Source organism: Eucalyptus grandis, chromosome 9 (assembly GCF_016545825.1).
Source record: "Eucalyptus grandis isolate ANBG69807.140 chromosome 9, ASM1654582v1, whole genome shotgun sequence".
Taxonomy (NCBI): domain Eukaryota; kingdom Viridiplantae; phylum Streptophyta; class Magnoliopsida; order Myrtales; family Myrtaceae; genus Eucalyptus; species Eucalyptus grandis.
The window spans coordinates 7,471,071-7,543,159 of NC_052620.1; the positions used below are offsets into that span (position 1 = coordinate 7,471,071).

Here is a 72,089-nt window from a genome sequence, read left to right on the forward strand (position 1 = left end):
GAATAGCAATATATTTTCTCGATCACCAAGCAAATAGAAAGAGAAAAAGTGGGAGAGTCCTGAGCACGGCATGCGAAAGTGAATAAAGTTGGATCAATCCTCATTCTAAATTAAACATATACATCAACTTTCTTTCTTTTTCTTTTTAATAACCAACCAGAAAGAAAGAAAAAAATATTGGAGAAAAATATGCACAACTTTTTTTAGAATGGGATAAATATGTAGATTGCAGTTAAGTTTTGATTGGATTGGGCTACGAATACCAATTTGATGGTTACAATTGTTTAGGACAAATATATTGTCCATAGTTGCGATGTATCTCAATTCTGTGATGTCATATTTTGAAAACTGACGAAAGTTATGTTCTCTCCTATTAAGTTATTTCACGTTGCATAGACTTGAGAACCATCTGAAGCTAACCTTTCCTCTCCCTTTTTTCTTAACTTAATCATAAAAAAAAGTGGATGAAGTTGTTGGCCGCTAAAAATTGAATTTTTTTTTTTGTAGAACCCCAAAAAGAGTTTCTTTTTAATATTTTTTTAAAAAAATTGGTAAATCTATGGGCTTAATATAATAGACCCAAAAGGATTTGGGAGGAGGGAGCAACCCAATTCAAAAGTAGTGAACTTCTCCCATGAGTTTTGACAATCCAATGCATAATGGAATTGGCCTATCTAAAAATGTTGGACCTAGATGTCTGAAAACTTGATTGATAGATCCCAAACTCCAACGATAAGTACGTGAGCTTCCCATGGAGGCTGATCTTAGCCTTGGATAACTTTGGCCAACCCTAAGATTGTCTAACTCTAATATTATCACCTCGTCCTTTCTTTGCAACAGATGATTTAGGGCTTGAAGCAAAGCCGAGCACTTCATTTGAAATAAGCCTAACTTGTTCTTGCAAATCCATTGAGAAGTCTTCACAGATGGTCACGAACAACACATGAAATTTAGTCCACTCGTGGGCAACGCAGTTGGTTGAGAGCTCCCCTTCCAGCACATGGAGGTCGAGAGTTCGAAATCCTGTGTTGCTAGCGATTCAAGCGGGGGACCCCAGCGGTGGGTTGCTGGGCCAGTTTCCCCCGGGGTATAGTCTTTGTAGGTCCTCCACCGTGGAGGCACGTGAGACCCAAAATCGGTGTAAGCCGATAAAGGCATGCTCCGGTGGATCCTCGGTCACAAAAAAAAAAAAAAAAAACAACGCATGCAATTCCTTCATTGATCCAAGTTTGTGACTTTTAGGAATACGAATCATTGAAGAGGAAAAATAAAAAAGTTACAAAAATTTTTATGTGAAAAACACTTTCAATATAATAAAGGGAAAAACCACGTGCCGCATTGTGCATTCTCTTCACTATTAGTATCATTTTAAGAGTTACAAATTTTCAGGTTACAACTACAAAATATATTGCCCAAATATATAACATGAAGGGTATACATAGTTATGAAGAAAATTACATATATACCATTAACAGCATTAGAAAAGTTATATTCTTTATTTTTACAAGAAAATTACATGTATGTCATTAGTAGTAAAAGCTCAAAACTTTAATATTACTTTTAACTATTAGACTCCATAACTTCATCAATCTCTCACTTAGAGGTTGATCTTCGAAAAAAACAAAAGTCTTTCATACTTTTCACTCATATTTATAACCCAAATTATGCTAGTGCGACAAGCCCCTATCACAAACCATGGAATCCAATTGAGGTAATGGACATCCTTAGTTTTTAATGGTGACAACATTTGTTAACATATTTGTTGGATTTTCTACACCAAAAATCTTCTTCAATGACAATGTCCCATCATTCATTATATGACGAATATGATGATACTTCAACTTAATGTGATTCGTCTTTGAATAAAATACCACATCCTTTGTAAGACAAATAACACATTGATTGTCACACCCTTCCCCCACCCCCTGCCCCATCTCTGGCAGGAGAGCATGACCTGGTGAGTTAGCATCAACGCCCCAAATAACGTCGAACGTCCCGAAAGTCTTTTATCTTTAGTTAAGTACATGCGGAAGCGATCATAAACAATCCCTATACAAACAAACATGGAAGCCAAGCAAGACATATGCAAGCCAAGCAAATAAAAGCAACATATTCATATACATATTCACATATGAAAAGTTGTTTTGATACATGCCCATCCTAGTCCTACGCTACTTATTTTCATTTCCATATATAGTCAATCAAAAGGTTGGGGTAGCCTAATTCCTCTACTAAGCTGCTCCCAAAAGCGGCCCCCATGCTAGGTTCATTCTCTTATTGGACCCAGGTTTATCCATCACACACATAATATTGTGAGAACAACAAGATTGAGTCGATGACTCAGTAAGTAAAATCCATAATTCCTATAAGATGATGTCTTGTTGTCGATCGTCGGATACAAGATTACCACCCACTTGTTGATGACAAATAAATAGCAGGGTTCGTGCCTTACCTTGCTTATGCATATGAAAGGCTCTCAACTGTCTTGCAAAGACAAGGAGTTAGTGCATATGAACAAACTTTCCGAAGATCCATAGCTTATGATCATTTCGGTCACAAAAAGGGATGCATGCATCTTATGAAACTTGTTCAAGCACTAAGTGACCTAATTCAAACATATGCTCAAATTGATGCAAGGACTTAACAATACATATCAAACAAACCCAGCTTTTGCAAACATCACACACGTATCAGTCATGGACCACATGTGGACTTTCATTTTTCATTTTCAATATCATATTAGTCAAAATTAATCGACTCTTCCGGTAATAACCAAGCATCGGTCCCCCCTTGACAACCGGCATCATCCTTGTCACGACCCCAACTCCATTCTAGGGTCACGAGCAGCAAGGGTTAGTTTCACAATGTCCCAGGCACATCGCCGTCCCATTTCTCTTTATCTTTTCATTAAACACATGCGGAAGCATACATACAACACCCGGACAAAAACAAGCAGCTTTGAAAGGTCGAGGTAAACCTTAGCTACTTTAGCAATATTGCAACTCCCAAAATTGACGTGAGACTTCCACGACTACAAGATTGAAAGGATGAAGGGTGAGTTTTGGGGAAACTCAGTAAGTAAAACCCACTAATTTCTGAGTAAGAGGATGTTTCGCCTATCAACAAGCATATAACTCATCCAAGACATTAGTCGATGGCAAATCAATAGCAAAATAAAAGCTTTATCTCGGATGAAACATGAAAAATCCTCAATCAACAATATGCAAGCATAACTCGATATTGACCCACAACATGAGGAACTCACGCTTCACTCAATATTATACCAGCATAAACAAAATCCATTCCATAATAAGAGGAACTCACGCCTCACTCATATGCAAGCATAACCAAAATCCATTTCATAATATGAGGAACTCATGCACACGAGATTCATTTATTAACAGTCGAAATCCATCGACTCTTTCGGAATCCATCGGGCATCCGAACTTAATCGAGCAACATCCCCTAATCGAAGGGTGACAGCTAGAATTTTCACAATATCTTGTCCTTCTGACGAGGCATCCTGTTGGCGTGGGGGCATCCTGTTGGCATGGGGGCATCTCGTTCTTATTAATGAGGCATCTCGTTGGCGTGGGGGCATCCCGTTGGCAAGGGGGCATCATCAACAAATCTATCGGTCGACGGCATAAATTAGTCCATTGTGTGTCCATGCATCAAACATCACAATCTGGTTCTTATCTTTGCTTTTAGTTCAAGGGCCCAAAGGCATGCTAGGCATAAGTGTGTGAAATGACTTAGCAGAACCAAGATGTTGAACATGCCAAGCAAGAATTAAGGATCGCGGCTCGATCGACACGTTTGAGCATGGATCTAGTACCTAACTTGGCTCGGGAACGATATACCTCGATATCATGCTGAGACCATCAAAGGACTAATTCGACGTGATCTCACGTACGTTCAAGGCCGATGAAACCCCTTTTTGGAGCTCGGGGCGTGAACTAGAACATGCATTTGTGAACATGGTTGGAAATAGTTTTGTAAGGAAATACCAAGCTTTCACAAAAACGCTTTTCAAATAGGTTTGTATCAAAGCAAAACTCAAAACATATCCAATAAACACATGAAACGGCTTCTTCCAAAGCACGAGCCAAAGCTCATCAAACTAAAATCGAACTCAATCAAGGAATAAGGTCTAAACTAATCCAAGCAAACACAACCGACCCTCAAGCAAGAATATAGTCACAACGCTTCAATCAAGGACTCACTACATGCTTGAATTAGTGTAACACAACACCCTAACCAGATATTAGTAAGTTCTACTCACAACTTTCTAGACCGGCGGCCTCAAGTGGTGTCGAACGGTAGCAAGGACACCTAAAGAGAGAGCTGAGGAGAGAAAGACGTAGGGGTTGGTGTGGGCAGCCAAGGAAGAAGAAGAGAGGAAGAGAAATTTATGTGTGTGCATGCTTGGGAGAGAATGAGCATTCCCCCTATTTATAGAACACCCTTCATTAATGGTCTTGATAAGGCATTTAATGTCAATAGCTTAAGTGGAAATTCTAAAAGCAAGGTGGCAAGTCTATAGATTCTTCCAAAGGCTTCTAAGTTCCAAGTGGCAAGCTTCTAATCAGTTCATCTAGATTTGTATTGATGGCTCTTAATAAATGAAGTGATCCTCCTTATCTCCCCTAATAATTGCTATCCAAGATATTCTTGAAGAGCTTCATTATTGGCCTCTAATATTTCCTAAGTCAAGAATCATTTATTGATGGTGCTAAATGTAAGGTAACTTGGTCTTCTAGTCTCATCCTAGGAAATGATTAGTTCTATGCCATTGGGGATACCTCAATCTTGCCATTGAAGGACTAGAGTCCAAAAGTGTTTAATGTATTCTCATCATAAATTAAGCATACTCTAGATTAGCCTTGCTCCTTAAGTTGGGCGTGCGGCCCCTCCCCTTCCAAGTTGGGCATGTGGCCTTCTTATCTTGGGGTAAAAACAGTTTTGAGTGATTTTCAAAATTAGCATTAATATTTTACCAAATGAGCTCGCAAAATTATAAAATTTAAATATATTGTAGATAAGACCCTAAATGACATTTTTGATGAAGAAAGCCAAGTCCAATTCATTCTTGGACAGAGCAGAAAATCACTGAACACAACCCAAAAATTCATCCGTCGAGCAGATTCAACGGTTGGAGAGAAAGACTCATTTCGAAATCTAAATCTTCACAAAAATCCTTTAAATTTCTTGTATTATAGAAATGGATGTCCTTTAAAACTTTTGTGGAGAAAGTATGTTCAAATTCGAAAGGAAAAATTTTATAAAACAATCGAGAAGGCAATTGGGTCACTATTTTTTCTACGTCAGGCAAGTTTTGTACTGTAGTTGATTGGGCTATCGTCCCAACCATTTCAGCTCAAAAAAATCTAAAATTTAAGTATGTTATATATTAAGATGTTTTGAACAACATTCATGAAGGAAGTTTCTCCAAATTTGAAGTATAAAGAGCTCTGTAAAATTGGAAAATCAAAGGTCTAGGGATTTCGAGAATCTGAAGAGTCAAAACCTATGGAACCTTAAGTGGCAAGCCTAAGGAGAAGGGGTGGCGCCCAACTTGATCTTCAAGATCCCTTGTTGTTATTTTTCTAGGTTATGAATCACTCCCTACCATTAATGAGCTTACGACTCACCCCCTTAACATATAACCATCCAAAATTTCATGATTACTTTTCAAGAGTAAGACTAATTGTGCCAAGTGTCGTACTTAGTCATCATGCATTAATAGGCTACCTTCCAAGCACATTAAATACACCAAGGGAAATATCAAGTTAGAAGGTCATCTCATTGGGTGGGAGTCAATCGAGTCTAATCATGATCAATTACCTTATTTGGCCCAAGGTTCGTGCCTAAGCTATGATCGAATAAAGCTGAACACAATTGGGCTTAACTAGTGAAACCGAGTTTGGACTTCTCTATGTAAAGGGATCAAAGTTGAGAATGTTACATGTCACGTCCGAACCTTAAGCACGTAACAACCCCTTCCATTGGTCGATAGAAAGCGACGTCTCAAGACTCGTAGACGACCATTTATTTTAATTTTTCATTATGCGCATGTGGAAAACAAACCATCCCCTAGTCAAACAAACAATCAAGCAATCAAATAGGGATGGAGGGATCATTTTCGATTTACAAACTCAACAGCGGGGCCGATCCATCCTCTAAGCCAGACCAAAAAGAAACTAGGCTCGGCTAATCCATCTATACAAAAAGAACCCTCGGGTTTGGCACCACTATCACTTGGACCCATCAGACTCAGGCTCTGTCGGGTCGATTAGTGGTGGAGCAGGGGATAGGATTCTCCACTACACCGGTGGGTGCGCCATTCTAAGGGCCTAAAAGTGGTTATACAATAACCAGTGAGATAAAATCTCAGCAAGTTCTCCCCTTAAGCTCCAGTTAGAACACCAACTCAACTTGGGATATCTCTACAGAACCACCCCACAAGCAACCAGCAACCAGCAACCAACAAATGATAACAGCCAGGGCCAACCAACAATTAAATAGTCATTTCGCATGCAACCTTACCCAGTATGCCATACCTTGCACGTTATATCTTAGCACAATACACGCAATGCACATGGCCATTAGATGATGCAGTTCATCAATCACATACGAGTCGCGTCACAAGCGATCTCATATGGTTATTGCCACACCTTGCACGTTATCGATTCATGCGTGTGTGCCATAAACAATGTGATCATCTCATGCATAATCGGAACCAATGATGCCATGTTTCTCATACGCACTTGCATCCACACGTCTTCCGATTATTATTGCCCCTCAGGGCCACAACTGAACCTCTATCAGTGTCTCCAATAAATTGGACTATCACCCCCTGTACTCCTGCCGGGGCGGCGGGTATTTCAACTATCATCCCCCGAACTCCTATCAGGGTGACAGGTATTTCAACTATCACCCCTCAAACTCTTATCGGGGCAGCGGGTTCAACTTAGTGATCATGCAAGCATACCATCACAACCTTTTTTTTTTTTTTTTTTTTTAAATCTTTGAGCATTAGCCAATGCACACATGCTTGCATATACAATCTCAAATCATTTCTCATAAAAGCAATCCATTTCGGTGTCCCTCGGACAAATCATTTTCCCCTTTTTGTGAAAACCATACAATTCATGCGGATGTCCATGCAATGACACATCCCGTTTACCTCATAAGATCAAAACCCATGAAACAAGGCAATTTTTTACTCTTGAGTGAATAGTGCACATGAACAGTGCGCGTGAACAATACCAGTGAACAATACCGCATGAACAATGCACGTGAACAGTAATTTGTGAACAGACTATGAACAATGAAATTTCAGAATTCAATAATTAACAAATTAAATTCATAAATTAAACAAAACATTAATTAAAGCAAACATTCAATTAATTAAGGCAAAACAAGCTTAATTAAACACAAACCACAATTAATTAACAAAAAGCAAGATTAGCCTAAGATAATCTTAACCATCTTTCTAACCACCTATCTTAGGGCTAATACAACTTAATTAAACCTCCTAAACTAGAATTAGCCCTAACTAAATCAACGATAAGCAAGTTTAGCCACTAAACAAAGGATTAGGGGCTAAACTCACCTACTAAGCGGGCCGTAGACACAGACGCGGCGACGGCGACGAAGGCGACAAATGGGGACCTCAACCACAATGATCTAAGGTGGTCCCAAGGCCGAAACAACAGCCACAAACTCTGCTTCACATTGAAACACTAGAAAACTGGACTGCTGAAAGAGGAAAGAGGTTGAATGGGCTGGCCAGAGCTTTAGTGAGCGGCTAGCTGGCGACCGACGGCACCTGGGGGTCAAGAGGGACTGGTTGGTGGCTAGGCTAGGCGAAGATTGGGTCAAAATGGGAGGAAAATAGCTGAAATGGCGAAACAGTGCAGGCGAGCAGGCGAGTAGGTAGACTAGCGAGCGGCTACTTCTAGCTGGCCGGCAGGTCAGCCGATGGCTCTGACCGGCGAACAACCACCTCAAGGTTGATGGATTGGACCTCCTGAGCATGGTGGTGGGTGGCACAAGCAGTGATTCTCACGGGAAGGCAACAAACAACTTAGCTTTTTGGAGAAAGATTTGCTGGAGAAGAAGAAGAAAATGAGAGAAACAAATGGAGAGAGAGGTCCAATTATGGGGGAGCTGAAGGAGGGGAGAGAGAGTGATGTGAGGACTGGTTGTCAAGCCTCATCAAGGCCATTGAAGGCTTGCTTCAAGTTCCCATGCACATGACATAATCTTCTCTCTCTTCTCTTGACTTTTGCTCACAACAACTAGGGGCAAAATGGTCATTTCTACCTTGCACATTTCCCAATCTGCCCTTAAGCTGAAAATGAAGAGTGGGCCTAAGAAACGGGATAGGAAATGAATAGGAATGGGCTCGGGAATTGGTTGGGCTCGAAATGGTTCAAGGTTAGACAATGGGCTCGGAAGGTAAATTGGTTGGTTGGGTCCAACGGGCTCACTTGCTTGTCTTGGGCCTTCCATGGTGGTTGTCCCACCTTGGGCACAAGGCCCACACTAGCCTGGCCCAACCCACGTCCTCATAGGCTTGATTCCTCGGTCCATAAATCCTTTTTCCCAAACACTCAGCTTAACTGTCACTGTCGACTATCGAAGTAGCATCATCCAAAAGTCCGTCCCGAACGCTTCCAAAAATTCGAAGTCTAATCTTGGATTCTCATGCGATGTCAATTTCGCTCGGATGCCATTTTGGTATGACTCGGACTAATAGGTTGCTTCGAGGATTCACGCGTAACCGACTCATGCCAAATCGCGTTCAAGACATCTCGACACATGGATGTCCTTGACTACATGAAATTGCGGAGGGTAGATTCTTATTTCAAAGTACACGATTTTTTAGAATCGACATAGGGTCGTTCGTTGGCTCGATAACAGTAAATGGAATCACCCGTCGTTCCATTATGTCCTGTCCGCGAATTGACTTCTAGTCGTCCCTAAAATCGGCTTGCCTATTTATAGGATCATCCTCATGCAAGTCTCATGATCAAGTCATTTTCCCAGGTCAAGTTCTTTAGTCGCACAAGTTCTGTCCTCATTAGCCTTTCCCCTCAAGGTCAATATCTCTGGAGTGATCAATTCCGAGTGAGATCAACCAATAATGCATTGACGAAATTCGCGTTCATTCATCCCTCAAATGGCTCAAATTTCAAGATGTCGCATTATAGTCTTGATCTCATTATCAGGACAGCATCCAGGGTGACCCCTAGGAATCGCCCTCACCTAGGCTGGCGTCATCCACGATCTCAATATCGGGACAACATCCAAGGCTTTTCCCTAAGCAACGACTCGTCATTCCCCAAAGATCGCATATAATTCTATTGTGTGTCCATGCATTTCAAGCATCAATTGATTCATTTTATTTTTGAACTTTTAGCTAGATGAAAGGCCTGAAGGCGTGCCATGCAAAGTGAATCAATGAACGACTCTTATACCTTGTTAGACTCATGCCAGATGTGATTTGGCCTTATAGTCTCGACTTGGAATTGTTCGCTCCAACTTCGGCATCAACTGATGACTTGTCTCAAGTAACAACACACGTCAATATTATCCCAAGATCAAGTGTGAGTCGTGCACCCACCTCGACACACATTCAAAGTCACCAAGACCATTCCTCGACATCCAGGTGTGCTCGACACTTACGCGAAATCATGAACTTACTCGAAGCAACAACAAGCAATAGAAACACAATAAGCGTAACAATACAAAGCCAACGCATCGATAAGTGTAGCACATCACCCTATTGAAGAATTAGGAAGATCTACTTACTACTTTTTGGACCTAGCTCCGAGATGCTTCTTTGGTGGTCGGTCAGCATCTAGGGCGGCTTGGAAAAGAAGGGCGTGAAAGAGAGGAGAGAAAGACCAAACCTTAAAATGTGAGGATGGCTCATCCTATTTATAAGTCTCCTCCTATTAGATTTTTATTGCAAACTCATGATGACACCTAAATGACGAGTTGGCCTACCTATCTTCTTGAGTTAATGCCAAGATTCTTTGGTGTTGACTTGTGATTGGTCCACCTATTTGCTTGCTCTCCAAGGCTCAATCTAGGCTCATTACTGCCTATGGTGCCTAAGGGACACATAAGCCCTTTTAATACCTAATGTTTTCTTCTAATTGGTCGGTCATTACCTTGTTCACCAAGGCTACAATCTAGGGCCATCATAACCTAAGATTCACCTAAGATTCTAAGGGACACCTAAGTAGGTGACTCGCATCTCTCATTAATTGCCAAGATTTCATGCAATTATTAGGCTTAGATGTGTTCATATTAGCCAACTTACTCTCCAAGTTTCTTCTCTTTAACACACTATTGTCTAAAAGCATTTAATGCATTCTTATCTTCAAGCCAAGAAATATCTATATTAACTCGCTCCTCAAGTTGGGCGTGCAGCCCCTTTCCCCTCCAAGTTGGGTGTGTGGTTCTCTCATTCTAAGGCAAAAACTGTTTTGAGTAACTTTCAAAATCAATACCATTACCTTGTCAAATGTACTTGAAAAATTATAAAATATTAATATGTTGTAGAGAAGACCTTAGAAAATAGTTTTTATGAGGAATCCAAGCCAAATTCATTATGTGGGAAGAACAACAAATCACTGAACACAACCCAAAAATTCGTCTGTCGAGCAGATTCAACAGTTAGAGAAAGAGACTCATTTCGAAATCCAAATCTTCACAAAACTCTTTGAAACTTTAATATATTGTAGATATGGATGTCATTTAAAAATTTTGTGAGAAAGCATTTCCAAATTCGAAAGAGAAGATTTTATAAAAATTCAATAAAACAACTTGGTTACCGTTTTCACTATACTAAGCAGGTTCTATACGATAATTGATTGGGCTTTCATCCCAACCATTTCAGCTCATAAAAATATGAAATTTAAGTATGTTATAGATTAAGATGTTTTGAACAACTTTCATGAGGGAATTTTTTCCAAATTAAAAGCACATAGAGCTCTATAAATTTGGAAAAGAAGAAAGATCCAGTAATTTCGAAAAACTAGGAAGTCAAAGCCTATGAAACTCAAGGTGGCATCAAGGCTATATAATTAGCTCCAATGTGTCCTATTTTTATTGGGACACTTGGCTTGGATACTTTGCTTTGTTAAATATGACTCCAGTTTGAGCGTTTGCTAAAACACGAAATTCAGTAGACTCGCAAAGGAAATATAAAATAAAATAAAAAGGGAGGAAAGTGCTTTGCTGTGAAGGCTGCGGTTTCCGAATTGAAGAAAAGAAGACCGAAGCCGCATAAGCCCCTGCATGTGAAGAGAAAGGTGGTGGGGCCCAAGGTCAAAAGTTTGACCTTGGGCACACACACATGAAGAAGATTTCCTCTTCTACCATGAGAAGTTGCCGAGTTCTCTGCACGCGTAGGAAAGGTGGGCCCAACACACATATAAAAGTATAATCTAATTTCCTTTGTCTTGTGCGTTTGTACGAAGTCGGTGAAAAAGAAACCCTACGAAGCGGCCAAAGACCTACGTATAAAAGGAGAAGCCGCACGCCACCGAAAGCAATCGTTGTTGATACAAGCATTGAAGCGCCGTTATTCTAGCGAGTGCTTGGCGGGTTTTCGTTCGTGAATTACATCCAAGAAGTTTAGTATTTGTAGTCGATTAAATCTTGAGGTAAGATTTGCGTGTAATTCTTTTGTGAGATTGAGAGATTATTTTCGAGGAATTTCGGGGCTAAACACCGCGTGCGTTATTGGGTGTAATTGGGGCTTGGGAAACACCGAAAGAGTATTTGAGTGACTTGAGTGTTTAATCTCATTGTATCGCTTGATCTATAGTGAAATTCGCTGCTGCTCTCCCCGTGGACGTAGGTCTTTACGACTGAACCACGTAAATCTGGTGTCCGATTTATTTTTCTTCTTCCGTCTATATTTTGTTCGATCGCTCGCCCCATCGCAACATGCTTAATTCACAAGGTAAATCCTTGGTAATCATGACCATATCTAGAAAAATTTAGGTGGAATGATAAGTGAACCTCCTTCATGAAGAAGCTAGAGTGTTCTAGAGAATTCCATTTTGTCCTTTTCTTCCTCAACAAAGTAGTTCGGAGAAATCCATCGTCTAGGTTGGTTTTAGGGCTGAAAAAAATGATCATTAGGTACATCTTGAAAAACCGAATCACGTACACCCGAGGTTTGGCCATCACGCCCCATGCTTGCCTGAATCATTCCTTTGGACGGTCGATTGGCCTAAAGGCTCGGTTGATTTGAGGTCAATCATAAGGCTACCTATGACCTAGCACTAAGCCAAGGCACTCATGGACTTTAGAATTAGTGATGGAATAGCCTAGGTCTATCCTTGAGCTCATTCCAATCGACACCCGATCCACTAGTAGGGTTCATGATTGGTGCATTACCGATCTACAATCAAACATCACAAATTCAAGATTCCTTTCCGATCACTAAGAATTAAATAGGGAATGATTCATTTTTTTTATTGGAAGACGATCGCATATAATCAAGTCAGATCGTTCATGTATCGGTGCATAGACAGACGGAATCACACTAGGTCGGGCACTATGATTGATCATGACCATCCGCCGATCCAAAATCATCCCATGACCAATCCTCGTGATCAAAAATTCATTTTTTGAGCTAGTGATCCCATCCCATTGGTATTGTCGGTAAAAATTCACGGCCGACACCTTGACTAGTTCGTGACAGGTCAATCAGTCGGTCGGTTAATTGGACCATGACCGATCCTTAATGCCTTACCAATCAAACCAATCAATCTCATGGCCAATGGCCCATGGCCAATCCATTCAGGATCTTATGGTCAATCCTCACGGATCGGAATCAAGGATGTTACATTAATTACCATTGAAAAGAGCATTACGACCATGGTCATTGCCTATCTCCTTTAGAAATTTTTTCAGCCAAATCATTTCCTTACTAGCTTTCGATATATGATTGAGAGAGACATACAATTCTGAAGTCTAAACATCCAACCGATTGAAGTGCCGCCTAAAACATAACATGCATTAATAAAGCCTTATGAAGTTACACTATTTTTCATACCATATAGTGATATACCTAAAGTGTCTCTTAGGTATTATAATAGCCACTTTACAGCTTTCCAATGTTTTAGTCCTAGATTAGCCATGTATCTAGTCATAACTTCTATTGCATAAGCTATGTTTGGTCTAGTACACACCATAGCATACATCAAGCAAATTGCTAAAAATTGATGCATAAGGTACTTTGCCTGTATACTCCTGCTCTTCATCTCTTTAATGATTACTTCTTCAAGAGTTTGAAGTGTTTTCCTAAAAAAGTTCTTATGGGCATTGTATTCCAAACTCTGAATTTGTCCAGCATCTTGTCAATGTGCTTTTCTTGAGACAACTTTAGAATTCTTCAGACTTATCTCATGTGCTCCTTATCCCAAAAATCTTATTCACTTCTCCCAAGTCCTTCATCTCAAACTCTTTTGACTATTACCACTTTAGTGTATTGATCTCCATTATGCTAGACCTTGCAATGAACAAATCATCTACATACAACATCAAAATAATATAGTAGTCATCAAATTTGTGAAGTAACAACAGTGATCCATTTCACTTTTAGTGAACCTATCACTGCACATAATGTGTCAAATTTCTTGTAGCATTTTCTAAGAGCTTGCTTCAAGCCATACATACTTTTTTCAACTTTTAGAAATAGTTTTCATTTTTAGAAACTTGAAAACCTTCTGATTGTACAACATAGATATCCTCCTCTAAATTATCATAGAGCAATGCAGTCTTTACATTTAACTGCTATAAATATATATTCTTAGCAACAACACTTCTTGACAAGCATGTAATGGCAATTACTTTGACTAGCATCAACAAATGATTATTTGCTTCGGATTACTCACCCTGTACTTCCAGTCTTTGCAGCAACCCCTCTAGGCTTTTGATCCCAAGGAATAGATTTAGAAATACTTGTTCAAGAGATAGTTCTCAAGGCGCATCACACAAAGAAGGCTCGAAAGTATCTTCTTTAATGTTCGTTCAGGAGATCCGTCAATCGAGAACATGGATTCTCCCAAATCTATGTCTCGCATGATAGCAGTTCAATTTAAATTTTTAGACAACCTAAAAAAAATTATCTAGGAGTCGCCACTAGCCTCTTTGTCGAGGGTCGGCTAGATGTCAATTAAGGGTCGGGAGACCTCTCTTAATTTCCATAGAACTGGAGATTTCGTGAGTTCGAGGACTTGGGTTATGCTAAAAATGTCTATTAGTGCAATTTTAGTACCTATGAGTATGGTTGTTAGCTAAGGTGGCCATGCAATCTTTTTTCATTTTTGTGCAAGTTCAAATTTTAATACCAAGTGATCACGTATGGATGATTCAATCATTTTGTCCTATACTAACTATCTAAATTAATAGAAAAATCAATCAAGTAAATTGAAATTGCATTACAAGAGGAAGCCCAAGACCCATATTGGGAAATGAATTGGTACAAATTGTCAAACCTGGATTGGACATTGGTTATTCCACTGACTTCAAGTCCCTATAATTACCTCCTCCAAGGGTTGCTTTTGGAACTAGTCTAATACTAACTAATGCTAAAACAACAATAAAGGGTGCAATCGGATACAATCAAACAAGTGCAAACATTTTAAAGCAATTCAAAACACAAGGTGTAAGATCCTCGATTTCGACCCTTATTTTGGTCTCAACTAGGAGGCTAAGCTAGATAGGCATTGGATTAGTCAAACATTCCTAGAAAATAAGTATTAACAAATGTGAACAGCATTAAATGAGGATGATGAGTGTGAAGGCTTATGTGTCCTAAGTAATTAATGGAGGGGAGGGTGACTCATGACCTAAGGAAATGATAGCAAGTGATCTTGCAAGCCAAGTAGAGCGCCACCTGTCCTCCATAGACTTGCCACCTTGAGTTTCATAGGTTTTGACTTCCCAGATTTTCGAAACTCTTGAACCTTTCTTGCTTTCCAATTTTATAGAGCTCTTTGTGCTTCGAATTTGGAGAAGCTTTGTTGTGAAAGTTGTTCAAAATATCTTAATCTATAACATACTTAAATTTCAGATTTTTTTGAGGTGAAATGATTAAGACGAAGGCCCAATTAATTACCGTATAGAACATGCCTAGTATAGTAAAAATGATAACCAAGTTGCTTTCTCGAATTTTTATAAAATCTTCCATTTTGAATTTGGACATGCTTCATTCATAAAAGTTTTAAATGACATCCATAACTACAATATATTAAAATTTCAAAGAGTTTTGTGAAAATTTGGATTTTGAAATGAGTCTCTTTCTCTGACCGTTAAATATGCTCGACAAACGAATTTTTTAGTTGTGTTTGTTGAATTACTGCTCTTTGCACAGCACGAATTTGGCTAAGTTTCCTTCATGAAAAATGTTTCTTGAGGTCTTCTCTACAACATATCAAGATTTTATAATTTTTCAAGCATGTTTAATAAGGTAACAACGCTGATTTTGGAAATTGTTCGAAATTGTCTTTCACCCCAGGATAAGAGGGTCACACGCCCAACTTCGAAGGGAAAGGGGTTGCACACCTAACTTGAGGAGGAAGCCTTGTCAACATCTTAGGCGTCCATCTTAAGATTATGTAATAATGCCAAAAGATTTTCCTTGGTAAATAAGTTAGTGATTTATGGCTTAAGTGAACCATACCATGGAAGGTTCTAGAATGCTTGGCTTAATGAGCAAGAAAAGCCATGAAAAATGTGCCCAAAAATTCAATACTTATGATAGCCATATCTTAGGCATTAAATGAAGGAATGAATCACTAGCTTAGGTGGCCATTTAAGGATTTGATCATCATTGCATAAGATTTTCCTTGGAGATTAAGTAAGGCCAAGTAATGATGAAATAATGACTCACAAGCTTAGGTGGACCAATTAGAAGTGGCTTGGAGAATAAGTAGCACATGTTACTTGGAGGCTAGTCCTTAAATGAAGGTATGACTCACTAACTTAGGTGGCAAGGAGAAGATTCGGTAATCATGACAATAGGATCTTCCTTGAAGAATAGTTAGGGCCATTAATGAAGCTTGGCTTGACCTATAAATAGAAGAACCACCCCCATTCATTCTCATCCTTTGGCTCCCTTCTTCCCCTGCTTCTTTCTTGCACACCCTCTTCCTCTCTCGGCCTTGCTTGCCCACCACCTCACAAGACGACCCTCTCTTGGTAAAATCACCTATAGTTCATCGAGGTTCATTGAAGGTAAGTAGAATCTCTAACTCTTGGCTAGGGCGATAGCCTACATCGTCGAGTTTAGTAGTGTGCTCACCCGTGTAAGCCATGTGTATGTTGTAATGTTCTTTTGTGTGTTTGTTCATATTTGCATGCTTGAGTCTATTCACGCCCCGAGATGAGGTCAAAGTTCGCTTGGCTTGCAATCAACGTCAAGTTGCGATAGCCTAAACATGTAACTCAAGCCACGGACCAAGAATCATTCTCGGCATATTTTATAATATGATGTTAAGGGTTGTGGCACACTCACTTGAATGAGCACACCCTCGGGCCTTGCATACGCCAGCTAAGATAAAAGATGAAAAACCGGCTTGTGTGATGCACTTGTGTGTGCACTTAAAGAAGAAGAAGAAGCGCTCATGCCACATAGTGTCGTCGGCAATGTCTAATTCATTGAACGAGATGCCTCATTTGAGTTAGGATGCCTCAAGTAAGCTCACCCCAGGATGCCCTTGTTGAGCCTGGATGCCTTGGTGAGCTAGCACCAAGATACCTCGATTGAGCTGGGATGCGATGCCTAGCTTGAAGCTGCAAGCCAGCTGCAAGCCTTAGTTGAGTCGATATGGCCTAGTTGAGCCAGAACGATGGTAAATGAATTTGCATGAGTGCCGGTATATGCATAAGCATGATATGTTGATGTGTTCATTGATATGCTAAAGGTAAGCAAGAATTGAAATATGCGATAATGTACATCTGCATGTAGTCGAGGATAGCAATAAGTTTGCTATTGATCTGCCATCGACATTGTATTGCAAGTGTTGTACCTATTGGATTCTGATGATGAGATATCCTCCAAGTAGAGAATTATGGGTTTTTACTTACTGAGTCCATGATTCACTCCATTGTTTTTCAGAATTGTAGGCACAAGGAAGTTGCAGTCTCGCTAGAGAAGTTAAGGTTTACCCCAGCCTTTTGAACAAAGATGATGTAGTGGGTGTAAATACAACGGCCATGATAAAAAGGGCTTGTAATTGTAACTGATATAATTGTATGTTTCTAAATGATTGTTTTCATGGCTGTTGGTTGTTGTCTGGGTGTTATTTGTAACACTTCCACAAGTGCTTAATGAAAATATAAAAAGAAATGGGATGGCGATGCACCTGGGACGTCACGAAAATAACCCCCATCATTCGTGACCCTGGAGATGGAGTTGGGGTTGTGACACAAGGCATGGCCTCAAGATTGGCCTTTGATATTCATGCATTTTGAGCCATCCTATAACCACTAATTGATTGTTTTTAACCATCGCTATTTGACCATCCCTCATGTTCATAAGCAATGGACCAAACTGACTGACTCCTAAAATTTTGGTTTAGGTGTGTCCCTTTGGTTTACCTCGTGCACATGCATCAATCATAAACCATTCATCTAACAAACACATGCAAAAGGAACATAAGCTCATGCACTTAGGCCCTAAGACCTTGATTCTCAATCAATCAACTAATAAAAGTGAATTGAAATGTGCACACAAGAAAGAAAACCAAAGGGGTCAAACTTTTCAAAGATTTGCAATTGAGGACACAAGTTTTGAGAAATTGCAATCAAGGGCATAAATTTTGAAAGATTGTAAATCAGTCCTTAAAAGAAAGTTTCCAAGTTACAAGGGATACCAAACAAGGATATTAAATTTGTTGGAATTTTGAGACAAGTTCATTGAGAAATGAATTCCAGACCACGGGTGCAGATAATGTTAGCACACTGATCGGGTCCTTTGAACAATCAAACATGACTCAATTCCAACAAATTTAGTATAGAAAGAAAGCTTAGTAAAACTTTCAGGTTTTGAGAATTTTCAGAAAAGGTCATCAATTTCATTGAAGTTACGAAATACTTTCGAGTGTTCAATGAATACTGGGGTCAGAATTAACAGCACTCTGATAAAGTCTCTTTTGAATACCCTAAATAATTTCAAAATTAATGAAACTAATGCCAAATCCAAGCTTGAAAATTTCTTTGAACTTTTATGAAGCATGCTTCAAAGATTTGCACCATATGAATTTATAAAACTCAAACAACACACATAGATTAGTTCTGGAAAATGAAATTCAGCAAGCCTTGCAACTTTAAGAGGGTTGGTAAAAATAGCAAATCATGTTTTCATTTTCTAAAATTTTTTTATAATGAAGCTCAGCATGTCCCAAACAAATCTCATGAAGATCACAATGTCAAATTGTCAACACATGAATTTACAAAAATCAGTGAATGAACATTAGTCATTCAGCAAAATCAGCATTACAGAAGTACACCTCTTCAGTTTTAAACTTATTTCACCAGAATCTCGTTTGATCCACAAATTGCACATGTAACTGATTAGACCACGACGAACAACATTCAATAAGACCTTGACCTCTAATTGCCAACATATGAATTTCTAAAAATTAAGGAACGAGTGACAGTAATATAGTGGCAGCAAAGTTACAAACAGGGCATTACACAGAGACAGTATGTTCATGCCTCTCTAATTATGTGAGATTTCCACAAAAATTTTATGGCATACAGAACATGTAAACACCTACATTTTTCATGAAGAAACCTATCCTTAAATCCAAATGCATGATTTGATCAATATCAAAAACAATGAAAACACTCAAATCAGCAACGTGAACTTTACAGAATAGAGCAATTAAAAGGCAAGCATTCTAACCAAATGAATTTCAAAACCTTTGAAATTTTTACATGTTGTACATGTTGTACATCTGTATGTCACACATAACTTTCATGATGACATCATATCCATATTCAAAGTGCATGATTTTACAAAACTCGGGGAATGCAAACTTGTCAATAGTAGAACAAAGTCTCAAGAATGAGCATGGATGTTCTAAAGGTAATCAACCTAAATAAATGAGTTTCAATCATCATAGAAATTTTATATGCCATATATCTGAACCTAATGAACAACTTTTATTAAGGCACTGACTTTAGAATCTACACACAAAAAGTCATAGAAAATCAATAAACAGCAAAGGTCACCGAAACATAACACTAAAACAGAACATGCAAATTTTCCAGATCCGACTTCAATTTTGTAAAAATAATTTGACCTAGCAAACGACAACCAAATCTAACAAAGAAGATGTCCATGGAAACGTCATGAAATCTTCTACAAATCATTAGAAGGCATCAAAGACAATCGAGGTCATCTACAAGCTCAATTGAAGATGTTAAGCAAATCAGTCCGATCTGTCATCCGAATTTCCAAAGTCAAAAATTGATATTGTAACAATCTTTTGACAAGGAAAATAACAAAAAAATCATGCACATGTTATGTCATTGGAAAGCTTGCCGTATCTATTTAAAATCTTATAAAGGCATCGAAACTGAATAACCTCATTTCCCAGCACATTTAAAATCATCAAGCATATCAATTAGATCAGAATTTCGATTTTTATAGAACCATCAACAACGCATCATTAAGCCATGTCGCAACCTGACCTCAGGCGTTAAGGGAAATGTCAGGTTTAAGTGTACTTGACCAGAGCTCCCTTTCAATACGTGTCCCAAAAAATGCCATTACTTCATCTTTTGAGATTGACCACGTGATTTCGCTCAATCAAGGCCGTGTGCGTGACAGTGGAAGGTATTGTATTCATATGAACAATACACCTTGAATAGGAGATCAGATGTAAATAATGAATTTAGGAATATCGTTACTATAATAACCCTCCCAATAGTACTCACATTTATAAGGATGACATCACTTCATCCTTTAGGAGATTTCCACATCGGATATGCTAAACTATGGTGAATCTCGTCGAGACCCATACCCCTCACGGCGAATTCATGTATTATCTAAGAGTTGTTTAAGATAACCTAGATAAAAGTTAGGAGTCACCACTAGTCTCATTTTTGGGGGTTAGCTAGAAAACCCAATCGAAGGTTGAGAGTGGTTCATCGATTTCTATGCAACTAGAGATCCTAGGGTTCGGGGACTGGGCTTATGCTAATATTTCTATTAGCGCCATTTCGGTACCTAACAGTTTGTCGTGTTTCTTAAGATGTCCATGCATGTCTTTTTTAACTTTTTCGTGCCAATGAAACTAACTAGGTGATCATGCATGGATGGTCAATTTCATACCATTTTGTTTCTATTAAAAAAATGGGATAAGTAAACACCCAAAAAGTAGTTTAAGAAAAATAGTAAATCTAACATGCAATCTTAAATGAAAATTGAGTCAAAAGAAACAAACCCGCAACTCATCAGGCATTTATACAACACAAGACAACCCAAAACATATTTTGGGGAACAAATGGTACAAAAACAAAGTTGGATTGGACATCGACCATTCATCGTCTTCATGTCTTGAGAGGACCTCCACCTCCATGGACCTATTCTAAACTTAATCTGACGTTAAGACTTTGTATATATAATGTGAAAGAAACAATCATCATTACAAACAGAAAAAAGCAATCACAAGCACAAAACAAATAGGGACAATCAGGAAACTAAGGCAGTATGCATAATCGATCAAGTTTGGCCTCGGGGTTAGCCTTTGTGATTCATGCGATGATCCCTCTAGGACACCTACCCCAATTCATTTTTTTATGGCTTATAGCTATTGGTCCCTATTTGTGTTTTTTTGTGGCAACTAATGCTAGAAAAGCCCCCTAAAGCAAGTTTTAAATGTAACCCAAAGGTATCCCATGAGTTTATGTATTGCACCTATGCATATATCTAAAATCACATGCATATCTGAAAGTAGAAATGTAGGCGGGCTATCAAGCCTTGGTTCTCAATCAATCAAACAATTTTAGTGAGCTAACGTTGGATAATTTATTCAATCAACGCATAAGAAATTAAAAAGAATTTCAAATGATGCTTAAAAATCATTTAAAGAATAATTAAACGGTGAATTGTAAGGAAAAATTGTTAATGGCATAGTAAAGTTGTATCAAGGCTATGAAGCATATTTAATCATCAAGGCTAACTCAGGTGCATCCTGTGCACACTAATCGAGCTTCGCAGATGCCCTAAATATGGTCCAAGCCTAGACAACATCATTGCCAAGAAGCCAAAACATGATTTGGAAATTTGGAACATTAAGCACAACATGAAAACTTGAAAATTTTGTGCATGAACATCACTTGAATGAAAATCAAGTTCAAATGCGTAAAAGCATGAAATTTCAGATTGATTTCACTCGTTCAAAAGGTTTGAAAAGCGTGGTAAAATACTTTTTATTTTTCAAAATTTTTTGTGTACAAAGTTCAAAGGGTGAGAATCAAAACTTGTGAATATAAATGATCTCAATTCAGCATGCACGATATTCTAAAAAATCTTAGAATGAAATCACAGCAGAGAACCATAATAGAAATTATCGAACAGGGCAAAAAGATCAAAGAAATTGGAGAAGAACTCATAGATAATCGACTCCAAGAAAATTACAGAACATCAAACACATCATGAGGAACAACTTTCATGAAGAGAGATTTCTAAGGTGAGCTATGTAAGAATTTATAAAAAAAATTAAGAACACGTAGCATCACATCATAAATATAACAGGACAGCAAGGTATCATGGCAGATCAACAATGATTTATCCGAGTAAAAAAGGTTTAAAAAATCTAAAATTTCACCATAACACAAACAAGAGAAAGAGGAGCAAACTTTGTTGAGGGCCTGACCTTTAGAATCCTTAAAGAGAAAATCATACAAAAATAAGAAGATATCTGACTCAACAAAAGTAAAGCGAGCCTTCCAAATTTCACTAGAAACAAATTTCTAGGTAAATTTGACAAAATAGAAAGCAGGTAAAATGACATGCAAATAATGCAAAATTGGCATCATCAAAATTCTTTTTATAGCCTAAGACTTTCTAAGAGGTGTCAAGTTTGATTGGGGTCGAATTTATGGTCAAATAGCAAAAATCGCAAAAGCATGCTGTTGACACCTAATTTTGGAAAAATAAAATTGCATTTTGAACAAATAAAAAGAAAAAAAAAATGAAAATGGGGAAATTGATTCAATTGAAGTATGCAATGAAATATGGAATTCTAATTGATGTCCGGATTTTGTTAAATGCAGCAACAATTTTAAAATCAGGTGAACAAATGGCAATGATTTTGATAAAATGGAAGGAATCAATGCAAAATCGAGTTGATTGCGAAATCATGCTCCGATTTGCATCCATGATTTAATGTAACAGAAGATGGAAGTTTAAAATTTTCCATAGAAAGCGGCCGATCGGAACCACTATAAAAAGGAGTTGACCTACACAGTATTTAGGGGGAGGAATTCGAAATTCTGGAGAGCAAAATACGTGTGGAAGTTTTGTTTTTTTTTTCCTTCGAGAGGAAAAAGAAAGAATTCATTTGTCTGTGAAAGAAAAAGTCAAAAGGGTGCTGCAAGGAGTGGACGTGAGGGAACGTGAGAGAGAAGAGGGAAAAATAAAAAAAATTGACAAGACTCTTACCGTTCATCTTCTCCAAGGGGTTCTTTTTGCTGCACTACTGTTCTCCGAACTGCACCCCCAATTTCCGCCGCATCTCGCCACTGCTGCTGCCCCAATCTCACCGCACCAGCAGCACCGGACGCCAGGCGCCCCGACGACCGCACTCATGCCCTCGCCAACGCCACGCCACTGCAACACCCCTGCTCTGCCCGCGACGCCACCTGTCGATCTCCGAGCTCTGCCACGCCTCCGCACCGCCACCTCGTTGGTCCGTTCACCTCCGCCACGCTGTGCCACCGGTCTCGCCGCTCCGTCCGCATCTCAACCCGACGCCCGAAACCCGCGCTGCTTTGACGCCACCCAAAGCCGAAGCCCACCACGACTCGGTATTGGTGATCACCATCAAGGAGCTGTTGCCCGTGTCACACAACGACAACATCGCCTGCCCGCACTGCTCCAAAGTCAAGTTCCACTCCGGCGAGTGTTTTCAGAGTCCTGACGATTTCTCCGAGTTTGGGCTGCCACCCCGAGGCAAGCCGCATCTGTGTGGCCCATTAGGTCATCCGCGGAATCCCCAACGATGCATTCTGGTCTTTCTTTGCAGGTGGAGAATCTATGGTCAAAGGTTGGAAATTTAGTGGGATCATCAAAGGATCAAAGGATCCCACGGAGCCAACAGTGAAGAACAAACCTATTGAAAAGAAAAAAAATCGTTTGTGCCTGCGCCCAACCACCGACGCGTCCCTTGTCGAGCTTACAAATTTTTGTTTCGCAGGACTCGTGGAGCCCATGACTTTCAAGCAACCGAGCACCGCCACGTTGCATCGCGAGTAGTCATTCGAGGATCGGAATTCGGAAACCAATATTCGAATTAGGTGAAAATCTTAACTATTTTGATTTTCGAAAACTCCATTACCTCGTTTGAGATATTCGTTGATGCATATAATGGAAATTCCAACATATCACCCGATTTGCAACCGCGCCGGGATTTTTTATTTCATCTATAAAGCCTTAGATGAAATAATTAATTAAGCGGGAATAAAATTGATATTTTAATCTTTAAGGCTTAAGATCAATTTATCAATTTTATCAACGAAATATTATCCATTGATCTGAATGATGTGTGATATCTTTGGTTTAGCTTGTCATGATCGCTTTGTTTATCTTGAAATGTGTTTGGTTATAATATTGCATATTTTAGGGTTTACACATTTAGAATAGGAATATTATTTCGAATTTTAAAATAAAAAATAAAAAAATCAAATCAATCAATTTAGGTTGCTAGATTTTTAATTTGGATTGTATGTTTAATTATTTGGCAATTATTAATTTCGAAATTAAACAAAAACAAAAAAATCATCATATACATGTCATGTAGTGTTAAAGCATATTTTGCACATCATTCCATGTTAGAATTAAATTGCACTTAGTTTAATTCTAGATAATAATTTTTCTTAATTTGTTATAAGTTTAGTTATTTTTTTAGATATATTGCATTTTAGGATTATTTAAGTTAAGATAATGTTTTAGTTTAAATTAGGATTTGGCTCAACCTAATTCCTAATATAAATTAAATAGGATCTTAATCTAATTAGGTAATTTTCACATTTCACCAAATGTCGAATTTCATGAAAAATACAAAAAAAAATGTCATAGGTTAAATTAGTTTTATTATTTATGATAAAATGCATTCTTTAGGAAAAAGAAAAAATGTTATATGCACGTCATTAGGGCTAGATTCACTGAGACGCATGTCATTTAGTATTTTTGCTAGGCCCATTTAATTAGAAATCACATGTCGTTAGAATTAGCGCATTGCATATTGCATGATTTTCATTAATTAAGTGAAAACAAAAAAAGAAATTGCGTATTAATTAAAAACCATATCTAGGGTTGTTGATGTGGTTTTTAACTTAATATTGCAGATGCTTTCGTTGCTTTGAGGTAAGTTCTTGCAATTTATTTATTGTCTATCTCGGGTGTTAAATTGGTGGATCGCGCACCCGCATGATCACCTTCCATGTTAGGAAAATAGATTTAAAATCAATTTAAGCTGCCTGCAAAAACATTTTTTGAAAATAAAAGAATTGTACCGAAAGGGCATTAGAGAAATCTAGTGTAATCAAGTCCCCGTACCTATAGTCTCTGGTTCGTAGGAGTAAAGTGAAACTCCTGTTACTTGAGTTTCTAATCGACCCACCAAAAAATAGATTAGTGGCGACTCCTGATTAAAAAATCAATTGCATGTTAAGAACTTGAACTTAAGTCGCGAATTGGTATGGGCTTGGGAGAGCCCGAATTAAGTCTAGGCTTAATAATCCATTAACCTAACCTTAGGTGGTTCACACCCAAAAAATTGATCGCAACACATGCAAATCAGCCTTAGGCAAATCAGAAAATGATGCATGATGATTGGTTTATAAAGCCACATAAACAATGCATAAAAAGTGTGAAATTCACAAACAACGTAAATTTGAATGTGAGAACAAGTTTAGTTAATACATTTTACTCTAAATCAAAGTGCAAAAGTCACATGAATTCATTAACATTGATAGGTGACTTGTCATTAAGGACAAAATGCATGACAATTTAAGTTATGATATGTCAACTTGATGCATAGTTTTCACATGGTAAATGACTTTCAAATGAGACGTGCCATACATCAATACAAAGCTTACGATATGCTCTAGACATGTCTAGAAGACCTCATGACCTAATTTGGCTCTTAAGGAGCTCAAACGAAGATGTTTTCATAGGTTTGTGATCAACCTTAATCACAGCATGTGTAGCACAGACCATGAGTCATTTTCAATTATTTAATGACATGCTAAAATCCTATAATAAAAAAATCATACATGTAGAATACAATGTTGTGGTTATTTTTTGTGGAGACACCTAAGTCTAGTTTGATTCACACAAACCTATACAAAAACGACAAAATAGGACAACACGATTAACCTCACAAAATGCTGCAGCATGAACATGTTTTCGCACACGCGATTGACCTAGTAAACAACAATCATTTGGCCATGAATTATACCTAGTTAGAAAGCTTGTAATGCATATTACAACTTTCATGAAGGATGGGAATCCAATCGAACGCATTTAAGACCTCGTTTCAGAGCAAACATGAGTCGAACTCAAACAGGGCAAACTGACTTTAAGATGATTTTTCAAGGTTTTGCCTAACCAATTTTACTTCCACAAATAAACCATCTCTAAAATCATAACACAAAAATCAGTAGGAAATCAGCATACAGTCAGTACATCCAACCATCATAACACCGGAATATTGCACAAAACCAAGAGAATCATCCAACTTCCAAAGTGTAATTCAAGCATCAAACGAACTTTGCTCAGGGCCTATAACCTATCAAATCGAAGCATGTCAAAAATAAATAATATGTCTAGAACAACTCGAGGCCAAACATGAGGTTTAATACCTCAAATCGGCCTTAACAGAAGGTCACATCCAAACATACGATTTTACAGAACAAGGTAAATCATGTAAGCTCATGTTTAAACTCATCTTCAATCAACACAACCTCATCACATATCATCATATAACATCTAAATCTTCAAATGTAAGAATGAGATATGATTGTAGGTTCGAATCCTACCCCTAATTGACTATTTTGATCTCGCTTCATTGGATTCAAGTTTTGGCTTGTTACCTTTTGCGATTTCGATGAATCTAATGTGATCAATCGATGATCAAGGCTCCAAAATGGACCATGAACTTCAAGGATCGTCGGATTAAGATGCAGGATTGCTGGAGAATTGGAATCAAGCGCCGATTAGACTGGATCAATGTTGGTTTGCGGTTGTGAAGAAGACTGATTTGGAGAGTCAATGGGAAATCGGATGATCGGAGGACTTCCGATGGACGTTCAGCCAAGTCCAATCACTAGGACCTTGAAGACTAACTAAGGATCGCTGCTGGTTGGCTCTGGAATACCAGCAAGCCACTAGACCACCTAGTTCAGCTGTGGAATGAACCAACTCAAATCACCAGTACGTTCGCTAGTGATAATCCTGAGCAACGATTAGGCCTAGATGGGAGGCTATGGAGCTCATCAAAGGGGGCGCTGATCACCACTAGTTTGGGGAGGAGATGGAGGTCGATGGAGGTACGAGTTACTACAGCAAACTGACCAGCATGAGATCGTGGAGTTTGGGACATCTGGAGTGCCATAACTTGGCACAGAGGGACACTTAGAGCGCATTTGGTAATGTTTTTATTTAAAAATTGTTCCAGTGAACATAAATAGAAAAAAAATGTTTCTGTTCTAGGGAATGATTTTTTAATAAAAAAAAACGCGTTTAATATACTTATTCGGGAATAAAAAATGAACAGAAAATGATTTGGTAAATTTATGTTATTTTTTGTTTCTTTTAATTTTTAAATATTTTTATTTTATTTTTCTTATTTTTCTTTCTTTTTCTTTTTCTTTTTCTTATATTGGCCGGTCGCCGGCCTCAGCCATGGTTGGCGACCAGCCGACGAGGGCTGGCAGCCTCACCGGCCACCGCTAGGCCAGCCGAGCCTCGTCGGTGGCTGGGTTAGCTCGGGCTCGTCGGATGCAGGCGAGCCCGAGCTTGCCCAGCCAAGGCGAGGTCAAGCCTCGCCAGGGGCCGGCGACGCTCCGGTGAGGTCACCGGCCCTCAACAAAGATCGCCGGCCATGGCCGAGGCCAGCGGCACCGACCAAAGAAAAAGAAAAAGAAAAGAAGAAAAAAGAGAAGAGAGAGAAATTTTGTTCTTAAAATTGTTCTAGAAACAAGAAACACGTTTTTCTTGTTTCTTGTTTCTGTTCCAAATGTGTTTATGAGAACAAAAAAATAGATTTGGAACAAAACGTAAACAAACGCGTTTCTATTCTTCTTTTTGTTCCCTAGAACAAAAAAACAAAAATTTTGTTCAAAAACATAAAATAAAAAAAATGAAAACAAACAGGCCCTTAAGTGCCATAACTTCGGAAATGTACACTTAAATACCGGTTTCGGAGTAAAGTGGAACACTTAGGGTGCGTTTAATAACGTTTCTGTTCAAAAATGTTTCCAGCGAATAATTTTTGAACAAAAGAACGCATTTGGTAACTACACAAAATTTCTATTCCTAGAATAAAAAGAACAAAAACACGTTTGGTAAACTTATATAATTTATTTATTTATTTTAATGTTTTTAATATTTTCATATTCTTTTTTTATTTTTCCTTTTTCTTTCTCTTTGGCTAGTCGCCGAACACTACCATGGCTAGCGACCGACTAGGCGACATCCGACAAGCTTGCCAGAGCCTCACTAGGCCAAGGCGAGGCCCAACCTCACGCCAACTGGGGAGGCGGAGCCTCACCGTGGCTAGGCCTCTCCGGGGGCCAGCGACGCTCAACGAGGTCGCAACCATGGCCAAGGCCGGTGACCAGCAAAAGAAAGAAGAAGAAGAAGAAAAGAATGAGAAAAAGAAGAAGAAAAATGAGAAAAAAAGTATTTCTTGAAAGTGTTCTTAGGAATAAGAAACAAGTTTTTTTCTAATTCTTGTTTCTGTTCCAAATTTGTTCCCTAACAAAAAAATAGATTTTTTGTTCTTGAGAACAAAAACAAACGTGTTTCTATTCTTTTTTATTTCCCGAAACAAAAAAACAAAAATTGTGTTCGGGAATGGAAACAAAAATTTGCCAAACACCCCTTTAAGTGCCACTCGGCCAAATGGCTAACGTGGCAATTTTCCGACGAGTTAGGTGCAAAACAGCGTCGTTTTGCACACCGACGTGACAAGAAAATGTAAAAACGACATCGTTTTGTGTCTGATATGTAAATAATTAATATAAAAATTAATTAAATTAAATTTAAACTTAATTTTATATAAAATATTCTAAAAATAAAAAACTTAAAATTTACAAAACTTAAAATTTAAAAAAAAAAAACTTAAAATTTAAAAAAAACTTAAAATTCAATTAAAATTCTTAAAAATTAAAATTTAAAAATTTAAAAAAATTAAAATTTAAAAAAACTTAAATTTAAAAAAAAAATTAAAAAATAAAATAAAATTTAAAAACTTAATTTTAAAACTTAGAATTTAAAAAATTAAAAACTTCCATTTTTAAATTTTAATTTTTTTAAATTTTAAGTTTTGTAAATTTTAATTTTAAGTTTTTTAATTTTAGTTTTTTAAAACAACACCGTTTTGCACCCAACTCGCTTGGAAAATTGCCACGTCGGTCATTTGGCCGGATTTTGGCTAGAGTGGCACTTAAGTGTTCCACTTTACTCCGAAACTAGCATTTAAATGTACATTTCCGAAATTATGACACTTAAGTGTCCCTCCGTGCTAAGTTATGGCACTTGGGCTGTTCTTCTGCCTGAGATCGTGAATTAGCAACAACGAGTGAGGCGGTGGCAGCTTGTGCGAGAAGAGAGAGGGAGAGAGAACTAGTGAGAGAGAGCGAAAGAAGAGAGAATTTTGAAAAAGAAAATGTCTTCAAATTTGTAATTTGTCAAAATGAACCCCTTATAGTTTTTGGAGGGAAAAACCTAATATAATCTTCATTTGAGATCAAATCTTGACCATCGGCTCAATTCCACGATGGAAACTTGATCTAATGACCTAATTAAGCTTGTTAGTGTTAATCCTAATCAAAATGTATCGCATGATCATTAAGATGGTATTGATGCACAAAAATCGAGAGTTTAAAGTCAGATTGTGATTAGGGCCTAATTAGAGGCAATTTTGTAATTTCACAAAATTCAGAGGTTTACTCTCAAAATCTGGAAAAGTGGGAGGCTTAAGGATGAAATACACATGATGAGGAGTCAATAGGTGGTCACTAGCAATCGAGAGATGGTCAGCGAACCTGTTGACTGAACCAGCCTCTTCCGCTAGTGACCGATTAGACTGGTTGAACCAGTTCAATAGGTTCTTAGGAAACTTGGGCTGGCTAGTCCTTGGGGGGCTAAATTTAATGCAATTTTGTCCTTCAAGGACCAAATTGGTAAGAATACTTATCAACTTGAGAAAAAAGGGTCCAATTCTAAAGAGATTAGGCCAATTAAACCATACAAATGCGATCCGGTGATTTTCTATTGGCCTAACCACTTGATTAACATGAAAAATAATGGACCTACACCATGGGTACACATAATTGGACATTACAGGCCAAATTGGACAATTTCACATAATTTCTCAATCAAAATCACAAATTAATCGAAATTGAATTCAATTAATATTGCAAGACAACTATTCGACTAATTGTCAATGCTTAGGATAACCTATTGCATCCAAATCAACTTCAAATGGATACCATGACTCTTATTATAAAAATGAATCAATGTTTACTATTGAAATTGAACCTTGATTCGCAAAATTAAACCTTAATCTCAAATGGGTCAACTTGAATTTCTTTAATTGAAGCTCATTAGCTTGGTTTTCCTATATTCAAGAAGGTTGAATTCCTCAAATTTAAAAGTTCCTAAGTGAATATGTTATAATGGACCACAGTTTCGGATTTATCTCGAGAAAATAAGTGGAATGGAAGAGTTCGTTCGCAATTCATAAAGAATTGATTCGGACCCCCTAAGTAGGGCTAAAAGTCGCAATTCGCATTTCGACACTACCATTCTTGAAATTGAGTGAACGAGTGAATGAAAATAGTCCCTAGGTCAAATATCTTAAAAGGAACAAATCTTAATTATGATTAAAATGAAAGTAATTTTATTTTTGGGCAAAAATTCGGAAAATAAGGTTCTTCATTGATTTTTACAAAAAAAATTTACCCCAAAATCAAATTGAAACTAAAATGAGATGATTTGTAGATTTTTAGTTTTTAAAATTTTTAAGTTAAAATTTTAACCAAAAGTTAACCATTTGTTGACTTTTCCTAAAATGTTGTTTTTTTGAGTTAAATCTTTGAAATTTTCGAAAATTAACTTGACTAAATGAAATCAAGATAGTTTAGGATCTTTTTGTGCAAAAAGCCAATTTTTGACAGGGAGTTAGCTTTTGGTTTAAGGGTTGACAAAAAAGTCAACCTAAAAGCCAACCATTTGACTATTTTGGGGTTTTTGATGGAAATGAATAGGAAATCATTTAAAAATGACAAGACAAAAGAAAGAAACAAAAAAACGACACTTTTTAGTCGAGAAATGGGATCCGTCGCTATCGTAGATCCTAATCTCGGTGTTCTACCTTTAATAACACATTGGCTAAAAATCGGTATCAACAAACTATAGTCTCTCACCATCAAACCTCACCATATCATCAAAAATCATCTTCAATCATTCATATCATTTGTATAAATGTAAATCGCAATCTAAAGTACGAATCCTAGCCCGGTTGCCTATTGCAACCTCACTTCATCAGATTCATGATTCAAGGAGGTGCGGCCAAACACGAGAGAGAGAGAGAGAGAGAGAGAGAGAGAGAGAGAGAGAGAGAGAGAATTTGAATATGAAATTACGCATCCCCAAAAAAAAAAAAATGGAGGGAAAAATGGTCTTATACCTCCACCTAAGCTTAAATTTGGGCCCTTGGATTGATCCAAGGGCTCACATTATACCTTCTTCATCAAGGTTTATTCCTATTGATCTAAAGATGATCACATGGATTAATGACATGTCTAGATAAATGGCTAGGATTAATCATCAATGAATGCTTGAGATTTAATGCTTAATCCCTAGGTATGTCTCTTAATTGGCTTAACCTTAATGATTAGGATTAGTGACATGGCACTTTGGGGCAATTTAGTAAATTCACTAGGGGCAATTTCATAATTTTTGTACAAGAGGGATATGGGAAAGTCAACCATAAGGCTGGCCAACTAAGGGTGGTCGTCAGCTGCCAGAGAATCGTTGAAAAATAGTTGAACCAGCCAGTCAAATTGGTCCTAACCGATTCTAACCAGTTCGGTCGATTCTTGACTAAATTTTATGCAATTTAGCCCTTAAGGGACCTAATTGTAAAGAATTTTTACTCATTTGAGAGATAACTAGGCTAATTTGGTAAGAAACGATCCAAATTCACTTAAATTAATCCAATAAAAAATCTTTTAAAAATGTCTTAATCTATTTTAATTGGTTTGCTCACCTCAAGAATATTAAAAATCATGCTTAAATTTAATGGGTGCGCGAATGTGGAATTCCTAGCCAATTTGCATAATTTGTGCAATTCTCGCTCTCAAAACTAAATATATCGAAATTAACTTAATTGATACAACATGATATCAATTGATTCAATTACCCATGTTCATGACGGCTTAATCCATGTAAGTTGACGCAAGAATGATGGTATGAACTTTATGTCAAATTTAAATTGGGGGTCAATGATGAAATTGAACCTCAATCTATCAAATTAAACCTTAGTCTTAAATAGGTCAACTTGAATTGCACCAATTGAAGTTCATTAGCTTGAATTTCCAAAGTTCAAGTAAGCTAAATCCATCAAATTGGAAATTAACTAAGTGAATTTACCAAAATTGACCCCAAACTTGGATTCAATTTGAGAAAATGAGTTGATTTTGGGTGATAGGTCTTAAAACATGAAGAATCAATCGGGACCCCCAATTAGGGTTGAATACAGCAATTTTTGCCTAGATATGCCAAATCACCGAAATGGTCGCACGAGTGATCTTGAAATGGCCTCTAAATCAAATGTTGTAAAAGAAACTAAGTCAAAATGTGAAGAGAGTAATTAATTTTATTTTTGGTCAATTCCAAACCTAAATCCAAAAAAATTCAAAAATTGAGGTTCTTAATTGTTTTTTGCAAAATTTTAAATGCCAAAATCACATAAAAGCTAAAATGAGATTTTTTTTTCATTTTTCAATTTTTTTTTTTTGGTGAAAGTAGACTTATTACTAAAAGATTGATTTTATGATCAAAAATTTGAATTTTTTTTTTTTTAAAATATTATGGCCAAAATGATATTATGATCAATTGGAAACTTTTTATGCAAAAAGCCAAATTTTAACCTAAGGTTGACAAAAAGTCAACTCAAAAGTCAATTTTTTGACTTTTTGGGTTTTCAATCATAATAGTTAGAAAATTATACACAAATGAAAGGTCAATGAAAAAAAATAAAAAAAAAATGACACTTTTTGCTTGAGAAACGAGTTTCATCGTAATTGAAAACACCAACCTCGAAGTTTTACCTCTTGTGACGTATCAACTAGAAGTCAGGTGTCAACAATCTTTAGGCATCTAAACTTGATTCAGGTTTGACAAGCTATTGAGTGATGTCAACCATTTGCGTTGATGATGATGGCTCGTCATCTTCATTGTTTCCACAGGCAACCATTAAGCTATCATCAAACGTAACATTGATGAATTGTTCTACTTTATGCAAACCTTGTTAAAAACACGATATACCTTGCTAGTGCTAGAGTATTTAAAATATATACCTTTGCTTGCCATTAGCTCAAACTTATCAACATTGTCGTTTTCATTCCTACAAACATAGCACTTGCAACTAAAGATGTGAATGTATGAGGTACTTCACTTTCTACCTTTGAAGGGTTCATATGGTGTTTTTTTTTTTTTTTTCCAATAATGATCATATATATACTCTATTGATGATATATAGCTTGTAGTCACGATTGCTTCAGCCCAAAAGCAGGCTGAAATGCCACTTTCACTAATCATTGTTCTTGCCATCTCTTGAAGTGATCTGTTCTTTCTTTCAACAATGTCATTTTATTATGATTGTTGACACTTGATTTTTAGTCAACGTGTCGAAAAATGTCAAAAACATTGAGATTTGGGTTTCGATCGCGATAGAGTTCGTTTCTTGGCCAAAAAGTGTCATTTTCATTTCTTTCTATTGTATTGTCATTTTAAAGCAATTTCCAAGTCATTTTAAAAAAAAAACTGAAAAGTCAAACAGTTGACTTTCGGGTTAATTTTTTTAGTCAACCCTTTGACCAAAAGTCAACCCTTAGTCAAAATTTGACTTTTTATCCAAAAAGATTTCATTTAATTTTAATTTTAATTTTATCAAATCAATCTCTTACAAACTCAAAAAATTTGACCAAAGTCAACATTTTAGAAAAAGTCAACCTTTAGTTGACTTTTGGTCAAGCATTTGACCAAAAAATAGAAAAAAATGTATAAATACGTTCATTTTAGTGTCAATTTGACTTTTGTGTCGAAATTTTTATAAAATTAGATTAAGAACTTTGTTTTCTGAATTTTTCAATTTTAGGTTCTAAATCCGCCAAAAATCAAATTACTTTCAACATAATTATAATTGCGTATAGTTCTTTTTTTTACATTTGGTTTATGGACTACTTTAAATTTGCTCGTGCATTCAATTTCGCAATTTACCGAGTCAAAATATAAATTGCCATTTTGAGTCCTAATTAGGGGGCCAAAATTGATTCTTCATGACTTGCAAACAAACAATTGTTTATCACTTATTTCTTTAAGATAAGTCCAAATCCGAAATCAATTTTGAGAAACTCACATTAGAACTTATTAATTTGAAGAATTCTATCCTCCCGAGCATAAGAAAGTCAATCAATTAAGCTTCAATTGATAAAATTCGAATTGACTCATTCAGGATTATGGTTTAATTTCATAAATCTAGGTCTAATATTAATATTAGGCCCATATTCATTTTTGACATAAGCTTGAGCGTTTCAATTTAAGGTCAGTTTGAATGCGATAAGTGATCTTACACATGGGTGGTTAATTAGATAAGGCAATTATGACATTAATTGAATTTTTTTAGTCAATTCGCAATTTTACCCATTGAATTACAAATTTGACTGTTTTAGCCTTTTATGCTCGATTCAAAGTACCCATGGTTTTGATCCGTTGTCTTTCATGATTATCATTCAATTAAGTCAATAGAAGACCCCTAGATTGCATTCATGATGTTTAATTAGCTTAATTGAATCATGATAGGGCAATTTCATCTCGAATAGGATAAATTTCCTTTTCAAGTTGGTCCTTTAGGGACCAAATTGCATAACTTTTGAGCCCATAAGGATCGCAAGTGAGCGAAATGGTGAGAATCGGACCAACTCTTTCAAGAACCGGTCAAATACTGGCCAAACCAAACCGAACCAACCCGACCAGTCTAATTAGCTGTTGGCGAACTAGCCGATTTGGTAGCTTGCCAGCTGATTCTAGACCTTTGGCTATCGATTCCAAGATCCTCTTGATGTCAACTTCAATCCTACATTGTTGATTTCTCGAAATTTTACAGATTAGTCCTCGAATTTCATCAAATTACAATTTGACACCTAATCAGACATTTTGACGCAATTCTCAATTTTGGCTCGAGTTTTCGCAAATCAAACCGATTAGGCAAATTAATCGACACCTCGAGATCATTATCCAACCTTTGAAATCAAATTTTAACTGTTAGATCAAAATTTCAACTGTCTGATCAAACCGATGGACAAAATTAGATGGTTTGGGGATAGTATATAAGCCCATTTTCCCTCCATTTTTTGGGGGGGCTCATTTTTTGCACCAAACTCTCTCTCTCTCTCAAATAGATTTCTCTCTCTCCTCTATATTTTCCCGCCTAAACCACCTTCTTCTCCTTCGTGCATTAGACCACCGCTAGTGGTTTAGCCCCCTCACCGATGACCCCCTGGCCGGCACCTACCACCAACGACCTCTCCACTCTCCCCTCTCCCTCATCGCAAGCTTTAATCCGCCCAAGGACCACTAGAGTTTCCTGTTCGGCGGCTCTTCCTAGTTGGACCAAAGATTGGCATGATCGCTAGTCTTGTTTCCAATCGGTCTATCCATTTGGACTAGCCACTATCCAACAGTTTACAACACCAATATGTTCACAGAAGAAACCTTGACCCTCTGGTGGTTGAGGCCTTGAAGATCAGCCATCGAATTGCTTTTGGTGGCTGTTTTCTCTCACTAGCATTAAAGTCGATTCGAATCAGGACCAGTTCTGCTCCCAACCAAATTTGACAACCGCTACCACCTTTTGGAAGCCCAACCACCACCGATCACCCTTAGGAAGATCCTCTCCAATCGATCATTGAAATAGCTCTAATGACCTTGATCTTTTACTGGCACACCAAGGTCAATCCAATCGAACCGGTTTTGCTGTGATCCAAGTTAGCAATCCAATCAATCTGAAGCCGATTCAAGCAGTTCAGATCTAATCCTCAACGATCTGTGGTGATTCGAAGGTGTTTTGGCGATTTGATTCGATCGATTGCAATCAAAATCAACCAAAACGTATAAATGGGAACAATATCGATCTTGAACCTCGTGAAGCGAGGCCAGATTAACCAGTCGAGGCTAAGATTCAATTTTAGGTTAATATACTAGGTTTAGATGTCAGATCGATCGATTTAGATGTTGATTTACTGTGCTTGATTATTCTTGAATGATAGGGATGATTGAACTTGATTAAGGATTGAATCTGCATTTTCGTAGCTACTGGACTAAACTTATGTTTTGGCCAAAATGAGATTTGAAATGACCTCATTTCAACTCAAATCCTCTTAGATTTTTAAAATACACATCACTAGCTTTGAATGAATAGGTCGCATGCCCTGATCGAGCAACATTTGATCCTCGAAAAACACCTCCAAAGATGAGCAATTTTGCAATAGTTTAAGTTAGTTTTCAATTTTGTCCTAGTTCAGATATGTGATTTTTCTATTTTCATACAACTTTATGTGGTGATTTATGGACAACCTTGTCCATGAAAGTTATTCGTTATTGTGTGGAGAACGCCTTATAATTTTTTTGGGATTTTTGGATGTGTTTAACTAAGTCAAAATCACCTAGATCTGAGCATAGTACAATCTGCCCTACACTGATTCGAATTGCATTTTGGTAAAATTGAGTCCATAAATGAGTTTTTTTTTTTTTTTTGTCTCAAATCATTCATGAAAGATGAAACACATTGTATATGTTCAATTGATGCATGATTTGCAAAGTTTTGATGTTGTCTGGTGTGTCAATTGCATGAGTTAATGTGAAAAAGTGTTGCAATAACATGTAGCTTGGATATGCATATCTATTGTTTCATTTTTGTCACTACTTGAGTGATCGCAATTAGGTTTCAAACTCGTAATGAAAAATGTTCATCATCACATGTTCTATATGTGAAATTTTTCATTAGATTTTTTCGTGTCTTTAGATGGCTGAAATCATGCCCATTTTGTAATGCTAGGATTAGAATGAAACTTTACCATATATGCACCTTGACATGCCCACTTGAGTCTTCTAGAGACTGAATTTTACAATTATACCTCTTAACTATTGAACCGCATGTTACAAGATTTGTGTACATGTTTAGGTCATTACATTTGAATGTCATCTCAAATGTTAACTTTGCGTCATAAAAGCACATATTGCATTCAAAAACCCTCAAGCAATTCATTAGGAATCTAGAATCATCTCGGAATGTCATTGATTTGTATGACATCTTTGCATGCCGACTTAGGGTAGATGATTTACCCAAGTTGTTTATCACATCCGATTCTAAGTCTTATGCGATTTTTCATGTCGTTTGTGCATTACTTGATTGACTTTGAGGTTCTTTAATGCATGCTTATCTTCAAATTTTTAGTTAATGACGTGCACATTATTAGAAATCTCGGTCTCAGAGCATTAAATTGACCAAATTTGAACTCGAGCCCTTCTAGAGAGTAGTAAAGCACATTTTCTAACGCCACTAATTTTGTGTCAATCGCTCATTGTTAGGGCCACTTTCCATTTTTTTTTAAATCTAAACTAGAATTTGGACATGAGATCAAATTTGGACCCCTATTCTAACCCTTGTTTGGGAAAACCTTTGATATTTTTGTTTCATTTTTTCTACAAGGATTCCACCCTTGATCCCTGATAAAATTTGTTTGTCATCATGTTGGCTAGGTTGTATGTAAATTTGGTGATTTTTAGATATGTTTTGATAGGACAAATCCTTGTGATATTGGCTGAACGTCCTACTGTTTGTCAATTTTCTGATGTGTTATTGCTTGTTGTCTGATTTTTGTAAAATCATGTATAGCTCATTTAAGAAAACTTTCTTCATAATCTTTTTTTTATCATGTCATGCATATTAGGAAATTTTTCCATTACTAAATTGTCAATGGGCATTACCTAACTTTGCTGATTAGTCATGTTGATCTGAGATTTCGTGACATGAACTTGGATGTGATTGTTTAGGTAGACTACTTAGGTTAATTTGTGCATAAACCTAGGTCGTACCATATTCATGAAAGTAGCTTCAAATACCTTGATATTCATTGCTAAATGAATTTCAACAAGCCTTCTTTCCAAATCATATCTCAAAATGCTTTCGTTCATGTGACGATTTCGAAATTAAATTTTTAGAAATTCTCTTTCAAAGATTGATTTGGCTTAAGGAAGTGTCGTGGTTTGAGCCATATTCAAAATGCCTACGATACTTATGAATGCACTTTTGCGAGTTCCAAGCTAATTTTGGCATTTGAATATGCTCTATAATCTTGGCATTCTTTAATCCTAAATGTTTTCAAACTTTTCCAAACTTTGATTTGACAATCATAAAGGTCATGGTTTGGATTGTATTCAAAATGCATACGATGCTTGTGAATGCATTTTTGCGAGTTCCAAGCTAGCCTTGGCAATTGAGTGCCTTCCATTGTCGAGACATCACATTGTCTCAAAAGCTTTTATAATGATTTCAAACCTTTTTTTTTTAAATGTCACATGTATTCACCATGCATATAATCTTGTCATTTATTAGAAATAGTATGTATATGTGATTTGCGTGTGCCATTGGTAATGAGTGATCCGCCGACGATTCACTTTATTATTTGATTGCTTGAGAAATAAAGGCCAGAAGACTTGCATGCATGTTTAATTCCCGCAAATGCATGTGATTTCTAGATGAATGATAGGGTCAATGTATGATATTGAGGGAAAATCCTAGTATCACATAGGTTGCTTCATTAAGGGCTTATAAGTGTTATTAGCTATGCAATAATACAATTGGTCGATAATGGCTATAAGTCACAAAATTTTTGGATTGGGTAGGTGTCCTAGAGAGACCTATGCATGAAAGACAAAGGTTGACCCCAAGGCCCAAACATAATTTTTGCATTGAAACTTCTTCAAGCAATTGATCTTGATGTGATGTTATGCTTTTGACTGTTTTGATGTGTATATTTGTCTCTTTACATTATATATACTTAGTTTTAGATTTCCTAAACTAGGTCTAGATTAAGATCCTGAAGATGGAGAGGAAACGAAGATGGTGGGGGTCGATGTCCATTCTGACATTTATTGTGTACTATTCATTCCCCAACATATGTCTCGGGTTTTTTTTTTTTTTTTGTATAAAGCCCGACGAGTTGCGGGTTCTTTCTTCTTCTTATCTTTTTCAATTGTATTTCTCTTTTATTTTCTAGGATTGCATGGTAGATTTATTGCTTTCCTTATTTATTTACTTACTGCTTCGTAGGTTTCAATTCAATTGATTGCTTTCTTTTCATTTTCCTTAGTAATAGAATAGCACGAAAACAACCAACCATGCATGATTGTTTAGTTTAGGACTAATGATTCCGAAAATGTAAGAAGATATGCGTGGACACCTTAGCTAAAGATGACATATTGTTAGGTACCAGAAGAGCACTGATAAAGATATTGGCATAACCCAAATCCCCGAACCTAAATATTTGGTTGCGTAGGAATCGAGGGAATACTCTCGACTCTCAATTAGATTTTCTAGCCGACCCCCAAAACGAGGTTAGTAGCAACTCCCGTTCTATTTTTTAGGTTGTTTTAAAACAACTATGCCATATAAATGAACCCGTCACGAGGGGTACGAGTTTCGATGAAACTCACCGTGGTTTAGCATACTTGTCGTGGAAAGCTCCTAATGGATGAAGTGATGCCATCCTTAGGCAAGCGAGTATTGGAGGGAATGCTACCACGGTAAAAGTACCCTTAAATCTAATATCTACACTCAACTTCTTCTCTCGGGGTGTGTCATCTATGTGGGTATAAATCGCGACACTCTACTGTCACACGGGATACGAGCTTGAGAGAGCTCGTGACTCAAGAAGGGAACTCACAAGAGGCTCAATCCAAAATGCGAGGTTATGACATCTTTTGGAACACGAGCCATAAGTGAACTCTCGTGATCAAGTACTCATAAACCCGACCTTTCCCATTCCTTCTCTCATGAGGGGGTTTGGCGATGAGATCAGGTTGTGACAACAATGTATAAGGAGTTGAGAAGTTATACTCAATACTATTTTCTTCACAATAACCTGCAAAGGCTTGATTTGGGAATTCCCCACCATGATTAATGTGGATTGTTGAAATGTTGTATCCCTTCTCATTCTAGATTTTTCGTGCAAATTTCACAAAGGATTTTTACACTTTATCTTCTTGAGCTAAAAACATTACTCCTATGAATTTGGAGTAGTCATCTATTGGGTTTTGTTTCAAAAAACATGAACATGCACATAGATAAAATGAATCAAAAATGATTCACAGTAGAAGCAAAAAGACCCATGCACATGTCTCCAAAACATTGTTCGTTCATTTTAATAAGAAGACCGTAGAAATGAAAGGGAGGGCTAATCACATTACCCTTGTACCATGACTAAAGCAATTTGATTCTAACGTTCTTCAGATACAGACCACAAACTTCTGATCTCATAGTTTTGGTCCTGACGTTCTTCATATCTGGACCACAAACATATAATCTCCTTATATCATGGCTAAAGTATTCTAATTCTGATGTTCTTCAATTCCAATCCCACAAATGTCGAACTCTAGTTCAAATATACCACCAATCTCGCATCGAAGGGTAAAGAGAAAATTTGAAAGGGTTCACCACTTCAATTGTGCTAGCAATTGCTCTTGTATGTGACTAATTCAATTTATCTCTATCATTTCTCTTGATCATCTCATCATCCTATCTTAATCACTTCATGTTATTAGTCTTAGATCCCATTTATTTAAATTAATTCGTCTCATTAACTCTGAAACTGTTTCAAAGCATTAATTCAATTGTAAAGTTTGAACTCACTTGAGAGTCTAAATCTGGACACCGAAGCCATTTTAAAGCATTGATTTGGGAATTATTTCTGTAACCGTTACAAAGTATTATTCCGGTATTCATTTTGTAACCGTTACAAAGTATTATTTCGGGTATTCATTTTGTAACCGTTACAAGGATTTAATTCAACCATTATGCCTGAAGTCATTTCGGAACATTAATTTGGTCATTTTATTTTGAAATCATTTTTGGACATTAACATGGCCATTGCTTCTAAAATTGTTTCAAATTATTAAATTGGTTATTGATTCTAAAACCGTTTTATATCATTAAAGTACCCATTTATTTTGAAACCGTTTCAAATCATTAATATGGCATTTGATTATAAACCTGTTTAAGATCTTTAATTTGGCCGTTAAGTCTAAAACCATTTAAGTTCTTTAATTTAGCCATTAATTATGAACTCGTTTCAAATCATTATTGTGGCCATACTTCTAAGCTCATTTCATATATGTAATATGGCTGTTAAATGTCAAACTATTTTCGATTTTTTATTATGCCATTGGTTCTAAGGCTGTTTCAGAATTTCGATTTTTAGCCCAACTCAAACGCATTTGCAATATTAACTCTTTTGTTCAGGTGTCATTCTGAATTGGTAATTATTTATGGTATCCTTAGGTTCATCACTGAGTTGGCAGTAATATTTACAATAACACGTTAGCACAATCAAGAGAATTGATTATTCTAATCAATCTCTAGTTCCTACAAATAATGAGTGACATCCGCCAATATGTCATGGCTACCCAAACTGTTTGAATATTTCAAAAACATAATAAACCTGTCAGCTTTGGTAATCATATAATTCAATTCTTTTGTCTTGCTATCGACACATGATTTTTGGTCAACACGCCATAAAAAGGCAAAAACTGATATTAGGGCTTTTAATCGCGACAAAGCCTGTTTCTCCACAAAATATGTTGTTTTTCATTTCTTTCTTTTCCATTGTCATTTTTAATCAATTTTCTATCTATTTTCAACAAAAACTCAAAAATTCAAACAATTGACTTTTTTGTTAATTTTTTTGTCAATCCTTTGACCAAAAGTCAACCTCGGGTCAAAAATTAGCTTTTCGCCCAAAATATGTCAAATGTCCTTAATTTCACTTTTGTCAAGTCAATTTTCAAAAAATTCAAAGTTTTGAAATAAAAATCAACCTTTAGATAAAAGTCAACTAAAGGGTTGACTTTTGATCAAACCTTTGACCAAAAAAAATTGGAAAAATAAAAATTCTCAAAACACTTTTTTTTTTTCTAGTGTCAATTTAACGTGTGTGTCGAAAATTTTACAAAATTTGATTAAAAACCTTGTTTTCTAAATTTTTCGGTTTTAGGTTCTAAATTGACTAAAAATAAAATTACTTTTATTTTAGTCATAATTAAGTGTAATTCCTCTTATGACATTTGATCTAGAGACTATTTGCAATCCACTCATTCATTCAATTTTAGGAATTGCCATGTTGAAAGGCAATTTGCCATTTTAAACCATAATTAGGGTGTCAAAATCGATTCTTCACAAGTCGCGAACGATTTCTAACTTTTTCTTAAGATAAGTCCAAATGCAAAGTCCGTTCTGAGAAATTCACATGAGAACTTCCGAATTTAAGGAATTTTTCTCATTTGAAAGAAAATCTAGCCGTTGGGCTTTAATTGAAGAAATTTAGATTGACTCATTCAAGATTATGGTTCAATTTTATGAATCAAAGCCCAATTTTTACATTAGACGTTGATTCATTTTTTGCCTAAGTCTCGTCACTTCAATTCAAAGTCAATTTGAATGCAATAGGTCATTGCAATATTAATTGATTTCAATTTTAGTTTTTTTTTTTTTGGTCGAAAAACGGGTTTGCATTCATTCATGATACTAAACGATCCTTACAAGTCGACGATGGATAAAGTTCTGAACATAGAATTTCCATAAGGTAAAAAGGAGGATAATTCACCCAATTTGGAGGTAGATTGTTGGACCGGTGGGAGTTTGCAAGCCAATCGGCGGCTCGGTTTGCTTCACGAAGGCATTTCTCTACCGTGATTTCAACGCCCTAACAGATTGAAGGAAATGAAGCTCTTCTTTGCACCTGTCGATGATGTCTTTTGTGTCCCGAGAGGGTTCGGCCAGGCCCATGACAGCTTCCACAGTGTTTGAACTATCACTTTCAACAATCCACCCTCTGCTTTGGCCGAAACTCTGTTCCACATGCGGAACTGCACTTCTTCTCACGAAACTCAACCCCTGTAACAGAGTTAGGGCTTTTGCGTGTTGGGGGGAAAGCGCTCGAATCTGCTCCGCAAAGCCGTCGACCACCATTCCCGACGAGTCGCGCAGTATACCGGCGGCCGATCCTGAGAAAGGGGACCACGAGGCGTCGATATTCAGCTTCAGCTTTTTCTGTTCGGGTGGTTTCCAGCTTGTGGGTATGTTTCGAGTAGTGGGTTTCTGGCCTTTCTTTGAGTGCCATCTGCTGAATTTTACTTGCTGCACTAGTGCCAGGTCTACTATGGCTGTCGGTTTTGGAGTCTTGCCGCGAAAAATCGAGTCATTCCGTGCTTTCCATATGCTCCATAGCACTGCAGCTATTTGTTCTTTTTCAGGTAAGATGTCACTCCTTTCAAAAACTTCCAGTAGCCACTTATCAATTCTTGTGATGTTGCTTGGATCAATGTTGATCTGGAGTCGAGGATCTATCCAGATTTTTTTAGTCCATTTGCAAAGAAGGAAGAGATGTTCAGTTGTCTCCATGTGTTTGGCGCAGAGAGTGCAATAGGGGTTGGGTAGCATTTTCCTTTTATGCAGGTTCTCTCTTGTCGGTAAGGCTTCTTGACATAGGCTCCATAGAAAAGTTCTCAATTTTGGAGGAATACCTAATCCCCATATCCTTGTCCAGAGGGATCTCGGCGGCTTAAAAGAGCAAGTAGCTTGGTTTTGTTATGTTTTTGTGGCCTTTGGATGGTTTGTGTTGTACCCGCTCTTCACAGTGTATGTCCCTGATTTATTACCGATCCACAGTAAACTGTCTTTTTTTGGAATCAAGCTTATGGGTGTTGCAAGTATCTCGTTCGCTACTTGTTCTTCGAAAAAATTCAGAACTAAATTTTCCTTCCATACCCGCAAATCTTCATGGATGAGTTCAGCCACCATCACTGGTTCACTTTGGTTACTAGGGCCTCCGAGAACTCCACATTTCAGCCATTTGTCTTCTCTAATGTTGATAGATTTGCCATCCCCTACAGACCATTTAACCTCTGGTTCTATGGCTTCTCTTCCCATTAAAATACTTTGCCATCCCCAAGATGGTCGCTGCCCTTTTCTTGCCTTCCATAAAGTGCCATTTGGAAAATAAATGCCTTTCAAAACTCTGCTCCACAACGCTGAGGGTGTTTTGGCTAGTCGCCATGCTTGCTTGCCGAGCATTGCTCGGTTGAAGTTTCTCAAATCTTTGAACCCCAAACCTCCCTCGTCTTTTCTGGTTTTCAGTGTTTCCCAATTCTTCCAATGCACTCCCCTCTTGGAATCACTTTTCTGCCACCAAAAAGAGGCAATTCTCTTTTCTATAGCTTTGCAAATGGATATGGGCAATTTAAAAACAGACATTGCATAGTGCGGGAGAGCTTGCACAACGCTTTTTATTAGAATCTCCTTTCCTGCTTTTGAGAGTAATTTTTCTTTCCATCCTTCTAACTTGGAGTTTACTCTTGCTAAGATCCAAGCGAACATCTCCTTCTTTGATTGACCCCACTCTATTGGTATGCCAAGATATTTCCCTGTTTTATCTATAATTGGGACCCTGAGTTGCTGTGCTAGGTTTCTTTTCAGAGAAGATGGACAATTGCTACTGAAACATACCCCTGATTTGTTTAAATTAACTGCTTGACCCGATGCAAAACAGTACTGATTCAGAATATTGGCCAGATTTTGGCATTCCACAATAGTCCCGTTCAAGAAAAAGATGGCATCATTAGCAAAGAGTAAATGAGATAGTGTAGGGCAGAACCTGTTTAGCTTTATGCCCTTGATGCTTCCATCTTCTAGGGCTTTGTTCATCATCCCAGTCAAAACATTTGCCACTATGATGAATAAATATGGGGAGAGAGGGTCGCCTTGTCGTAGACCTCTTGAAGGGGTGAAAAATGGAGTAGGCTCCCCATTTATCTTCACACTTAGAGACACCGTTGACACGCATTTCATAATAAGGGATACCCACCGCTCACAAAAGCCCATTTTCAGCATACAATCCCTCAAAAAGTCCCATTCGATTCTGTCATAGGCCTTCTGCATATCTAGTTTCAATATCGCCTGGAACTTTTTCTTCCTTCTAGCTATTCTCAATTGATGCAAGACTTCCTGAACTATTAAAATATTGTCTTGAATTTGCCTCCCTTGAACAAAGGCGCTCTGTTCAGGTTCTATGATCTCTGGAAGCCAAACCTTTAGTCTGTTTGCCATAACTTTTGAGATTACTTTGTAACTGACATTACAGAGACTAATAGGTCTGAATTGGCCTATATTTTCTGGGTTTTTCACTTTTGGTATCAAGGATATATGCGTTCTGTTTAGGAGAGGATCAAAGGAACCTATTTCAAAGAAGTCGTGCACTAACTGGAGCAGATCCTGCTGAACATTTTCCCAAGATTGTTGATAAAAAAGCCCATTCAGCCCATCAGGCCCCGGAGCCTTTAAGGAACCCATATGAAATATCGTCTGTTCCACCTCTTCCAATGTGATTGTTGCCATCAGTTTTTCATTCATTTCATCCCTCACTGATCTTGATACCTGGTTAAGTATTGGCTGATAGTTCCTAGGGCCCACCGAATTGTACAAGTTTTGGTAGAAGGTCCCTATGTGTTGTTTGAGTGCCGCCGGATCCCTGCACCAACTTTGATCTTCCATTTGCAGCATTATGATTCTGTTTTTTTGTCTTCTTTGTACCGTGGTAGCATGGAAGAACTTCGTATTTTTATCTCCCCATAGCAACCAGTTGATACGTGCTCTCATTCCCCAATATTTTTCCTCTTGTTGCCAAAGTTTTTCTATCTCATCAATAACATGCTGTGCTTCATGCTTGCTGGGATTTACAGAGTTCTTGTTTGTTATCTCTGTTAGTTCCCTGTTCAGCTCCTTGATTCGACGTGGCGCGTTGGCAAATTTTTCCTTACTCCACTTGGCAAGCTCCTTTGAAATATTGTGTACCTTCTTTGAGAAGCTTGTTCGGCTTAGTGGCGTTTTGTTCCATGTTCTCTTTATAATCGCTTCATAGTCTGGATCTTCTAGCCAGTAGGCTTCAAATCTGAAATCTCTCTTTTTTCTCTTATTTTCAGGATGCAACACCAAGAGGAGAGGGCTATGGTCTGAGCCGATTGCTGGTAGCGCCTGTACTTCAGCAGCAGGGAAGGTAATTCTCCATTCCATTGTACATAAGGCTCTATCTAAACGTTTTTTGACATGGGCCTCTCCCTCTCTATTATTGGACCAAGTGTAGGCACACCCTTTGCTGTCCATATCCATTAGGGAACACTCATTTAATAGATCTCGAAACGCTGCAATTCTATGGTTATCCGCCTCTCTTTTCCCCACTTTCTCCCAAACGTATAATATTTCATTAAAGTCTCCCATACATATCCACGGGAGAAAGTTTGAAGACTAAATCTCCTTTAACTTTTGCCATAGTTGTAGTCTCTCCCCAAAGTGCGTCGAAGCATGAAGGAAGGTTATTCTCATTTGATAGCCACTAACTGGATCTGTGCAATCCACATCTATATATTCTTTGGAGCTGTCATTTACCTTTAATGCCACTTCTTCACTCCATAATACCGCTAAGCCTCCAGCAATTCCCTCCGGATCTTTTAAGAACATATGTTGGAAATTCAATCTCCTTTTTATTCCCTCCACCATCGTTGCTTTGTTCTTTGTTTCCATTAAAAAGACCAGGTTGGGCCTTTCAAGAGCCACAAGGGCTCTTAGCTCTTGGAATGTCAGGGGATTGCCCAGCCCCTGACAATTCCAGCTTATGATTTTCATGTCGTCGTCGGTGGCTTATTAGGGCTAGCCACCACAGCCCATTCATTGCCATCTTTAATCAACTGGATTGGGGTCTCCAATAGTTCCGTATCATCAAGCATAAAAGGCCTTTGTTCTGCTATACATTTCTGTTTTTTTGCCTTATGCACTTTCATACTTTTTTTGCTACTTTTCCCCACCCTGGATAGAATCGGCTTGTTTGCTTCGAAACATACAATCTGTTTGCCATGATCTGTGGTTTTCAGTGTTGCGTCTGCTGATTTTTCTGGTGGTTCCCCCTCTTCATAGTTTTCTGCTCTCTTCTTGTTGCAATTTGGAGCTGCTGTGTTTTCAGTTGTATCTCCATCCACTTGGTTCAGTTCATAAGTCATGGGTGGGGCTTCAAGTACCGTTTCTTCCACAGTGAACTCATCTTCTAATTTTCCATAGAAAGCGTTCCAGTAGGGGCTATGTTCTTGCACTTCCGTCTTAAGCCATGGACCATATTTTCCCGCTTTGTTTTCAGCCCAAGCAGTTTGTTCATAAGGGAATTCTTCACAGTTTGTTGCATAGTGGCCAATTTTTCCACATGAATAGCAATAGTGGGGCAGTCTTTCATATTTGAATTCCACCCAGAGCTTTTTGTTTCCAATATCCAGGATGGCTCCTGATTTTAGAGGAGCTGATAGGTCCACTTCCACACGTACTCTGCCACTTTTCTGTAGTCCACTGCCCTTTGGGTCCACTTGAATCTCCAGAACTTTGCCCACCTTTTTTGCTAGATCGTTAAAGACATCTTTTAATAGCCATCCAGGGGGAATCCCTCCAATGCGCACCCAAAAAGCACAACAAGTATAGTCATAACAGTGCTCTGGGATGTCAGGTACGCATTGTTTGAGAACTAATAGGTTGTTGTTGAAGGACCATGGCCCTAACTTCAATACTCTCTCTTTTTCCTCCTCCGACTGAAAAAGGAAAGAGAACAAACCTAGTTCCTTTTGTGTGCATATCACAGAGTTTGCTTTCCATGCTGTCTTCATAGTTTGACATAACGCTGGGAAGTTGACATTAGGTTTGGAGTAGAGTTTTCCGAAGAGGGTTCTATTACATTCTGCTCTTTTTTCAGGGGGAATATCTTTAATCACTTCCACTATATCATTCTCCGACCACAAATGTCCCAGGCTTTTGCATAAAGCTACTAGACGCAATTCATTCTCATTTGCCCCTTCCATTTTCTAGGTCTTCAGGTGCTGATTTTGACTGGGTTAATTTGCTATAGGAAATTGTGATGGATTGAAGGGAGCTCTATGGTTGGAAATTGCAGGATTGACAACGAGTTGTGGTATTTCACCCTCAATTCCACCTATTATCTCAGCAAGGGAAAAACAGGGGTTCAGTGCAAAACTTCGTGAACAACAGAGCCCCAAGGCCGATCAAAACAGTGGTAATCTCCATTCTCAGCAAGGAAAAAACGACAATACAGTTCAACACTCCGTCAGAAGCAAGACCCCCAAGCCGAACAACACGGGATGATCTCCATCTGCATATTCCAGCCGACACCCATCCGACTACAGAGGAACTTGTCAAACCGGAAAACCTCCATGAAAAAATGGCAACATACCGTCGCTCCGAAAGGCCGAACTTCAATCTACGAGGCTTCGACCACGCCCATTCCACTACCGAAGATTCAACCAGATCGGAAGACTACCAGAGGAAGGAATAGCAACACCCCACCTTGAACTCAGCCAAAATTGCTGGTCACCCAAACTTTATTGAAAACCCCGCTAATGGGTGGCGGTCCTGTTCCATTGCTCCGCTCTTCACGATTCTGCGACTAAAAGACGGCATTGAGGGTTCCTGGGAAATGCTTAATGGATCAGTGATTCTTTTGCAAGAAACGTGCTCTTTAGTAAAAGGGGAAACTCCATGAGAGTTAGGGTTTCTACCACCATGGGTAGGGAAAAACTCTCGACGTCGAGAGAGCTGGAGGAATTGATATCAATTTTAGTTCATTTGTAATTTTGATCAAAGAATTGCAAAATTGCTCATTTTAGCCATTAATGCTCAATTGTGTGTACCTATGGTTTTGGTCCGTTGATTTTTACAATGTCAATAAGAAACCTATAGATTGTATCTACAGAATTTAATTAGCTTAATTTCGTCAAAATTAGACAATTCCTCCTCAAATCACACGACTTTTCTCTTCAATCTGGTCCATAAAGGACTACAAGGATTAGAACCCACAAGGATTTCACGGATTAGAATCGGCAAGGACTAGCCAAAACTAATCAAGAACCAATCAAACCAACCAAGTAGGCCGATTTAGACCCTGTCAACCAGTTTTGAACCTTTGGCGATTGGTTTCGAGATCCTCACTATGTCAATTTTATCCCCCTGCCTTGCATTTTCATAATTTTACAAATAACCCCTAAATTTTGAAAAATTGCAATTTAGCCCCTAAATAGGCGCTTAAGCACAATTCTTGTTTTACATCCCAATTTTTGCAAATTGAACCCATTCAATCGGTCATTCAAGGATGATTAAACTTTTACAATTTTAATTTGGCCCTTAGATCAATTTTTTTACAGTCAAATTAAACCAATGGCCAAGATCAGCTGATTTGGAACTAGTATAAAAGTATTTTCCCTCCATTTTTTGAAAGATGGCTCATTTTCTATAGAATACTCCTTCTATAAGATCAAATTCTCTCTCATCTCTCTCTTCCCACCTCTCTCCTCATTTTTCTCTCTATAATCGAATAGGCTTACTACCGATTTAGGCTCGTTGACTACCACCCAACCCTCGTAGCCATCCTCTCTATCTCCTTGAGTCTCTCGTAACTTGAGACCAGTCGGATGGTGATCAGAACTAATCTGATCACCCAAGCCCCCTCTTTATGCTCCAAACTAGTTTGATTGGGATCAGTTTCTTCGACCACCTAATTCGGCCATTAGCAGCTACTCAGCAGCCACCCTAGTTGGTTTGATCCATCCCTAGGCCCATCCCGACCCATTCATGGTTGGGGTTTCATAGATCGGTCATAGGAATAGCTTCGGTAACCTCTTTCCTCTCCAACACTCGAAGGCCGGTCCATCCTTGGACTTGTTTTACTCAATCATCAAACCAGTGGTCTAATCCTCCCCGTGGTGGTTCGTGGGTGATCCAATCTACTCCTTGAAGATCCAATCATGCTCCAATGATGATTATTTCGTCCGATCACATATCAAAACCAAAGAAAATGCAAAAAGGTAAACACCTCAAACTCAAATCCAATGAGGTGAGATCGGTATATCCGATTGAGGCTAGGGTTCAAGATTAGATCAATATAAAATACTTAGATCTGATGTTGATGAGCTTGATTGATGATTTGCTTAAGTTGAAGTTCATTAAGATTGAACTTGATGTTGATTGGATGAGATTTATGCTAATCCGTAATTTTCGTGCATCCGTGGCATGGTTACTATTTGGCCTGAAATAAGGACTTAAATGAGGTTATTTGATCTTGAGCCCTTCTAAACTTAGAAAGTATGCTTCGAGACCAAGTCACACGTCTCGAACAGGGGACGTTTGACCCTCAGAAAACACGTCGAAATTTGCTCGATTCTATAGTAGTTAGATAGGTTTTTAGTTATGTTCTTATTCTGATTCTTATTTTTCTATTTTCATGCTGATTTTCTTTTATTGAGTTTTCCTAAAGTTGTCTAGTTAGATAGATATTTGTTCCAAATCATTTCTAGTATGTCCTGCATTTTTTTCTAGATTTTTTAGAGATGTTTTGGTCGGTCAAAATTGCTTGAAATTGAACATATGTCAATCGACCATGCACCAATTTGAACTGCATTTTTGTGAAATTGAGCATGTAGATGAATCCATTTAACCTTAGGATCTTCATGAAAATTGAAATACACTTGTACATTCCAACAATATATGATTCACATGATTTTATTGTTGTTTGGTATGTCAATTGCATGTTCAAATACATGTAGATTTTGTTGCAATTAGAATGTTTGGTAACATGCATCTGTTTTACCATTTTCATCAAGACTAGGTTTCTATACCTTAATGAGAAATGTTTGTTATTGTGTGTTCTATATGTCAAATTTTTTGTTAGATTTTTGCTATCCTTAGGTTACTAAAATGGAACATGTTCTATGATGTTGATATTAGATTAGTTACTAAAATCGAACATGTGTGCATTTTATTATGCTTGTTTGGGTCTCTTAAAGACCAAATCTCGCATTGATGCCTTCTTGACATTTAAAGTGTTCATTTGGTATGTGAATATTATGCATTAATTAGGCTTGTTGCACTTTGAAATCATTAAGCATGTGATTCTAGTTTTAAGTCATTTTATGATGTCATTGACTCGTATAATTCTTTTGCATTCTGACTTAGGATTAGATGTTTACCCGAATCATTTGTCGCATCCAAGTCTTCATCATATGTGAATTTCATGCCACTTATGTATTGTTTAAGTGGCTTTTGAACTCACAAATGCATAACCATGTTCTGTCTTTTTTAGGGCTAACATGTATGCTTTCACAAATCTCAATTTTTGACTCTTAATTTGTCCTCGATTGAACTTGGACCCTTCTAGGAAGTCCTAAGGTTCACTTAAACCTTTCAAATGCCACGATTTTGCAAGATTTGAACCTCGTTAGGCCCACTTTCCATTTTTTTTCCAAGATAGCTTGGACTTGATTAAATTCGTAACCCTGTTAAGTCAACCTTTTTTGATTCTTATGTGATTTTTTCAATAAGGATTCTTGAGTCAATCCCTAACAGATTTTCTTTCGTCCTTTTATCTTCATTGTTGTGAAATTTCATGATTTTTAGAGTTTGTTCGATGGGTCAAATCTTAGTTGTAATAGCTTAATGTCTATTTGTCAATTTCCTGATGCGATAATGTGCATTATTAGATTTTTGTAAATTCATGCTTAGCTTTTCTCAGAGAACTTTCTTCATGAAGTTTGTTCCTTATGATGATATGCACGTTGTGTAATTTTCTTAGGGATAAATCATGAATGGATTATTTTTCAATTTTGCTTAGTTGACTTGCCTTGTCTGAAATGTTCTGTTGTAGATCCTTGTAATGATTGCCTACCTAAATTTGTTAGGACAGTTTATATATGAAATTAAGACTCATAGTCTTCATGAAATTTGTTCCAAATTCTTTGATCTTCATTGTCAAAAAATTTCAATAAATGAAGTGGCCTTTTGGTTGCTTTTTCTCCAAAGTTGATTTGAAATGTTGATTTTGTACATCAAAATGGCTTCGGTTCATGTGATTTGAAATTGAGATTGTCGTGGTTTGGACCATATTTAAAATGTCTGCGACGTTTGTGGGTGCAATTATGTGAGCCCCAGACTAGCTTTGGCAATTAAATGCGTTCTATAGCCAAGATGTTCCATTATCTAAGTGTTCTAAAATCTTTCAAATGTTTTGATTTGGCACTGTGGTTGTCGAGGTTTGGCCCACATTTAAAATGCCCACAATGTCTGTGAGTGCAATTTATACAAGCCCCGAACTAGCCTTGATAATTAAATGTGCTCCTTAGCCAAGACGTCTTATTCTCTGAAAAACCTCATTTTTTATTATCGATAGTTCAAGCTCGAGGTTCAGGGCATGACATCCCCACCCGAACCAAGATTTTCGACAAAAATTCAAAGTAAAGTTATTTTGGACCGGGAAAATCCGGGGGCCATTTTTGGTTGTGTTTTTGGGATTCAAGTTGGTTCAATTGATGAGGAAAAATCATAAGAGGGACAATGGAACCTTGGCTGAATTTTAGGGACATCAATTGAATTTATTTGAAGATGTATTGAATGAAATTGAAGGGATTTAAAGGACAAATGTACAAAATTCGTAGGCCATGGTGGGATGCAACATTTGGGACACTTGAGAGGCTTGCTAAGAAAGATTTGGGAGAGAGAAAGTGGCTGTGAATGGCTGAGAAGTGGTGGGGGCAGCCACTCAAGTGTTTGGACATGTGTTGAAGCCTTTGGAGGCCAGTTAGGGTCTCCCCTTCAGCAGCCACCTTCTTCTTCCTCTTGAGCCTTGCTTTCTCCATTGTTGTATTTGTTGGAGAGCTCAAGACCAGTAGAAGAACTAGAGGAAGCCATGCCACCATCGCCGTCCAAACCGCCGACCTCTTCCTCCCCTGTTTTCTCCTTCTTCCTCAACTGACCTTTTTTCGAAAACTTGAGTTGTTCGTTACCTTCTCGTTAGAATCAGCTTTCGTGCCTTCCACCATCGCGCTCAGAAGTCCCAAACCGTTCAGGAGGACCCGACTGCTTGTCGAACGAAGCCACCGACCGATCCATCCACCGGCCTGAAGTCGCCGCTCGCCAGTCTGTCGGTCTGCCTGGCAACCTGCACTACTCCGCCTGTTTCGACCGTTTCAGCCATTTTTCTCCCATTCTGACCCAGCCTCCACCCATCCCAACCACCAGCAAGTCCCCCTTGACCCCCGGGTACCGCCGATCGCCGGCTAACCCCTCGTCGAAGCTCCAGCCAAGCCCGTTAAGCTCTGTTTCTCCTCCGGCGACCAGTGTTTTAGAGTTGTAGAGGGAGGCAAAGGGCTTTGTTGCTTGTTCTAAGCTTGGGACTGCCTTGGATCGTTGTGGCTGTGGTTCCCAAGCATAGCCACCGTCGTCGCCGCCACGTCCATGTCTCTGGCCCGCTTAACCAGTGAGTTTAGCTCATAATCCTTCGATTAGTGCTTAAAATTGCTTAGGGTTGGTTTAGTTAGATTTAATTCTAGTTTAGGAGATTTAATTAAGTTGCATTAGCCCTAAGATATGTGGTTAGATGGATGGATTAAATTATTTTAGCTTAATCTTATTTTATTTGCTTAATGATGCTTATGTGTTTAATTAAGCATGTTTAGCTTTCATTGATTGATTGTTTACTTTAATTAATGTTTAGATTAATTTATGAATTTAAATTATTACTTATTTAATTCTGAAAATTCACTGTTCACGCGACACTATTCACAAATTACTGTTCATGTGCACTGTTCATCCAGAAGTGAAAAATGGTCTAATTTTATGTTTTAATCCTATGAAGTGAATGGATGTGTAAATGCATGGGCATCCACATGAATCGAGTGATTTTCATAAAAAGGGAAATATGTTTATCCGATGGACATTGGAGATGGACCGCATTTATGAGAAAAGGATGTGAGGGGGGGCATGTTTGTGTGATCATTAAGTTGAATCTGTCACCCATTGTGTGTTGGGTATTTGTGCCTGAGTGGCGGTATTTGTGCCTGTGTGGCGGTATTTGTGCCTGAGTGGCGATAATCAATCGGAACGCATGATAAGTCGTGCTTGTGTGGCCGTATTTCTGTGTATCAGGTAGATCGTGCCTCTGTGACCAAAATTAATTGGAATGCATGAGTTGAGCACATCATTTATGGCGCGCACGCATGAATCGATAACTTGCAAGGTGTGGCAATGGCTAGGTGAGATCGCTTGTGACATGACTTGTATGTGATTGATGAATTGCATCACCTAATGGTCATGTGCATTGCGTGTATCGTGCTAGCTTGCAACGTGCAGGGTATGGCATATCACGTAAGATTGCATGCAAATCGATGTGTTGGTTGTTAGTCGTTGCTTTGTTTTATGGGGTGGTTCTAAAGAGATACCCTGAGTCGAGTTGGTGCACTAATCGGGGTTTAAGGCGTGAACTCGCTGAGATTTATACCTCACCACGTCATGGGCTCAACATTTTCAAGTCCTTATATGGTAGCTGTGGAGGACCCAAAGCTCCGAAGTCTATGGAGGTGGAGACCAAAGGATCGACAAACGTGTCTAACTAGTTGGTCATAGAACAATTCCCTTTTTGTTGAGCTGGTCTTTTGTAGACAGCCTAGTATTGTATATAAACATGTGTGTTTATAAAAGTCTTGTTTTGGTTGTGAATTGCTTCTCGTTTTCCTATCCAAATGCTATGTAGTGTTAGGGGATTTGTTTCGCTTCCACATGCGCAATAAAATGAATGGATCGATGATAAGTCCTAGGACGTCTCCTTCTATAGACCAAGGAAGGGGATGTGCACACGCTCGAGGTTCGGGGCGTGACATCCCCGCCTGAAGTGGTATCAGAGTAGGTCAATGTTTGGAGTGATAAGGTGCGATGGGTTTTGAGATAGTTAGTAGGAAAGGCTTTTTCCTTATGCAAATGCCTATGATTGGCTAGCTAATTGGTAGTATGTTTTGTGAGGGTCACTTAGTTTTCTTAATTCTGTGTGAAATTAGAAAGCAGGTTTTGTGGAGATCCTGTAGAATAAGTGATCCGGATCAGAGGACCATGGGTCCAGTGACTCGGGGTAGTACGCCGACCATGGTTGATATAAAAGGTGGCCGTGGTAGAGCACAGGCTGAGGCCAACGCTAGTGGAGTAGCACCACCTCCTGTTGGTGTTAGGGTAGCAGTCCCTAGTGATCCTAGAATCAAAGGGATCATGTAGGCACTTGAGGCAAGGCAATGAGAGACCTGATAGGACAACAGGCGCAGGATCAAGCCGCCGCCACTACCGTTGCCACTACTACCGCCATTGCCGCCGCTGCTGAGGCCGTTGCCGCACTTGCCGATGTTCCACCTGGGAACATGGTCATGGGAGGCCTATTCATAAGCTCATTGAGCAATTCTTGAAGTTGAACCCGCCGAGGTTCACTGGCACAGGAGATCCCGAGGCTGCATCACTCTGGATCCAAGACCTGGGGAAGGCCTTTGCACTTCTAATGTGCACTGAGGAGGAGAAAGTTGTCCTGACTGTATACCAGCTACAAGGTAACGCAAATACGTGGTGGAGAGCCACTAAAGGCACAATTTTCGCAATAGGCGTAGTTCCGGTGTGGAACGCCTTCCTTAGAGACTTTAATGGCAAATACTATTCTGGTAACGCCCGAGAGCAGAAGATGGGGGAATTTCAGCACCTCCATCAAGGAATGCTGATTGTGGATCAGTATGAAGCCAAGTTTGCGAAGCTGTCTCAGTACGCTCCAAGATTGGTGGAAGACCCTGAAGACAAAGCTCGAAGGTTCAAGAACGACCTCCAACCAGAACTGAGGATTCCACTAGTGCCATTAGACCTAAAGGATTACAACGAGGTTTATGGTCGAGCCCAACTAATAGAGAGAGACTTGAGTGAACAAACTGCTGCATCTGGTTCAAGGTTCAATTCGAACAGAGATGAAGATCGGTTTGGGAAGAAACCGATGACTAGAGGAAGGTCTTCTCTTCCGCTCGACAGGAAAGGTAGGATAGGCAAGTCAATGCCGAATCATAATGGAGTGTGCCGTTTTTATGGGAGACGACATGGATCGGCCCCATGTTTTCCTAGGACTTTACGGGTGTCGCCAACACAGCCACCTGGTCAAAGATTGTTCGCATAGACCGATAGGACCACAGCAGCTACTACCACTGCCACCGATGGAACAGAACAAAGGAAACACTTTGCAAAATGCATCGTAGATAGGGCATCACTAGGATGGCGAAGGGGACGGGAATGAATCAAGCCATGCACCGATCAAGGGAAGAATGTTTTTGGGAAAATTTTATCAGAGTGGCACATTGGAATTTTTGGTTAAGCTTGTAGAATTTCAGTTTGTTAAAATGAAGTTGTTAAAATGAGAAACACTGGCTAGAGTTGTGCTTGAATATTTTGCTTACGTATAACTTTGATATCCTATATATAAAATAAAATAAAATAAAATAAAGTTTGGCTTAAGGAGCATCTTGTTGTAATGAATCGTGTGATCAATGAGTATTTGGATTAGTTGGTGAATGTTTTCTTTGACGACATCCTAGTGTACTCAAAAAGTCTTGAAAAGACAAAAGACAGTTGAGGACAGTACTTTAGACTCTACGAGATCATGGATTGTACGCTAAGTTCAGTAAGTGCGAGTTTTGGTTGGCTCGTGTAGCGTTCCTAGGCCACGTGATTTCAAGTGAAGGAATTTCCGTGAACCCAACCAAGATTGAAACAGTTATCAACTGGCCAAGACCGACAACGGTGATAGAGATCATAAGTTTCTTGGGTTTAGCAGGTTACTATAGAAGGTTTGTAGAAGGGTTTTCAGCTTTAGCGTCACCATTGACTTGACTACTGAAGAAGGAAGAGAAGTTTGTATGGACAGACGAGTGCGAACGTAATTTCCAAAAGCTTAAGCAAAAGCTGACTACCGCACATGTGCTGACCACACCATCTAGTCCTGAAGGATACGAGATCTACAGTAATGCGTCATTTAGAGGATTGGATTGCGTGTTAATGCAACATGGTAGGGTTGTTGCATATGCGTCCCGTCAGTTGAAACCTCATGAATCGAATTACCCAACGCATGACTTGGAACTCGCAGCGATTATTTTCGCTCTGAAGATTTGGAGACATTATTTGTGTTGAAAAAGATTCCAAATCTTTACAGACCATCAAAGTATCAAGTATTTATTCTCTCATAAGGAGTTGACTATGAGACAACGTCGCTAGATGGAACTCTTGAAGGACTATAATTGTGATATTTTGTATCGCCCAGAAAAGGCAAATAGGGTCGCAGATGCGCTGAGTCGGAAGTCTTCAGTTGCGCATATGATGGTTAAGGAATGGACTTTACTTGAGAAAGCTCGAGATTCGGTTTTCAAATTTGAGGTGGGCCACCTTTTAAATCTTATGGCCACCCTTAGAATTGAGCCCAGTACATATCGAATCAAGACGCCGCCGATGCACCCGTGAGATTCGAAAGATCCTGCAAGAGGATAACGAAAAGAGAAAGGCTGACTTTTAGATTTTTTAGGATGGAACACTGAGGTTTCGAGGATGATTATGTGTACCTGACTTTCAGATTTTTTAGGAAGAGATCTTATCAGAAACTCATCGTAGCAGTTATAGCATTCATCCTGGCAGTATGAAGATGTATCAAAATCTGTGTCAACACTATTGGTGGTCTGGTATGAAGGTGGACATCGCCAAGCATGTCGCCAAGTGTCTGACGTGCCAACAAGTGAAGGCACGACATTGTAAGCCGGGAGGACTTCTGTAACCTCTCGAGATTCCTGAGTGGAAATAAGAACACGTCATAATGGACTTTGTGATAGGCTTACCAAGGAGTCAGAGGGGTAATAATTCCATCTAGGTAGTGATCGACAGACTGATGAAGTCGGCTCACTTCATCACCGTATGAAAAGATCTTGGTTTGGACAAGCATGCAGAGTTGTACGTGCATCAGATAGTTCGTCTGCATGGAGTGCCGATGACGATCACCTTTGATAAAGACTCGAGATTTACAGCTACCTTTTGGAAAAGTTGGCAAATTGCCTACGGAACGAAGCTGCAATTTAGTACGGCTTACCATCCGCAAACGGATGGCCAGTCTAAAAGGACAATTCAGACTCTCAAGGACATGTTGAGAGCGTCTGTGTTGGATTTCAAAGTTAGGAGGAACAACTCCATCTCGTTGAGTTTGTCTACAATAACAGCTACCAGCAAAGTATTCAGATGGCCCCTGTTAAGTTACTTTAATTGAGTTTCCTTTATTATCAGAGTTTTATTTCCTTTTTTACTTACATAAGGGTATTATTGTCATATACAATTTATATTCAATATAAATGCAATGGGTGTAGGGTTTCTGTTACTACATAAATCTACAGCCCCTCTTTGTTTCTTTCTTTTACATTCCCTTCTTCTCCTCTTCTCTATTCCTTCTCTCTTCTTCTTTCTCTCTTACTATTTGCTGCGGGTTCTCTAATCAGCTTTGTGACATGGTATCGAGCATCTAACTACCTAATTACTTGATCCTATTGCTAGTTTGAGAGTCCCCTAGTAACCCTACTCTAGTGCGTAGCCACCTAAAGCTGCAATTTTTATATGTTTTCTCTTCAAGTCTTGATACATATGAGATCAGAAGATATCATATTCATTAGGTTTGGTTTTATGAACATGGATTACAACACTTACTGATCAGCGGATTCAAGAATCAAATTACTCTATTAATTATGGTTGACTAGTCTTGCTGGTTTTCTGTCGAACATATAATTATTTGAATCGAGATTTTAGGTTAGATATTTTCTTCTATACAACAGTCTCTGTTTATGAGTTTTCAGAACCCCTTTGGTTAATTGATGGAGTCAATTACATCTAATTATACATTAGTGTTGCTGCTTTGTTTCTTGCACTAAAGTTTCAGCCTTCTTGATTAGTGGTAGATATATTTATATTGAGATTATCATCATGAGTGATATTAAGGCTCCTACAGATAGTGTCAATGTTCAAATTACCACTATTAAATTAAATGGATCTTCCAATTACTTGTTATGGGCCCAAGCTGTGAAGGTCTATATTAATGCCAAAGGGAAACTTCATTATCTTACCACAAATCCTCCTGTTGAAAATTCTAGAGACTATAGTGATTGGATGAGAGAGAATGATACACTTTTGGTGTGGTTATGGAATAGCATGGAACCATCCATCGCTGCTAATGTCATGTTCCACACAACTACTAAGGGAGTATGGGATGATCTTATAGAGACTCACAAGACAAAAATATGTCTAGAGTATTATAGTGCTTTGAAAGGTATGTGGGAAGAACTCAATCTTTATCAGCCCATTACTACTAATCTTGAGAGACTAAAGACACAACGAGCTTAATTTCAATTGGCCAAGTTTTTATCTGACTTGAATGCTGACTTACAGCCTGTGAAAAGTTAGCTTCTTACTGGAGAGAGAGTTCCTTCTATGAATGAAGCATTTTGTCGAATTCATCGCATCGTCCCTCTGTCTTCTACGTCATCTAAGGACAATTCAACATTTGTGGCTGGTAGTGGTGGTCATGGCCGTGTTGGATTTTCCAATAGAGGTCGTGGTTTCGGGGGAGGTTGTAGTCGTGGTGGTGGATGTAGTGGACAAAGTTCTAATTGAGATAGCCGTCAGTGTATACACTACGGCAAATCCGATCATATTGTTGACACTTGTTGGGCCAAGCATGGCAAGCCTGAGTGGGCTCAACAATTAGTTACTGCAAATACTGCTGTGTGTGAAGGGAGTGCTCGAAATGTGTCTTACAGCGACATGAACCCATCTATCTCACCTGGGGGTAGTTCTTCTGAGTCTACGGCTCGAGATGATATGGTTGCACAACTCATCAAGCGTGTCCAACAACTAGAGGCTTCCAATTTCTCATCCACTGCCACTCTTTGCGATTGATGCTTCAACACTCGAAGAAAACAGGATCAGTTGATATTCATCCCACCAATCAGCAAAAGTGTTGATGACTCCAAGAATGAGGCTGTTGATCTCATTGTGACAAACGATAGCTGCTTCTCACCAATGACTAGCGCTAGGTGAAAAAGGAAATTCCATTGAATAGACAGCTGGCATAAAAAATTCTTGGGTGAGCCTAATCAAAGGGACAAAACTAAAGTGTCCTATCAATACTGGCCTCCTTCTAGCTAAGAAAGTATCCCATCTTGAGATGTCATCCTTAGATACCATTCATAAAAGGCAACGTCAGAAGAAAGAAATCCTCTAAATCGTTGAGATTCAGCAGTCCAAAAATCCCAGATGGAAGATTTTTGGAAAGGGAGTTTCTTTGCACTGAGACAAGAAAAGGAAGATCCAGGATCATTGAAAATCTAAAAATGTTGCCTAAAACAGGGGCCAAGAAGAACATCATCAGGATATTCCCTAGAATAATTCTGGAAATCAAAATAACAATCGTCACAATGCTCGTTGTCCAGCAATTTGTCAAATTTAACGATATAATCTGCAGAGGAATATCTGGGATTAGGAGCCATGGAAACGGCAAAGTCAAAGACAACAAGAACCTTGACGCCAAGGGTTTAGACCAGAAGAGGATTAGAGTTTAAGGCTGAAGACAAATAGGGAAGTAAGATAATAACCAAATCTTTGCCGAATATATTCTTTATGAAAACGGGCCAACGATCCATAAAGATATGATCAATAATGATGACGGTTCGTGGATCGTGTCGATTGAGGTGACGTGTTATGAATCTATGAGGTAGCTGATTGCGGACAAAGTATGAAGCGTCGAAAGTACAATATGCACCCTAATACTCCCCGTGGAACAGAGACCTATACATTTCGGATTTTTTTAAAGGAAATTAAAATTACTTTTAATTCTTTTAAAATGGGGCATATGTCTACACCAAAAATTAACCAAGACGTGCACGTTGACAAGGATAGGCACATGACCATAGAGCAGGTTATCACTAAACACGTAAGCCATTATCGACGACCATAAGAATCATTATCAATATTGATCGACATCAATGATCATTAACCAATTGTCGATATACCACGTATAGTTATTGATAGTTGATAAAGATATCGATTAAAAAGCGCCACAAATTATCGATTGAGGCTTCAAGAGGTTGAATACCGAGAGCGTAAGGAAGCAATTACAAATTTTCAAAATTTGAAATCTTTGATGTATGAAGCATCAGAGTCCAAGAAGCCTTGGAGTAACAAAAACACGAATTTAAGGGAGTAACCGCTTGAAGATAAAATCATGACACCGTGAGAATATGTGCACAAGATTCTCGGAGATAAAGAAATAGGGATCTCAAAGACAGTTATAGCATAAGTGTCACGACCCCAACTCCATTGCTAAGGCCACGAGCAGCAAAAGTTATTTTTGCGACATCCTAGGCACGTCACCGTCCCATTTCTTTTTATCTTTTTATTAAGCACATACGGAAGCATTACAAACAATACCTAGACAACAACCAGCAGCCAGGAAAACAATCAATTTACAAACATACAATTACATCAGTTATATTTACAAGCCCTTTTTATCACGGCCATTATATTTACAACCACTCATTTTCTATGCTCAAAAGGTTGGAGTAAACCTTAACTCCTCTAGCAAGACTGCAACTCCTTCATGCCTACAATTCTAAAAAACAACGGGGTGAGTCATGGAACTCAATAAATAAAAACCCGTAATCCTACTATAAGGATATCTCATCATCAAAATCTGGTAGGTATAACACTCACAATGCAATGTTGATGGTAGATCAATAGCAAACTTATTGCTACACCTCGACTACATGCAGATGTCCATTGCAGCATGCTTACCTCTAGCTTGTCAATGAACATATAAACATATCATGCTTATGCATAAACCAGCACTCATGCAAATTCATTTATCGTCGTCCTAGCTCAACCAAGCCCTCTTAACTCAATCAAGGCATCCAGCTTCAAGCTAGGCATCCTAGCTCAACCAAGGTGTCCCGGCTCAACTGAGGCATCTTGGTGCTAGATTACCAAGGCACCGAGCTCAACCCAAGCATTCTAGCTCAACTAGGGCATCCCGGGGCTAGCTTACCCAAGTCATCCAGGCTCAAACCCAGGCATCCTAACTCAACCAGAACATCCCATTCAATGAACGAGGCATCGTCATCAACGCTATGTGGCAACGGGCGCTTTTTCCTCTTTAAGTGCATGCATAAATGCATCATACAAGCCGGTTCTTATCTTTTCTCTTAGCCGACACATGTATGGTCCGAAGGCATGCTCATTCAAGTGAGTGTGTCATGGCTCTTAACATCATGCTATATAATATGCCGGGCACGATTCTTGGTTCGTGGCTTGAGTCGCATGCTTAAGCCGATGTCTGCACCAAGCAAGACTTGGAATCGGCACCCTTCAATACCAATCTAAGGTCTCGCAGCTTAGGCCATCGTGACTTGACGTTGATTCCGAGCCAAACGAACCTCGACCTTATCTCGAGGCATGAATACACTCAAGCATGCAAACATGAGCAAACCACATAAAAGAACATTACAACATACATGCAACTTACACAAGTGAGTACACTTCTAAACTTGATGACATAGGTTATCACCCTAGTTGAGAGATAAAGATTCTACTTACCTTCGATAAACCTCCATAAACTATTGGTGGTTTTACCAAGAGAGGATCATCTTGTGAGGTAGTGGGCGAGCAAGGCCAAGAGAGGAAATGGATGAGGAAGATAGGCGAATGGCAAGGGGTGTAAGGTGGTGGAACTAAATGGGAGCTCCTCCTATTTATAAGGCAAGCTTCATTAATAGCCTTAACTTATTTTTCAGAGAGGATCCTATCGTCATGATTACCGAATCTTCTCCCCGCCACCTAAGTTAGTGAGTCATACCTTCATTTAAGGACTAGCCTTCAAGGAACATGTGCTACTTATTCTCCAAGCCACTCCTAATTGATCCACCTAAGCTTGTTAGTCACCATTTCATCATTACTAGGCCTAACTTAATCTTCAAAGAAAATCTTATGTAATGATGATCAAATCCTCAAATGGCCACCGAAGCCAGTGATTTATCCCTTCATTTAATGCCTAAGATATTACCATCATAAGTCTTGGATTTTTGGAAAAAATTTCATGGTTTTTCTTGCTCATTAAGTCAAGCATTCTAGAACCTTCTATAGTATGGTTCACATAAACCATAAATCACTAACTTAGTTACCAAGGCAAATCTTTTGGTATTATTACATAATCTTAATATGGACACCTAAGATGTTGACAAGGCTTCCTCCGCAAGTTAAGTGTGCAGCCCTCTTCCCCTCCAAGTTGGGGCATGTGGTTCTCTCATTCTAAGGTGAAAACAGTTTTGAGCAACTTTCAAAATCAGTACCATTACCTTATCAAACAGGCTCAGAAAATTATAAAATATTATGTTGTAGAGAAGACCCTAGAAAGCATTTTTCTTGAAGGAATCCAAGCCAAATTTTTTCTGTAAGAAGAGAAACAAATCATCAAACACAACCCAAAATTCGTCCGTCGAGCAGATTCAATGGTCATAGAGAGAGACTCATTTCAAAATCCAAATCTCCACAAAATTCTTTGAAATTTTAATATGTTGTAGATATGAATATCATTTAAAACTTTTATGAAGGAATTATGTCTAAATTCAAAAGGGAATATTTTATAAAAATCAAAAAAAGCAACTTGATTACCATTTTCACTATACTAGGCAAATTCTATATAGTAATTGATTGAGCCTTCGCCTCAACTATTTCACCTTAGAAAAATATGAAATTTAAGTATGTTATAGGTTAAGATTTTTTGAACAACTCTCATGAAGAAAGTTTTACCAGATTTGAAGCACAAAGAGCTTTATAAGATTAGAAAGCAGGAAAAGTCCAGTAGTTTCGAAAAAACTGGAAAGTCAAAACCTATTAAACTCAAGGTGGCAAATCTATAAAGGAGAGGTGGCGCTCGACTTGCAAGATCACTTGCTATCATTTCCTTATGTCATGGTCACTCTCCCTTCATTAATTACTTGAGACACATAAGCCTCCACAGTCATCGTCATCATTTAATGCTTTTCACACTGGTTCACACTTATTTTCTAGGAAGCTTTGACTAATCGAAGGTCTATCTAGCTTAGCCTCCTAGTTTTGACCAAAATAAAGGTTGAAATCAAGGATGTTGCAATAAGCACCATTTGGAGACATCCCACGCAAGTACAAAAACAAATATGTTATCATTCCATTATCTTTACATTCTTGTACAGTAGTTGTAGTTTTAAACTTTCATCATTTATTAAAACTCAACATGTTTCTTAGGTGTAGTTTCAAATTCGCAGCATCGGTTAAAGTCCGACATACATCTTTACTATATATCCTTGGTGCCTCATCGTTAATTAATTTCCGACATTGCATCCTTTACGTTCTTAGGTTTTGTTGCTGATTAAATTCTGGCAAAATTTGTGCACATCTAGTTCCATTTGAAGTAGGCTTTCTCATCACTTAAATTGTGCTATAGTTTGTGTACGTTTGATTCTGCTTGGAGTAAAATTATAATTCTCTTGTTTACTTATGATATTTCCTTATTCAAAGTTACCACAAAATCTGTTAGCTTTAATTAAACTAAAAAACAACGAAAGATATTTTATTGCTGAATCTAATTCGTGAAATGTAGAACCAATGTCTCAACTGTAGTTTTCCATTTTTGCATCCTACACTACCTTGTGTAACTCTTTGTTTGCATCTGTATAAATGACGTGAATACATTTGAACTTTGAGAAAATTAGTTATATTTTTCAAATGCACGTGACTTCATCCACGTCATTTTAGGAAGAAATTTTATGTGGGCCGTCAATTGATTTCCTTTCCTCTCTTACTGGCCTCAGTCCATGGGCTCACTTTATTGTCGTCATATACTAAATGAGATTTTTCCATAGTATTAAATTAATTTAACATAAATTACCGAGGTTAAATTTATCATAAATATATCAGTTTAAAAATCTTATTGATCGAAAATTAACTTGGGGAAATTTATTATAGGTGTACTAATTTGGGAGTTTTTCGTGGTATTAACTTATTTTTCGTATTTTTTGAAATTTTTTCATTTTCAATTTTATTTTTATTTTTATTGTATCTTTTTATTCTAATAAGAGGGGACTCAGACTGGGGCCCTTGGGCCGAGTTAGAATATGGACTGATCTAATCCTACCGATCTAGGCCACAGTTACAAATTTGGGCTCTAACTGGACTTTATTATTTCAAACCTTCCCTGACTCTATACTTTCAGAGCACATCTTCCAAATTAGCTCAACTAAGCCTATGACCAGATGAAAGTTCAAAGCCCAACTCTTGTTAAAACTAAAGTTGGCCCATTTCATTAGATCAGCACTAAAGCCTGAATCTACCAATACCCATTCACGACTTTCTCCTTTTTCTTTTCTAATTTTTTTTATTGTTATTTTCTTTTTCTTGCTTCCGTCACCCTTCTCCTAACAATCATAAGCCTGCACAAACTATGCATTAAAGTCTATGTGCTTTTCATATATCGGTTTGAGCAATTAATAGAATTTTCTTTTGACACAAAAATTAAAAAACAACATTGATCACAAAACACCAAATCCTCATCAACAAACCACATCTACTCTATCTTGAACCGAAATGATATAGTTCACCATCAACCACCTCCAATCGCCAGACCATTATGTACCTTCATCCATTAATGGCGTTCAGCCTTCACATTCCGATTACCATCTCCAGTCACTGCCAACGCTAGCCAGGCAACGACGAGTATATGTACTCGGGAATAGTGGAAATACCAGGAACTAAAACAGAAAAGGTGTCAACTTTAAACATCACCGTAGGTGAGAACTCAAATCGATGATTTTGGATCATGGCGTCTTTGATGACCACCATCGAGCGTCACGTGAATGCATGAAACATGGAATGAAAATAGAAGAAAAACACGAGATCAGACGTCAGCTTCATAATGATATAATATGACTTGAAGGCAGCCCTAAATGTTTACAACTCAATCATTAACAAGCTATTTACACCAATTCGACTATAAATCGAACAACATCGTGAACAATTTTTTTTTGGGGTTGCGTCTCAAAGGCGTTTCATCAAACAGGATATATGCTTCCTTTAGGGGACGAAATGAGGCACTAATGAACTCAGATCAGAGACTACGTCCATTCAATACCAATCAAAGATGTACGCAATCATCAACACACCCTCGAATGAACCGAACATGCACAATTTCCTCCTAAACATGCTGCAATCAACCAGCAGAACATTTCATGAATTTGCTCACTTATATCACTCGGGATTATCGTTGAACTTATGGTTGGCATCTCGATTCAGTAATCTAAGGAAAGATTATGCCTACAATTCGTGTTTATATCCATCACAAATGCAACAAAACAATTCCAGATCACTCATAAACTCGAGTCAGAGACAATTTTCACACAAACCTCGGCTGGACTCCATTGTCTCTGCAATGTATGAAATATAGATCCGAAAACAGGGCACAAACTCCTACTAGTTCAAGAACAGGGCTCAACAGAATCTAGCTTCGACATTTCATTGAACAACCTCCGCACAAACTAGACTCCTCTTCCACAGTTCTGGAATGTATGGCTCCCGGTTGATGGATTTCATTCATGCCGAGATGCCTCGAGCCGTAGGGAGATAACCCAAACTGCAATCTGTCGACGTTGAAACAAATTCAAGCCTTAACACCAACGACCCGCTGACTAGGAAGACTCATCACTTCAACCCCTCGTGGCAAAATACAGCCTCCACCAACTCTTCGGAAAAGAACGCGAGCCATGGTCCTATATTGTCGAATTCGTGTAGCTCTGGAATGTCTCACTTGAGAAGTTCTCATTGAATCAGCTCCGGATGGTGGAAACGTAGAGGAAATCCGTAGTCCGCGATAAGTTGAACAGACACTAAAGATGGCGATGGCAATGAGGAAAAGCTTGGTCAAGGATTTAATGGACGATTCTTAAGGCGTGTTTGATAACGATTTTGTTCCTAGGAAAATATTTTATTAAAAATGATTTTTTTTTCTAATTCTGCTCTCATGAACAATTTTTAGTAAAAGAATGTGCTTGATAATTACACAAAATTTCTATTCCTGAAATAGAAATGCATTTAATAGATTCTCGAATTATTTTATTTCTTTTAATTTTTTAATATTTTTATTATATTTTATTATATTTTTATTATTTTTCTCTTCTTCTTTTTATTTTCCTTTTTTCTTTTATCTTCTTCTTCCTCTTTCTTTGCGGCCGATCGCCGGCCACTACTTGGGCGAGGTTCGGCAAGTTTGCCAAAGCCTTGCCAAGCCAAGGCAAAAGCCGCATTGGGCGACAAGGCCGCCTCACCTTAGCTAGGTGAGGCACGGCCTCACCGATCTGGGCTAGTTCGAGATCGCCTAGCCACGGTGAGGCTCAAGTCAACAAGCTTCATCGTTGCTCGGCATCACCAGGCTAGTAATGCTCCAACAATGTCGCCGGCCATGGCCGAGGCCGACAACTAGCCAAGAGGAAGAAGAAGATAAAAGAAAAAAATTAGACTTTGATTCTAGGAATTATTTTTGGAAACAAGAAACAAATTTTTTTTCGCTTCTTAATTCTCGTTTCAAATTTATTCCTGAAAATAAAATTTAAAAATTGGATTTTTATTCCTAGGAGCAAAAATTTACCGAGCAAAATTTTTGTTCCTTTTATTGTTCGCGGGAACGAAAAAACAGAATCAATTATTCCCGAGAGCATTACCAAATAGGCTCTTAGTAAGGGTTCGAGTTCCTTTGTTAACGGGCTTAATTATTTCAAGCTCTATAGGCCGAAACAATGAGTTTGGGTATAGGCCACGCAAATTAAGACGGGGCTGAACACGAGTTTGACCAAGGTTGTGATGGGCCAATTGGGCTAACAAATGAGTTTGAAATAAAATGTGCTTTTGTTTAAAAGAAAATACTTTCCAAGAAATCATTTTTTTTAAATGATTAGTTTTCCTTTATTTGGTGATATGTGGCCGAAAATATTCTTCGGTGTTTAGATCTCATTCGAAAATTAATTACAATCTCTGACTTTATCTTAGGACAAAAAAAAATTGAATTTTTGAATTATTTTTCTTTCTTTCTCCTTCTTCTTTTGCCAATTGTCAGGCCTCCACAACAATCACAAGCAAGCTTGCAAGCCTCATGCCCAAACTCACCAAGATTAGCTAAGTTGCGAGCTCAAGCAAATCTAGCCGAGCTCACCGGCTTGTGTCATGGTTGGTCACCAAGCTATTAGTTGTTATTGAGGCATGCGGCTATTGAAGGAAGAGGAGGAAAATAAGGAAAGAAAATCAGAAAATAAAAGAAAAGATTAAAATTAAATAAAAAATTGACTTTTAAAAAAATATATTTTTATAAGAACAAAATTTTTATTAACCAATGACCTAAACCCAAGCATCAAGGATCCACACATGGTCTTTGTGGACTCGAGCCTGAGGATTGGGACCAAAAACGAGCATTGAGGACCCAAGCACAGCTTTTATGGATTCGAGTATGGGTGCCAGAGCATTGGGTACGACCACCAGGGGTTCGGGCTCGACATCAATGGACTCAAGTGTGGGTGCCAAGGGCTAGGCCCAAGAAGCGAGATCTAGAGCACAGCCTTGATGGACCCGGACTTGGCTACCAGGAGACCTAGTCTTGAATGCCGGTACTCGAGAATCAATGTTTGGTTTTCTATGCCAAACATAGAATTTCAAGTTCAAGCGTCAATACCTACTCCCAGTCATATTTTATACAACTGTTTTTCAATTCTTTCAAAAAAAGAAATTATTTTCCTGAATTTAAGTGTCGGTAGGTAAAACACTTTCTATTAACTGAAAAAACATTTTCTGTTGCTTATTCTTTTAAGCAAAAGCAAACGCTGGAAAATATGTTTTTTTGAAAAATATTTAACGCAAAACAAACGGGCACAAAGATAGGTCTGAATTTTCTGGGTTCTCTGATGGGCGAGGTAGTGAATCTGAGTCGATGGGCTGCAACTAATGCCGCCGAGCGAGGCGTGCGTTGACGGTAGCTTATAAGGCTGCATTGATGAGCAAAATGCACAGAAGCTTTGATTCTCGTGGGCTCATTTGTATATGTTTTCTGTTCTTTGTACCATTTCTTTCTTTTTATTAATGTGCGCTCGACTATCGATTCAGGTGCGTGGCGTCGCCCGGGCTCCAGATACAACGCCAACGGCAATCTCGCTTTAGGCCCAATTATTAAATAAGTGTGCCCTTGTACCAGAGAAAGTCAAAGAATGTTCTAGGCTTTTTTACGTACATGCACATTTTTTTAGCTATTATTTGATTTTCTTTGTATATAGAATTAAAATGAACATGCTTTTTATATGCAACATTTGCAAAGCTTTTGTACGTTGGAACTTACTTCGATCACAAGACAAAGGCTACTTTCTTTTGCAGGGTCCCAACGTGACTAAAGTTGAAGGGAACGGGCACTATGTAGAGCCGCTTGTGGCCCAAAATCTGCACATCTACTCCTACCGGATCAAGACCAACATCGTGGGCCAGAATGCCACGGCCACGACCCCTTCTGGGCTGGCCGTACTCAATTACTACTCGAACCACCCTAACTGATCTTCTCGATCTGGAATGCCATCACGCCGCGATTGGCATAGAGCGTGGGGATCAAAGCCCACCAAAGATACATCCACACTCCACCCCAAAATCGGACCAAGCGATTGTGTTCCTCAACACACTGAACACGATCGACGGTTATTACCGTCGATCTGTGTACGACATGTCATTCAAGCTCCTGCATACACCGTACTTGATCGCTTTCACAGATAATCTTTGTCATGTGTTCAATCAACACCGTACTTGATCGCTTTCACAGATAATCTTTGTCATGTGTTCAATCAACACCCGCCGCCCGATCAATTATACAACTTCACGAACTACAACATCTCCAAAAAGCAAACAACACTAATGTTACCTCTAGTGACGTGATCGAGAGATCGAGATAGAGAGAGACTCCTTGTTTATTTCTGTGTTATGTGAGCTGAAATGAGCTAATGGGTCGTCCAAAGTGTAAGAGAGGGAACTAGAGTGAGAAATTTGGAGGAGAAAATTTTTAAATCCCCTGATCTTAGCCCTTCATGTCACCCTTAATCTAACGGCTATGGCTCATTTCTTAAAAGTTGAGGAAGGCTTTCGCCGGCTGTTACAAGGGCACATGTTAGGATTAAATGTGAACGAATGGCCACGATGACGGTGCACTTGGATCAGTTTGGGTTTTTGCCCTTGAATCCTGATAGTTCATTTAGTTTAAGCGATGCTTGTTTTTGGCTAATCTCAAAGGCTAGATCAAAGAACTATTACTTTACACCTTACATTGAAACTAAAATATTACTTTTACATTGAAAATTAATAAAGCTTATACACGACTCTACATGCCGAAATTCGAAACAAAAACCCCAATATTTCATTCTCATGTCAGTAATATCCAGCCACCGATACATTATTTGGCTCTTTCTAGTGGGTCACGCTGACAACTTTTTCTAGTTTTCAATTGAATAATCAGATCCTCCTTGTAACATCCTCAAAATTCGATCATATTATAGATATGATAAGGGATTTGCTTTTATCGATATGCAATTAGTAGAGTTAGACTTTGAATTAGTTTGTGAACCATTCAAAAGTGTTAAACCTTTTAGGAAAGACAATTTAGGATTTCAACACGCACAACTAGAGAACTCAACCATAGATTGACAATTCAACCATAAGGATCGATAAAGGACAATCTTAAGCTGTTTCAAATTGATCTAAGAACGGTTATAGATCAATTCAATAATAGTGTATGATCGGATTACGAATGATTTCGCATGATTACTATATTAACAACGAACAATCCTAAACCAATTCCAAATGATCATGTACTTCAAAATGAGCAATTGACCTCTCATGATTACATGACAACCAAGGATCATCCATAAATTAAAAAGACTCAAATGTGGGTTGATATCGAATCAACCACGTGTCGAACTCACGAAACCCCTAAAAGATGTAAGTTGGTTTCAATTATGCTAAAGCCACATTTGATGGATTCCAACCACAAATTCTAATTCGATTAAGGGTATCAGACTTTAGAGGATTAAGAGACCACCATTGGATATTGCTTCATCAAATTCCTTATTTATCGATAAACCCGAATTTTTGGATAAGTGAAAATGGACCACGAAAATGTCAAGAAGGTTATTCTAGGGTAAAGACTTGAATTCTCATTGACGGAACGCGGAAATTTGAAAAATTGGGAGCAAGCCACAAATGAGGACTCAGGTGGGCCCAAGCCGACAAAGGAAGGCCCAAATGGGCCACACCCATAATGGGCAGCCCAAGGGCCACACGCCCAAAGAGTGGGCGGCCTAAAGGAGAGCTATGGACCCTCCAATTTCATCAAGCCATCATTACAAGATCTATTGCACTCAAGTATGTGAATACTGCATGAATAGTGTGCAATCTTGATAAAATGACTGAATTGCCCTCTCAATCAAGTAAAGATAAAAGGGCAAAGGTAGAATTGGCCAAGGTTGGGCGCCTATGTGCATGAAGGTGGAGATGAAGAAGACACCCTAAAGCCTAGCCTACCCCCCCCAACTCTTAAGTGCATATCTCTTCATTAATGGCTTGGATTTTTTGACCTTGAGCTTGACCAAACCACCCCTTGACTATTTACATCTCATTGCAAGCCATTTCTCTCTCATTTTTCCTCACTAGAACCACTAGCAACTGACCACCACCCACCACCGTTGAGCCGCCCCTCCGCACTGCCATTTCCATCACTAAGTTGGAGTTTTGGAGACGAGGAGGCTGCTATCCAGCCTTGCCACAACTCTCTCTCCCTCATTTCTCTCACGATTTAGTTTCCCACGATGCCCAGAGGTCGTCTACCACCTAGCTAACTGCCATGCCACTGCCCAAGCTGTCGACCAGCCCTCCTCATGAGCTGTTTAGTGCTGGTCTAGCAACCACAGCCGCTGTCCAGCCTCACCACACCTCCCTTGATGCTTTTTAAAGCTTGTATTTGGGTGTGAA

At 38.4% G+C, this 72,089-nt stretch overlaps 1 protein-coding gene across 1 annotated transcript; it reads left to right on the forward strand.

Annotated features, from left to right (window-relative positions):
- The first annotated feature begins 42,823 nt into the window (after nt 1-42,823).
- On the forward strand, nt 42,824-47,955 carry LOC104442196. Its single transcript, XM_039302272.1, has 4 exons — nt 42,824-43,141; nt 43,212-43,318; nt 46,043-46,116; nt 47,848-47,955. The coding sequence occupies exons 1-4, from the start codon at nt 42,850-42,852 to the stop codon at nt 47,912-47,914; spliced, it is 540 nt and encodes a 179-aa protein (XP_039158206.1). The 5' UTR covers nt 42,824-42,849; the 3' UTR covers nt 47,915-47,955.
- The last annotated feature ends 24,134 nt before the right edge of the window (nt 47,956-72,089 follow it).

Coding starts and splice junctions, on each gene's coding strand:
- LOC104442196 (XM_039302272.1), top strand. CDS start 42,850: ATGACAGCTTCCACAGTGTTTGAACTATCACTTTCAACAATCCACCCT. Junction 43,142..43,211: donor GGGTGGTTTCCAGCTTGTGG/GTATGTTTCGAG, acceptor TTGCTGCACTAG/TGCCAGGTCTACTATGGCTG. Junction 46,117..47,847: donor GTACTTCAGCAGCAGGGAAG/GTAATTCTCCAT, acceptor CTCTTTTTTCAG/GGGGAATATCTTTAATCACT.